Raw genomic sequence first — 72089 nt, 5'->3', positions numbered from 1 at the left:
CAACTAAGTCCTAGAATTTTCTAGCTTCAGTTTGGCTGAATTTGGACAAGATTTGGACTAGTTTAGCTCCCATTTTGATCTAGTTTGATTCAGGAGAGAGGAGAGATAAAAAATATCTTAATATTTTTGAATTAAAAACTCATCCACATATGTGAAATAGGCGCCTACTTGAAGGCTCCCCCTTTCCTTACCAAGGTGTCAAAATTGTATGATTACTCTAAAATATCTCATTTTTTTAGTAATATTTCATAATTTTTAACTAATAAATCTTGTACTCAGTCAACTCTTCATCTTATGTGGACATTTACTCATTTTTGGGTATTTTCTTTTATTCATTGGATTTATCTCATCCCAACACTTGGATTAATCTTTTTGGTCCATAGGAACCTTAATTGGACCATAATCCAAAAATTTAAGAAAATCTTGACCCTTAGGCAAGGTCTTTTAAATCATTTTTAATTGATTCCTAATGCACCTTGGAAAATTTATTAGATTTTTTGTTTTAGAAAAACATATTTTTGATATTTATAGAATTGATATACCCAAAAATATCTCAATATTGAATTATCACTCTCTAGAAATTTTTATCTCACTAGGCAAAAACAAGGAAAAATAATATTTTCTTGTATTCAAAAACAAGGAATGATTACAGGGGATTGAAGTAAAGCTTATTCATTATTCAGGTTGAGGAGGAATCTTACATCCTCTCCCACTTGAAAAACGCGAGATTTCCTCATCTCGCAGGTGGAGTATGATCTTTTTCATCTTCTTCTTCTTGTTCTTTAATTGCTTCCAGCGTTACTGCCTTGGAAGTGGATGGCCGATTGGGAGCATCTCTCTTCGACTTTTCCTATTCTGAGAGGGGGAGGTCTTGCATTACTTTGGATTGAAACTGCAGGTTGGTTTAGAAGGTCTACCTTTGGGATTTCTCTGATTTTGGTAGAAAGGAACCTGATTACTCTAGAAGGAAGGAGATGGAGTCTGGAATCCTGGTCCCTGATTTCCCCGCCCCGAAAACCTTGATCCAAAAGGAGTTGGGTAATCCATACTGCGATGTCCAAATCCTTGACAGTTATAGCATTTCACTTCCTTGTTCAAGGGTGGAACTTCTGAAGTTGAATTCCAAGGGATTGAGTTCCGGGAAAGGGACCTTTCTTCCATTCTGGAACTTTCCATACTCTGAGCTTGACCTTGTTGTCTCTTAGGCGGTGGAAGATTGGAATCACCTTAGCTAGAAATCTTTTGAAAGATGATGGTGCTGGTTTTGGTAGGACCTTCACATCAAAGGCCCTTGCGAAATCCTTCACCATCCGCACTGCTTCAGCCATGGAAACTGGCTTGGCATTCTTCAATAGGATATTCAAAGGTTTGTTCAGTCCTCGAAAATGAACCTGGACATCAGCTGTTCTTCATCAGCAGTGGCGAGTATTTGGGGAGGAGAGCGAATGCTTGGTGATACACTTCAATAGTTCTGCTCCCCTGGGTTAACTCTAAGAACTCGTTCATCTTGGTTTCCAAAAACCCGAGAGGATGGAATCTCTTCCTTAGGTAAATTTTGAGATCATTCCATGTCTGAGTGTTTTGATCCAGACGGTTTGTCTAGCAGTGGTTTCTCCATGCCACTCAGGCTGTTTCTACTATCTTCGGCCTTGCAAGAGCCATTTTTCTCTTCTCATTGTACCCGATGACATCAAAGTACTCTTCCATTGCTTCGATCCACTTCTCCACAGCCTCGCCCAAGTTTTCCCCTTCACCCTTGAAAGGTCCAAGCTGCGATCTATGAAGAGTTTTACGAACATCCAAGTTGAGCTCTTCCTCATCGAGTTGGGGGTTATCATTCCTACCATGACGACCTCGATCCATGACCCTATCAATACGAAAGTTCTTGTTAATTTTCTTTATTTATAATTCAAATTCAACTTTAGATCCAATTGATTCTGGGGTTCTTTAGATTGGTCAGTCTCGCACAGAATCCTGGGATAAAGATCCCTTCTAATAGAAGAACATACAAAACTCATTATCAGAGAATAATTCATTCATATTCTTAACATAGTAATGGTCCATTAGACCAAAAATTTCATCTGAACATTCCTCCATACGGGAATTTCAGTTATGCAGGTTTTCAATTTGTCATCCCTTAACTAGAGTCATTGGGTCATGGTCAACAGTAGCAATCTGTCAGCACAATCCACTAATCTCATAGTGATTTGTTGAAGTCACAATCATGATTCCAGGATTTTTAGGGGATAATAGAAAAAATATTGATTTTATGGTAATATTGGCATGGTCTAGTTCACAGATGAGAATACAAAAGAATAAGGATCTATTTATAGGTGAGGGAGGCCACTAACTGAGTCCAACTAAGTTCTAGAATTTTCCAGCTTTAGTTTGGCTGAATTTGGACAAGATTTGGACGAGTTTAGCTTCCATTTTGATCTAGTTTGATTCAGGAGAGAGGAGAGATAAAAATATCTTAATATTTTTGAATTAAAAACTCATCCACATATGTGAAATAGGCGCATCCTTGAAGGCTCCCCTTTCCTTACCAAGGTGTCAAAATTGTATGATTACTCCAAAATATCTCATTTTTTTTAGTAATATTTTATAATTTTTAACTAATAAATCTTGTACTCAGTCAACTCTTCATCTTATGTGAAAATTTACTCATTTTTGGATATTTTCTTGTATTCATTGGATTTATCTCATCCCAACACTTGGATTAATCTTATTGGTCCATAGGAATCTTAATTGGTAATCCAAAAATTTGGTTACTTTGGTTAGAGGGTCTATCTCTGAAATTGATTTTGGCGGAAAGGAACCTGATTACTCTGGAAGGAAGGAGCTGGAGTCTGGACTCTTGGTCCTTGATTTCCCTGCCCCAAAAACCTTGATCCAAAAGGAGTTGGGCAATCCATACTGCGATGTCCAAATCCTTGACAGTTATAGCATTTCACTTCCTTGTTCAAGGGTGAAACTTCTGAAGTTGAATTCCAGGGGATTGAGTTCCGGGAAAGGGACCTTTCTTCCATTCTGGAACTTTCCAAACTCTGAGCTTGATCTTGTTGTCTCTTAGGCCACTTAGGCTATTTCTACTATCTTCAGCCTTGCAAGAGCCATTTTGCTCTTCTCATTGTACCTAGTGACATCAAAGTACTCTTCCATTGCTTTGATCCACTTCTCCACAGCCTCACCCAAGTTTTTCCCTTCACCCTTGAAAGGTCCAAGCTGCGATCTATGAAGAGTTTTATGGACATCCAAGTCGAGCTCTTCCTCATCGAGTTGGGGGTTATCATTCCTACCATGACGATGTGTGTAGTTTTTTGGGAACCTCAGACTCAACTTGTACATGTGTACATAAGTGATGTTTGTGTTGTGATAAGGTCATGGGAGTACCCATTGACTCAGTGTGGGTGTTGTGGATGCGGCAGTTAGGCTTTTGGCTTTGATGGAAGTGTATGTGCAGGAAAAAATGATGAAATTCTGGAAGCACAGCTTGTCCGGAGCGTGGTTGGCTGGAGATGATATCAGCTGCTCGGATGTCTGGATATGTGTACACGTCCCCAAGGATAAGTGAGCATTGGAAGGTTGCTATTTGAAGAGGCATGAGGTGCATGGGCAATAAAGATAAAGGGGCCATGTGCCTTGGACTTGGTGTGAAAAGGATAAAAGCAATGGTGGCCATCAATAGGGTTTTAAGCAAAATGAAAGAAATGATAAACAACGTGGCCACTTATAAGGTAAGCTACGTGGGTGTTTTAAGTGCTGCCAGCGCATCTTCTGGAAGCTGGCGAAGCATGAAGAGGAAGGCGCAGCTGAAAAAGAAGAGGGGGCCGTGTTGTTTGAGTGGGGGGGTTCTCAGGCGGGCGTAGCCGTAGCCATACGCATTCGGAAGTGCTGGAGCAGACAGACGTGAGGTGTTCGCCGTGTGGAGAGCTGGGGGCCTCCCTTGTGAAGAACAGAGTAAAGGGGTAGCTGCTGCTCGCGAGCACCGTAAGCGAGGTGTGGGTGTGTTTGTGTGTGGCTAGTGCAGCCGCAAGCACAAAGGAGGAAAGCAGCGTGCTGGGCTTGCTACGAACGCAGCTGGTGGCTGCTGGCGGCGAGACTGAGAAAACGCCGACGGTTGCTGGGGCTTGCTTTGGATTGGTGCAGCTGCTGACGACAGCTGGGGCATAGCTGCAAGACAGAGCAAAAAAGCGCTCGGGCGCAGCTGGGCTGGCGACAAGAGACGGGGTGGTTGGCGATTGAGGAAAGAGCCGCTTCTGGGGATGAGGAGCGAAAGGTGGCCGCTTGTGGAACGGGCAGAAAAGAAAACGGCCTGCAAGGGAAGGACGCACGGCCTCTGGTTGCAGAGACAGGTTGGGGAGCCCAAGCTGGAGGGAGAGGCTTCTTCAAAGACAGCTGCAGCGAGAGGAAGCACGGGTGAGGTGCTCTTGCAAGTTGCCGCCTTGTGGTTTGAGACGGGCTGGTGATAGCTGTAGTGGAAGCACCTGCAGGCTTGTGCGAGACGAAGTGCTGGCAGGTAATTCTGCAGAGACAGAGAAAAAGAGAGTTGGGGGCTGCTGTGGTGACAGGTGGTTCGGACTGGCAGGAGAACCGCCTGGGGTGTTTTCTTGATTACATGGTTGCCGTCTTTGAGAGGCAGGGAAGTTCAGAGGTGTGGCTGGGTTTTGTTTGCCTTGGTGCTGTGGAGTGGGTTGGTTGTTGGGTTGGTGACAAAGTTAGATGATGACCGGGTCTTTGCTTGAGGACTGGCAGTGTGTTGGTGGTGTAGGAGAGAGTGGCCTTCAGCGAAGGTGCAGAGCAGAGAACAAAAAGGTCGGCTGTAGAGAAGCAAGAGAGTGAACAGATTTGGAGCGACCAGGAGCTGGAGAGGGCTGATTGCGAGTGTGTGCTTGATGAAGCTGGTGTCTGGGATATCTTGGATATCCAATTCTGTAAAGATGAAGGTTCTTTCTGAAATATAAGTCTTGTTCATGCTCTTTGGTCTGGTGTTCTGGTGTGTTTGCATGCGTGTGTGGAAGTGTGGCATTCTATAAAGGCATAAACAGCTTTACCGCTTCCGTGCCATCACTTTTTGGTGCCTCCATAGAGGAGCAGATTTCCTCTGGTTTGTGAAAGAAGACAGGGGTTGTGTGAAGAAAGATTTGGGAAATGGCTCAGGATTTTCCGGAGTATTGGGGATTGCCACAGGAGAATGCAACCAGGTTTCTGGAGAAGATGGAGTTTACAGCTTTGATGAAAGACAGGGCAACCCCGGAGATCCTTTCTCAGATTTTGGCTTATTGCTTGCAGGGTGATGCAAAAGTATGGTTACAGATGTTTGTGACTACACACAGGAATGTTCATCAGCAGGATTCTGAGTACCGTGTAGTCAGAGCTGCATTTTTGGCACAGTTTGTCCATGTGAAGAGTCCGAATGAAGTATGGAAAGAGTTGTGTAACATTCAGCAGAAGGATAGTCAGGATGTGGATCAGTATTTGATTGAGTTTGGTAGACTGTGGAGTCTATGGTGTGAGGCTCTGATTCCTGAAGTACCCCCGCAGATGATTAAGAGGGAGCGGTTTGTGGCTGGTTTGGAGCCAACGATCCGACTAAAGGTGGAGCTGAAGAACCTGGATAGCTTTGAGGAGGCTGTCAGAGTTGCTCGTGAGAAGGAGTGGAAGGTGAAGCATCTGAGGCAGTTGCGAATGCAGGAAGAGCCGAAGAGGTTTGTGAAGGTGCCAGAGATTGAGAGTATACATCTTGGAAGAAAAGCTGCTGTTGTTCCTAAACAGGAGGATTCTTTGAAGAGGGAGGTTCATGAAGCAGTGGAGCTCGTGAAATCTTTAAGCGTGAATTGGATAGAGTCCACAGGAAGAGGACGAGGCATAGGTGCTATGGGAAGGAAGACTGATGCATCATCTGGTTGTGAAGGAAATTCATCAGATATTGGAAGAGGGAGAGGGTATCCGTGTGATGTGCAATGCCGGAATTGTGGTGAGTGGGGTCATATCAGTCCACAATGTGAGAGACCAGCCAAAGCTAATGGTGGTGTATATCAATTTTCTTTGGAAATGAATGATAGGGTGAGTGGCCCCAGTATACAGATGAAGGATGCAATTCAGCCCAATGTTTGTGAAGCCCATAAGGTCACAGTTGTTGCAGAGCAGGGTATGGGACAGATTAGCCTGTTGGAAATGAAGAAGGATGAGGTTTCTGGAATCAGCCCTGAAGAGATTTCAGAAGGTGAGGAGGAGGAGGATGGAAGTATTGATGGTGCTGTGGATTGTGAAAATGATGCTAAAGCTGAGGAGCCTGATGTGTTTGAGTATGGATATGACTTGGATAATCTTTTTGATTCAGAAAAGAGTAATGACTTGCAAGTGCCAGTACTTCAGCCAATCAAGGTAGAGAGTGATGATCAAGGTGTTACTAATGAAGATACTATGGATGGAGTATGCATGGATGATCCGGGTGATGAGTTGGATATTGCGGCCTGTGAGAGTGTGGATGGTGAGCTGGACTGTGTACTTGATAATGCACTGGATGATCTGTTGGAATTGGTTTCCTTGGAGAAGGTAACAAATGCTTGCATACCAGTTGTGCAGGAAGAGAGTGATGGTGTGACTAATGATGAGTTGGATGCTACTATGAATGATGGTGTGATAGATTTCGCAGGTGCGGATGCTGATCATAAGGTGTGTGTTCCTTGTCATGCCCAAGAGAATGAGTCGGTGGTGAGGATGCATGTGAGGCTATTGTTGTTGGTCAGGGGGACCAAGATGCTTTGCCTGGGAGTTTAGGGAGCTTGGACTTGGTAGGGATGCCTGTGCAAGATGTGGAGAATCTTGAAGGATCACCAATGGTCTTGAAGCTGGAGAAACTACAGGAAAGTGACAATGATGAGTCTACAGTGCATGAAGTTGCTATGTGTGATGTTGATGGGCTGAAGGGAAATGAGTTTATGGTGGACACACCACATGTTGATGCTCAGCATATGGATGAGTGGTTTGGTTATAGTCCTTGTTTGGCAGTTTGTCCAGAGGAAGAGTTGGAAGCCAATGATACAGGTTGCAAATTGGATGACCATGAGATGGAAATTGATCATCAGATGTGTGTTATATCAGTATATGATTATGAGTGGAACTCAGATGTGTCAGAGGGGAGTAGAGGTGAGGAGTGGTTGTCTCCATCACAAGGTTATGTGAGCTGGTATGGAGGAGGAAGTGCAGTAGAATATATTGAGGATGCCATATATAAAGAGCAAAGGGGGTTGCTGAAAGTGGAAGGCCATGACAGGGTGTATCAATGGTTGTTTGACAGAGGAAAATACTTGAAGGATTGGAAGGTAGATGCACCAAGATTTCTGTTTGATCCAGGGGGATAAATGGTTTCTGTTTGTGCAGCTGCTGGACATAAATGTCTCAGCAGAAGTAAGGGGGTTGCTAAATATGTGTGTAGTTTTTTGGGAACCTCATACTCAACTTGTACATGTGTACATAAGTGATGTTTGTGTTGTGATAAGGTCATGGGAGTACCCATTGACTCAGTGTGGGCATCGTGGATGCGGCAGTCAGGCTTTTGGCTTTGATGAAATTGTATGTGCAGGAAAAAATGATGAAATTTTGGAAGCACAGCTTGTCCGGAGCGCGGTTGGCTGGAGATGATATCAGCTGTTCGGATGTCTGGATATGTGTCGCGTCCCCAAGGATAAGTGAGCATTGGAGCATTGGAAGGTTGCTATTTGAAGAGGCATGAGGTGCATGGGCAATAAAGATAAAGGGGCCATGTGCCTTGGACTTGGTGTGAAAAGGATAAAAGCAATGGTGGCCATCCATAGGGTTTTAAGCAAAATGAAAGAAATGATAAACAACGTGGCCACTTATAAGGTAAGCTACGTGGATGTTTTAAGTGCTGCCAGCGCATCTTCTGGAAGCTGGCGAAGCATGAAGAGGAAGGCGCAGCTGAAAAAGAAGAGGGGGCCATGTTGTTTAAGTGGGGGGGTTCTCAGGCAGGCGTAGCCGCAGCCATACGCAGCCGGAAGTGCTGGAGCAGACAGACGTGAGGTGTTCGCCGTGTGGAGAGCTGGGGGCCTCCCTTGTGAAGAACAGAGTAAAGGGGTAGCTGCTGCTGGCGAGCACCGTAAGCGAGGTGTGGGTGTGTTTGTGTGTGGCTGGTGCAGCCGCAAGCACAAAGGAGGAAAGCAGCATGCTGGGCTTGCTACGAACGCAGCTGGTGGCTGCTGGCGGCGACTGAGAAAACGCCGACGGTTGCTGGGACTTGCTTGGGATTGGTCCAGCTGTCTGCTGACGACAGCTGGGGCGTAGCTGCAGGACAGAGCAAAAAAGCGCTCGGGCGCAGCTGTGGTGGCTGGCGACAAGAGACGGGGTGGCTGGCGATTGAGGAAAGAGCCGCTTCTGGGGACGAGGAGCGAAAGGTGGCCGCTTGTGGAACGGGCAGAAAAGAAAACGGCCTGCAAGGGAAGGACGCACGGCCTCTGGTTGCAGAGACAGGTTGGGGAGCCCAAGCTGGAGGGAGAGGCTTCTTCAAAGACAGCTGCAGCGAGAGGAAGCACTGGTGAGGTGCTCTTGCAAGTTGCCACCTTGTGGTTTGAGACGGGCTGGTGATAGCTGTAGTGGAAGCAGCTCTGCAGGCTTGTGCGAGACGAAGTGCTGGCAGGTAATTCTGCAGAGACAGAGAAAAAGAGAGTTGGGGGCTGCTGTGGTGACAGGTGGTTCCGACTGGTAGGAGAACCACCTGGGGTGTTTTCTTGATTACATGGTTGCTGTCTTTGAGCGGCAGGGAAGTTCAGAGGTGTGGCTGGGTTTTGTTTGCCTTGGTGCTGTGGAGTGGGCTGGTTGTTGGGTTGGTGACAAAGTTAGATGATGACCGGGTCTTTGCTTGAGGACTGGCAGTGTGTTGGTGGTGTAGGAGAGAGTGGCCTTCAGCTAAGGTGCAGAGCAGAGAACAAAAAGGTCGGCTGTAGAGAAGCAAGAGAGTGAACAGATTTGGAGCGACCAGGAGCTGGAGAGGGCTGATTGCGAGCGGGTGCTTGATGAAGCTGGTGTCTGGGATATCTTGGATATCCAATTCTGTAAAGATGAAGGTTCTTTCTGAAATATAAGTCTTGTTCATGCTCTTTGGTCTGGTGTTCTGGTGTGTTTGCATGCGTGTGTGGAAGTGTGGCATTCTATAAAGGCGTAAACAGCTTTACCGCTTCCGTGCCATCAACGACCTCGATCCATGACCCTATCAATACGAAAATTCTTGTTAATTACCTTTATTTATAATTCAAATTCAACTTTAGATCCAATTGATTCTGGGGTTCTTTAGATTGGTCAGTCCCGCACAGAATCCTGGGATAAAGATCCCTTCTAGCAGAAGAACATACAAAACTCATTATCAGAGAATAATTCATTCATATTCTTAACACAATAATGGTCCATTAGACCAAAAATTTCATCTGAACATTTCTCCACATGGGAATTTCAGTTATGCAGGTTTTCAATTTGTCATCCCTTAACTAGAGTCATTGGGTTTGTCATGGTCAACAGTAGCAATCTGTTAGCACAATCCACTAATCTCATAGTGATTTGTTGAAGTCACAATCATGATTCCAGTTATTATGATCTCATCAGTGGGATTCGTCCCATTCATCCTCATTGTGGCTTTGTTAAACTTAGCTTCTTTCAACTAGAATTCAGGAATCTTTATCTTTCAATCAGAATCCAAATCAGCTCATCAATTCTCAACCAGAATTCTAAAATCATATCAACCAGCATTCAAATTCATCATCTGGATAGAATTTTTGCTTATAATTTCAAGGTCTTAGATTTACTCGTATATACTGCCAGTAAAGAGCTGCAGTTATACCCTCGGTATATGCGGGTAGTCATTGTCCTTGGAATTATAAGGTAAATACCATCATGTCTGGGCCTCAAGTATGTCAGGGATTCCATACAATTGCGGTACTTCCATATGAAGACCCAATTACAAATCAATGAATCTACATTCTGAATATCAATTTGTATGAATTTCATCACATAATTACAATCTTTTACTGGTACTTCATAATTTTTTGACATTTCTGGCTTCTCGGTTGTTCCACTTTAGCCAATTCCCTCTGATACCAACTGAAAGATCCCTACCTCCTCCTCAGCGCAACAAATTCCGGGGTGCTAGCGGCAGCGGAAGTAGCACTTCTTGCGTGGGTTAGAGCCTCTCACTCGGGGCCTCGCCCACCACGGATATCCGGACAAGAGACTAATCCCTCGGTTCTTCCAAAACCAAACTCGGAATCGCCCAGAAAGCACGAGCGATTCCTCTAGGATATTTTTATTCTAACGTAGTCAAGGTCATCACTAACCAAACTGATCTGACCGAACCCGTAAGTCACATGGTCAGATCAAGGAAAAGACTTGCACTTGGATCATAGAGACCAATGCTTTTTTCCTCATCAAGAGGCACAACCATTGATTCTTTTCCATAGAACAAGGACTGTCCGGGATTTACTTTATCTATCGTACCATAACAGAATTAAGTCTCATTTTAGGGATCCATCAGTCCAGCATAAGAATCCGTTTAGGAATTTGGTTATGTTTTGTCCCAGGTACCAGGGAAAAGAGTTCCCAGGCCCCCTAGCCGGCGCTTCATGCAAACTTCAAGATAGTCACACCACTTACACACCCAATATGAAATTGCCTGTTCCACAGATTCAACTAACTTTAAAACAATCTTTTAATGAAATCGTAGTATCACTGATTATAATCCTCTAAAATATCCGGTTGATTTCTAGTTTCTGATCATTCCTTCATCGATGTACCTATGGCATCATTGGCAACCAGAACGCTCACCACCTATCCACTCAGGGGCCTTTTCAGTAGTTCCTAGCTCATAGTACCCGAAAATATATTCACTTATAAAAATCTAGATGGACTCTCCGTTTAAGATCAGCAAGATCAACCAACAAATCCATATAAAAGAGCCATGGACTCATCCGGAGGGACCAGCAAGGTCAATCAACCAGATCCATGATCGAATTCAGAAAACAACTCTTACTCCTTGTTCCAATATCTTTCTCGAGGCACGCGTGGGTATCTTTGGCGACTCAGAGCCTGAGCACCGTATAGTCAGCACTCTCTAGGATCCTTCGCAGGTCACCTAGCACTTCACTCATAGGCCGCTTCCTTGGTCCCTCATCATCCACCGTACCACTGGAAGCTCACCATTTAAATCGAACCGAGGCTGGTCAAGACCTCGGTCGACCGTGCTACGCGAGACGTCCTCCGTTGACTCTCCGTCAGCTGTTGCAACTTTATCACTTAGGCCTCCACCACGACCTCGATCGACCGTGCTACGCGAGACGTCCTCCGTTGACTCTCTGTCAGCTGTTGCAACTTTATCACTTAGGTCTCCACCACGACCTCATTCACAAGACGGTCAAAATGCTTCTCTTTCACATATCCTCTCATCTCATTCTCATCTCATCATTCACATCCACATCCATTTACTTCACATCTCATGCACATTCATTTTCATCACACCACATCCTATCACATCCCATTCATATCTTATCACATCCATTCACATCCTATCGCATCTCATTTACATCTTATCACATATATGCACATCCTATCACATCCCATTTACATCTCTTCACATCCTATCACATCCTATTTACATCTTATCACATCCATTCACATCATATTCCCATTTAGTAGTTTTTTCTACTTTGATACCGATAATGGGACTTTTTCTAAATTTCTACCAATTGTTTGGCTTAGATAAAGGTTCTTTTTCTCGACGACTATTTCCATATTCTTTGTCAATTTCTCAAATGAATTATATTCAATATTCCTCTTTTGAATAAAAGACTTCATGGGATTTACAAAAATCAATTCTACCCATATTTCCACTTTTGATAAATATTCATAAATTGAATTATACTCAAAATTTCTCTTTTTTTCATTTAATTTCTTGGATCTCAATCATCATGGGAATTCCTCTTTTTACATTTAATTGCTTGAAATCTAAATGTCATGGGAATTTCTCTTTCATCATTTCAATTTATACATGCATAAAATAATTTTAACTAAAATTTCTCTTAAAAATTAAATAAAAATATCCATTAATCCTAATATGACAAGAATTCCACTTTTTCCATTTAAATGATTGAATTCAAAATATGATGCAAATTTCTCTTTTATCATTTAAATTTATTCATGCATAAAATAATTTATCTAAAATTCTTCTTTAATTTTTAAATAAAATATCCATTATTTTAATATTCTAACTTTTCCCTTTCTTTATTGGAATACATGGATCTCCATTATCATGGGAATTCCTCTCTTATCATAAAAATGAAGTTCCTAAAAATTTCTCTCTTTCTCTAATTAACTATTTATACATAAACATTAAAAATTAGTTTTCCATGGATATGACGAGAATTATTCATTTAACATAGGATGACTAAGCCTAGAATATGGTAGGAAGTCCTCTTTTCACATTATGCATAAAAATGATTTATGTGTTAATTTTCAAAAAAATTACCATAGCTCCGCTCCTATTACTGATAATTTTTAATATTTTCTAAAAGAATAAGACTTAATAATAGGATTATGATAGAGTAACTATCATTTGGACCAATATCCAATTTATGGACTTAATTCCTAAGGTTACCATAATTTATGTAACATTAAAGCATAAAAAAGCCATCTCTTTGGCCTCTAGCTTGACTAGCATAGAGTTTGATTTTAGAATTAGGAATTGCTCCATGAGAAGCATCATTTGAATTGAGAATTGGTCATAGGAATGACCATTCTGTGGGGGAGAGAGAGATATACATAAAAAACATCCTAAATTAAGGATAAATGTAAACCTTATGTGATTAATCATTAAAATTCATTAGAGAGATTCATTTGCATTGAAAAACCATTCAATTGAATACTTCTCAAGCTTGAGAGGGGTTGAGAAGTGAAAAACATTTAGAAGATTAGAAAAAACCATAAAGTCACACCTTACCTCTTGTTTTGCTTGATTCTCTATTCTTAGGAGAGGCCCCCAACCAATCAATTGGTTGGCCCCCAACCAATCAATTGGTTAATATGTTGAGGAAAACTCCAAGGAAGGTTGAAGAGAGAGATTGGCTCCAATCTCTCCAAAATGTAGAGGATTTTTAGGGGATAATAGAAAATATACTTATTTTAAGGTAATACTGGCATGATCTAGTTTTTACAGATAAGAATACAAAAGAATGAGGGTCTATTTATAGGTGATGGAGGCCACTAATTGAGTACAACTAAGTTCTAGAATTTTCTAGCTTCACTTTGGCTGAATTCGGACAAGATTTGGACCAGTTTAGCTCTCATTTTGATCTAGTTTGATTCAGGAGAGAGGAGAGATAAAAATATCTTAATATTTTTGAATTAAAAACTCATCCACATATGTGAAATAGGCACCTCCTTGAAGGCTCCCCCTTTCCTTACCAAGGTGTCAAATTTGTATGATTACTCTAAAATATCTCATTTTTTTAGTAATATTTCATAATTTTTAACTAATAAATCTTGTACTCAGTCAACTCTTCATCTTATGTGGGCATTTACTCATTTTTGGGTATTTTCTTTTATTCATTGGATTTATCTCATCCCAACACTTGGATTAATCTTATTGGTCCATAGGAACCTTAATTGGACCATAATCTAAAAATTTTAGAAAATCTTGACCCTTAGGCTAAGGTCTTTTAAATCATTTTTAATTGATTCCTAATGCACCTTGGAAAATTTATTATGATTTTTTGTTTCAAGTAAATATATTTTTGATATTTGTAGAATTGATATATCCAAAAATATCTCAATATTGAATTACCACTCTCTAGAAATTTTTATCTCACTAGGCAAAAACAAGGAAAAATAATATTTTCTTGTATTCAGAAACAGGGAATGATTATTATAGGGGATTGAAGTAAAGCTTATTCATTATTCAGGCTGAGGAGGAATCTTACAATGACGATTCCTTTTCTTTAATCCAAGTAGATCGCCCAAACCATGATTGATCCCTTGACATCTACATAGGACCAAGAGGGAGAAGCTCTTCATGAAACCCCCTCCATGAGTGGTGCCCCTCCTTCTCTTTCCTTAAGTACCCCAAGTATCTTTCACTTGCTCCCAAACCCCAACATGTTATTACAAATGATATATGTGCCAAGGATAGTGCAACCTCGAGGAAGGGAATGTCTAAAGGATCAAGCCCAACATTGATACCCTCAATCTTGCTCCCTCGATCATGTGTTTTTTTAATTGTAGCTTGCAAAATGATAAACTAATTTCAATTTTCTAGATAACATGTACACAAGCTTGGGTATCGTACATTTGCACTTGATCTATTTCTTCTATGAGAATGGTGTGTTGGTACTATTTATCATGTGTATTCAAAGGTACTTTGAAAATCCCTTATCTATGAATTTTGAGTATTTAGAACCACTCTTTTAATATATAAACTTACATCTTATTTTCAAAATCCATTAATAAAACTCCTTATGGCATTATATTTCTGTAAATTATATCAAAAAAATAGGGAATTTAAAATTTCCTTTTGGTGACCTCACGTGATACACTTACGTATTCTTAATTGAACACCCCAAAGGATGGTTGCTAATTCCAAAGCACGCATATACATACACCACTTAGAGAACCTTAAATGGTCATCCTTTCCATAAATGAACAAAATCTCTATGTATTCATCTACACACATGTGTCATTTGAATAAACATTGTTCTTAACAAATAATTATATTTTTGTAACATGACTAGATTCTTCCTAGGTTTTGAGAGTGTCATTCTTGGTATCTACTTGCTTTTCCCTGCATTATTTAGCTATGTTCCCTTTCTTGTTACAGTAAAATATTTTGTTTTGAAGAGTGAGGATTCTTCCTTGGTTTTGAGAGTGTCATTCTTGTTATCTACATGCTTTTTTCTGCATTATTTGGCTATGTGACCTTTCTTGTTATATAGTGAAGACATTTGACATTTTTTTAAAAAATTTGAAGAGTTAGAATCCTTACCCTTCTTCTTTTGTTAGCAGAGAAAGCTTGGTCACCACCATTATGACTCTGTATCCATATATCCCAAAGTGATGAGCTGACCTTCTCAAATATGAGGGGAGTAGGCCTCACACCAACATTCATAGATGTAACAAAACTATCTTATTTAGGCAACAACACCTTTAGGTGACAAGCTTGATCCAAGGGGAGTACACTCATGTCGACTGTAGCTATTTAGTCATGGAAATATTTGATTCTCATGAGAAATGCCTCCATTTGATCACGAAGATCTTTGATTCTAGCAAATTATTTTATTTGTCAAAATGAGCTTTCAAATTGATTTGTCCTATAAATCTATTAGTTTCACATGGCATATCACCTTCGGTTCAGGCGGCGGTGGATTAAGACTGAGAACTTGCAATTATATTACCTATATTATCCTCAATCATAAATTGCCTTGATGCATCGCCATTTTAAGAAGACGAAATAGATAACTTTCCTTTTTTTTAATAGGGCTCTTTAATTAACTTAAAAAATAGTTTTTCAAAATTATATGGTGGATTTGGACATTTATCCACATTTACACCAATGCCGCTTTAATATGAGTTGCACTTGTGATTATAAGATTTATAGAGCAACTTAGAAGCTAGAGTATTTTTATGTAATCCAATAACTTAATTCCACTCCACTCCTGATGTAGGGGTATTGCATGGAAAACACACCTATTATTTACAACATAAAATATAACTTAATTCCACTCCACTCTTGATGTAGGGGTACTGCATGGAAAACACACCTATTATTTACAACATAAAATATAACTTAATTCCACTCCACTCTTGATGTAGGGGTACTGCATGGAAAACACACCTATTATTTACAACATAAAATATAAAGTATTTTAAATATTTAAAATTATACTTTAATTCATATTTTTTAAGCCATCACAATATTTTAAAGATTAAAACTAATATTAAGAAGATGTTATTAACATTATAATTTTTAGATCATAACAAAAATAGTATAAGTGACCAGAATATTTTTTAAATTAATAGATATATTTTTACCATTATTCTTTTAAAGTTTATGTCACGTCTTGCTTTATTTCATAAATATATTTTTATAAATAAAAAATGAACAATAGCATGGGAATAATTAGTTTGAAAAAATTATACATTATCTTCTTCATTTTTTTCTTTATGATATATAATATTTTTAGAAATAAAAATTTATTTACTTTTTTAAATATTATAATATGTGTACTAGATCAATTTTGAGATGTAGAATTGGATGTCAGAGATCACTAGAGAAGAGGATATCACTCTGTAATAGAATCTTCATGGTTGTGGTGGGTCATCTATACAAAAACGAAATAGATCAGATCTTAAGATGGTGTATTCTAGATTGTGATGATAAAGTTTCACTAATTATAGAAGCACATCAAGGTGTGAGTGGAGGACACTTTTTTTTTGGAGAAATTATATTTTGAAAGATATTACAACAGGTAGGTTTATGGTGGCCCACAACATTAAAAGATGCTTTGGCAGTTTGCCAAAGTATGTGATTTCTACTAGTGATTAGGTCAGGTGATTGCTAAGGATAGAAAGCCACATAATCCAATATTGCCATTAGAACCATTCCAAAAATGGGGTTTGGATTTTGTGGGTCCCTCCAACTCAAAGAACCAACAATAAATACATTCTAGTAGCTATTGATCACTACAAGTGGGTTGAATCCAAAAATTTCTTAGAGATAAATTTTCTACTTCAATAGCAAAATTTTTTATGAGATGATAATAACCATATTTGGCTATCCGATTGAATTGGTTAGTGATCAAGGTGAACACTTTTTTAATGATGTCATCTAGAGTCTTACAAAATATCACATAATAATTCATAAAAAGTCTACAGTTTATTATTTCGGTTACACCATTGTATGGACAATGGTATGAATTCACATGGTGTATATACATCGCATAGTATGCAATATCCTTTATATATAAATGTTAGGATGGGATTTACTTTGGTTCTTTTATCTTCCCTATCATCTCGATCTATGTATTTATAAGTCATGAATCAGCCCTATCATCTTGGTCTTCTATGTAATCCTTAAATTTATGAATCATGAATTGGTTGTGTAGAATTTTTGTCCGTTTATCAAGGGGCATTCATGCAAACTCATTTTGCATTCTTACAAGTGGTTTTCACAGGGCTCCTCACCTTCTTGCTTGTTGATTCACCCCTCTTATGACCTTCAACACTGTCAAGTTTTCTTAGCAAACCATGGTGGATTTTGAAAAGCTTACATTAATTTTAGATAACACAACTTTTAACTTGATGGTTAGAAAAAGTAGGCCACTCATAGTTCACATCTCTAATGTGGACCCTTTGAATCTTAGCTCCAATGTTCATGATAAGTTTCAATATAAAGATGCAGAAGAATGGTATAATAAAAATAGCTACATAGGGTTTATACATTTTCATCTAGAGTATGTGGTTAAGGTGTTTCATTCTTCATTTGGAGGGAGCCACATATGTCCCTTTGGCCATAAAATAAGACATGGAGTTCTACTTCACTTCCAAGGGGTTTGGCACAAATTAAACAATCACATAGAAGATCATATTGGTTGCACTTTAGGTTTATTATTGAGATGATTATCCTCACCCACAAGCTCACTTGTATGTCCAAGAACGGATTAGACTTGTATTAGAATGCATTTTTAGGGAAGCATGTTTCCTGCATTACAAACGTACTATTCTATTAGTAGGCTGCTACTCTCCAAGGAGAGTTGAAGAGAATTTACGTCAATTTGAAGACATAAATTAGATAGTATTTGTATCTTTTGCATCAGGTCATAACAATTGCAATGCCAATAACTATTATAGCAATAGTAGGTGCAGCAGAAAAGCACCAATTCTAGAAGAAAGTGAAAAAGGCACAAGACAAAGAAGAGGAATTCAAAGGGCACAACAAGGAGAAGACACCAGAAGTTTCAGAAAAACTAGGAGAAGAGGGTAACATCAAAAAGCAAATTTGGAGAACCCTCTAGAAACCCTTATCACAATTGCAAAACTATAGACTTCGGCTCTACCAGTTATACCAGGAAGTTTAAATTGTATTTTTTTGGATTAAATAGATGATGTGAAGCTGCCTATAATTATATTTCAAAGTGTGTAGTGGATGCAAGTAGTGCAGTCTAGACATTAATAGCTCATAAAGAGGTTCTATAGCTTGAGCTTAATAGATATAGAGCTGAGCTATTTGAATTGCCAACAATTTGGAAGCAGATTAACATCCTTGAGCCACACTATTAAAGATCTTCATGAAGATGTTGTGCATTCCAATGCTGATAAAGCATGGTGACAAATCAGGGATGTAAGAAGAGATCCTGGATTTCCAGCAAAAGTTTACAAGTTCAAAGTTGAAGTGTCAAAAAATCATGGAACAACCTCTCTTTTCAATGGAACAACATAAAGACATGGTGGGCTACGGCTAATCGAGCCAAACTCCAAATCCTATAGAGAAAAATAGAGGAAGTGGATGTAGTATAAGATTTGGAGGTTTGCCAAGAACTAGCACTAATAGATTCCCATCCCAAGATTGCTTCCATTTAATGCAAGGACTTTTATAGTAAGAGGTTTATCGCTTAGCTAAAGCGATGAAACTATGTATGTTTTTCAATCCCACGAACTCCATAGAGAGTTTTCTCTCAAGGGTATCGAATAAAAAAATATCATTGGGGAGCTTAAAGGCTCCTAAACTCCTTAGCACCTTCAAACCAATGAGAGCATACCTAATAGATAACAATCGTGATGAATAAAAAGAGGGAAAAAAGAAAACTATGTCACGTGATCCAAGGAAATTTTGGCACACATGGGGAAAGGGGAATGGTGCCACGTGCACGAGAAAGCTGCACCACATGACACAAGGAAAGATGTGCCACACATGGCCATACAAAACAATGGTGAGATCAATTGCATCTAATGCAGAGATTTACTAATAGTTCTTATTTATGATCTACCATTGTTACCAATATTCTTTATGGATATCTAAGTGAATATAATCCAATTATCTTAGTTTTTTAATTAGTTCTATTTTTCTACTAATCATATTAATAAATTAAATAAGTAAGAGTAATCATCGATTTGTTAGTGGTTATACTCAGCAAAATTTTAGAAAATAAACCATTAAATCCTTTGGTTAAATATATTAATCAAGAAATCATCACCAAGTTAAATCATTTATAAATTACCTTTTCATCAATTAACCATCATTAAATATTATTATTGAGTGATAAATTAAGTAATCAAGAGGTTCTCTTCATAATTATCTTGTTTTCTTAGAAAAAAAATTCTTTTTGCAAGTAAATGAATGATTTGCTTTGTTTCACTTTTTATCAATCTTGCTATCTTAGCATTTATATATTTTTTATTAACTCATAAATTCTCATGATAAATTTCACCCCTTGGATGAGCATAAATTTATTCTATATTGGAGTTGACCATCACCATTACTCTATAGTCAATAATTGTGTTATTTCTTGAAGAGTATTGCGACTCCAATGGCAATTACATAATTTGCATCACAATTTCTCCACTTCTATTCACATAAAATTAAGACTTGATAATAAATTTATAGCATGAACCCTCATAAATGATCTACTCATCATAATTTTAGAGCTTGAAAATGAGTTTGGATTTGAGGACTCGTGCATGGATTTTCTTGTACTTGCCCAATTTGAGAAAATTCCATAAATTCTCCCATATGAGTTTAAATATCAAAAGTTAGGAATAATTTGGCCCTTTATTCCCATCCACAAACCCAATCCCTCATTCAAATAGGCCATTTCTCTCCTTTTAATTGATTGCGATCATGCACAAAGCAAATCTCTTACTCAAGTGGGGCGATTTCTCTTCCTTTAATTTCTAGGGAGGAAGGGGCTTATCTCTCAAACAAATAGCACATAATCTATGCTTGAAACTACATGTCCAATCACCATACTTGCATAACAAACTTGAGAACTTTAACATAGTTGTGGGTGAGTTATTGAGGTTCATTAATCATGCTTTGATGAGCCCTCCATTGTAGACAAATCACATACACATGAAGAACAAATATAATTAAGCAAAAGATTCCATATACTTACCCATTTACCAATATTTTCATTGTATTCTCCATTATAAAAAAATCACACACATATAGAACAAATATAACTAAGCAAAAGATTCCATATACTTATCCATTTACCAATATTTTCATTGTATAGTCCATTATAGACAAATCACATACACATGAAGAACAAATCACATACACATGAAGAACAAATATAACTAAGAAAAGATTCCATATACTTATCCATTTACCAATCTCTTCATGTCCTAACTAAGAAAAGATTCCATATACTTATCCATTTACCAATCTCTTCATGTCCTTATATTAATTTATACTCATTTAAAAATATGATAAAAAGAAAGAGACAATGAATATTTAAAAAATTGAACCTCCACATTGCAATGAATGGACCTAAGGAATTGCACTCATTAGCATGGAGTGTCTTACTCATCATAGGGAGTAGTACCTAGACATGGAGAGATTGCCATGAATCAACCATGAAAGCTTGGACATAAGATCCAAGAAGTCATGTCTAATATGTCAAAATTTTATAAAAGGTACAATAGCTATCTACTAAGTGACATATATAGCCACTTACCCTGAAGTATGTCCATACTACCCCATGCCCAAAGCCTATGTGCCTCAACCCCAATGTGTACATGTGCTAGTGGAAAATAGCTTAATTATAAACCATCCCCTCCTACAATGATTTCGTCCTCAAAATCAAAGAGTGGTCGTGCATAAAAGATACATACAAAGACTATATACAAATGCCAAAATCATGACTAAGTGTCCATGTGAAGCCAAGGAGTTGTATGACCCCCCACAGTGTCAAATAAAAAGGATAATAGACTCCTGTTGAAGATGAAGCTAACCATGAAACCACCCACATCAAAGGGAAATTTGAACCATCCAAATTCCAAAAGAATGGCCCTCCAAACATCTAGGTCAAATGGTAAATATGGAAGACCAATGTTGATGATGAGGCTAGCCTCAAATCCACCTGGGTCTAAGGGAAGATCAACAACTAGCCCATCTTCACAGTCATAATGTGAATCCGACACTAAGGATATCCAAACAATGGGCTCAAAACTCATGGCTGGAATGCCAAATTGTCTTGCACAAAAGAACCATTGTGTAAGCCAAGACTAGGATGTGATAAATCATCAGACTCTTAGTTTCACATGCCAGTAATGGGGTTTCTTGGGAGTAGTACACACAAGATCAAGTCACTAATATAATTGAAAGGAAGAACACACCAAGCAAGATAATGGGCTCACAAATTGATGGATTCTAGGCTTGGCTCTGATGCCATGTTGAAATTATAGCAATGTGATGAGCTATGGTGGATCAAATACTAGAATCAACATCATTAACAAAGTGATTAGACAATAATTAAGATGTGATTAGTGAGTAATTAACTAATAACTTAATGTAGGCATGGATAATCAAAAACCAGCAAATTCTCATTAGGCCAATGCCTCAATTTATAGTGTTTACATCCAAGCATCTAATCCCACTGATTTCTCCTTGATTCACTCCACCTCTTTTGCTTGATTCTCTCCACCTCTCCCAAAATATCTCCACACTTCCTAAATCTTCTCATGCTACCCTTTATTCTCTCCCAGTAGATTCTTCTCACCTTTTCACAGGTTCTCTCACATTTACAGATTCTCTTTTACAGCCTCTAACCCTCGGGGGGGTCACTATATGTAAAATATCCCTATCGCGTGCGTTCAAGGCCTATAATTTAAATCCCTTATTTGTGAATTTTTTAATCTATATAATATCCCCTTTTCTTTATGAATCTGTAAATTTTTTTGAAAATTTTTAAATCATACCCTTATGTAAATATATTTCTGTAAGTTTCATAAATTAAAATTATGCTTCTGTTGAACGCACATGATATTCACATTTTTTGTGAGTGACCCCCCCGAGCTCTAACCAAGGGCTTGTTCCCGCACACACCCTATTCACTTGTATATTTCAACACTTTAGGATATGGCTTTACCCTTGGCTTGGGAGCAATTTCTTGGAGCAGTAAGAAGCAACCAACTATTGCCTTGTCTTCCATTGAGGTAGAGTATCGGGTTACTTGTGCTGCTGCTGCTTGTGACGTGGTGTGGCTAAGGAGGTAGAGTATCAGGTTACTTGTGCTGCTGCTTGTGACGTGGTGTGGCTAAGGAGGTTATGTGACGAGATAGGGTTTCTATAGAAGGAACCCATGGTCATCTAGTGCGACAACCAGAGCTGTATAGCTATTGCTCGGAACTCGATCTTCCATGCCTGGACCAAGCATATAGAGATACGATATCACTTTGTTTGAGAGAAGATTTTGGATGGTGACATTTTGCTACCCTTTTGTTTGACGGAGGACAATGGAACGGACCTCTTCACACGAAGCCTCTTCCTCGACAGATGCTCCGTTAGCACTTCAGCTCACTGGGATTGGTTCCACATCCAAGAGTTGAGAGGGGGTGTTAGCATTCATCTCCTGTCTTTACCATATTATACCATAGAGAGTGAGGACCTATGATGTGGGTGTGCCCGTGCGGGAGGAGTCCCCTCAGATATGTCCATTTTTTCCAATTTTGTAGGTGATGGGGGGCTGTGTTTTCTCTCTTTGGTCGGCCTATAGGAGTCGGCTAGCCAGGAGGGGCCCGACTGGCTGACCAGGCCATGTTGGCTGGCTTTAGCTGACCAAGTCACACGTAGTCATGGGGCCATATATTGGGATTGTCGGCCTATTTATATAGGTCGACTGGCTGCCCCTTGTCATACATATATGGGCACTTGCTCCCCCCCACACATTGTACTGGATCTATTGTGTATATAGTAAAGTTTTAGAACACTTCTCCTCCCTTGCACTTCTGTGTTTTCTGCTCTCAGATCTTGGTCTCATTTCCACTGCACATTCCGACACATCAGACCATAGAACTCTATTTGTATAGAGACTTTAGAGTTCTTACCTTGTGCTCCAAAGAGTTTATCCAACATTTCATAAGTTTCTTTAGAAATCGGGAGATCATCGACATAATGTATGAAGTTATCAGACATGCCTAGGGCTATGATGCCAAAGGCTTTTTGATCTCGAGGCTTCCAAGCTCTTTGGGCTTTGTCTTTAGCTTCAGGCATCTTATTGTTCCCCTCAATGAAAGGCTAGAGGCCTTTATGCATCAAGTTGAATTTAAGCTTGGTCTGCCAGGTATGAAAGTTGTCTCTATCAAACAAGGCCAACAATGCTTCAATGAGCATGAACAAATCCCAAAGCGTAGGAATTCCCCACACAGCACAAGCCATGTGAACAAGCCCAAATAATGCACGCTACACACAAAGTTGCACCAAAGTGTGCAAACAAGGCCAACAATGCTCCCAATGAGCATGAACAAATCCCAAAGCGCGTGAACACCCCACACAATAAAGCTATGTGAATAAGCCCAAATAATGCACACTACACACAAAGTTCCCTCAAGGCCTAAGAGAATGTAGAGAGGGCTTGCTCGGTTTAAAATGTAGATTTGGGTGTAGGTGTGAGAGGATTAAAAAGTAGAAGGATAGATGAAAGGAAAAGAAAATAAAAACCTAGAACAGGATAGTCATAGATTATTCTCCTTTGTTTTTGGCTCACAACTTTCCTTCTCATGTTGGCTACTCAGCTGAGCTCTTTCTTCTCTCTATCTCTCTTTCTCTCTCTACCCTTGGATGGGCTATGCCTTGAAGGCAATGAAGCCTTTTATTTTGGTTGTTTTGAAGCTTTTAGTTAGTTTTTTCTTCTTCTTGTTTAAAACTATTATGTGCTTAGCCTCTGAGAAAGGCGATGAATATTTTTTTAATTATTTTTTAAATCACTACTATCGACGAAGATGCATTGAACCTTGAGTGGTGATGAAGCGCATGAGTGCTGCCAAGCCTTACAAAGGGCAATGAAGTGAATACATTGTGCATTGATGATCCAAGCTATGAAGGCTCGACCTCTTTTCTATGCACCTGCTACACAAGACCTCTTTGTTGAACAACACTATGATGTGCTTGTTACAAAGCTTGTTATCCACTACATCCCCAAAGTATGTCCACACTAGCCCATGCCCCTCAACCCCAATGTGTACATATGTTCGTGGAAGATAGCTTTGGTACACACATCATAAGAATTACCTTTCCATATTGATATGTATATTTTTTAATTTTAAAATTTTATCTAGATAATAGTTTGCACTTGATTAGGCCATAAGATATAGGCTCTTTACTTGAGAGCTAGGTTGCACTCAAAACGAACAATATAAAAAATGATTTGTTGAGTACTTCTACACTAAATGTGGATGCCTTTTTCCATGGACCCACACTTGATAAGTGCTAGAAATAAAAAAAAAGACTCAAAATGTGCATTAGTGCCTTTGGGAAGAAGGAGCTAGCGCTTACTTCTTGTGCTTAAATTTTAAATAAGTTGACATACGCTTGAGCTCTCAACTTACTTTGCAAATTTTGTTAGTGAAGTTTTTGTTTTGTGTTATAAAACCAAAAAATAGAAGTTAGTGCCTTTAAGAAAAGGAGTTTTGAGTTTGCTTACTTGAACTTGCTCTGCATTAATTGATTTCTTTTTGACGTTCTTGTTTTATGCTCAGTATTTTCTAAGAGTTTGACACGATATTGAGTTTTGCGTTTGCTTACTTGAACTTGCTCTGCATTAATTGATTTCTTTTTGACGTTCTTGTTTTATGCTTAGTATTTTCTAAGAGTTTGACACGATATTGAGCTTGCTTTACATTTGTCGATAAATCTAGCAAAAAATATTAGTGGATATGTACATGGGCATTTTTCAATAACTCTAGCAAAAAATATTAGTGGATATGTACATGGGCATTTTTCAATAACTCTAGCACAAAATATTATTGGATATGTACATGGGTATTTGCGAAGAGCTTTTGACATGTGCTTGAGCTTGCTTTTTTGCATTTGTCAGTAACTCTAGCATAAAATATTAGTGGATATGCACATGGGAATTGTTTTTGCAATTATTTTATCGCTATATTGGATCTCTTAAATTTATTATAAAATTTTAAATTCAATTGTTTCTCCTTTAAAAATTGACATTTTTATTAATTATAATCAACCCAAATAAGCACCTTGGTTGGAAAATATCACTTGATTTAAGACCCTATAGAACTTAATTTATAAATTTGTTTAATTTTTATTTTCGTACAAAAGAATTTCATATAGAAACATTTTTGTACATAAAAAAGCTCTCGAATATAATTTGTTATACGAGATGTTATTAGATAAATACACGAAACATGGAACTAATCATGTAAAATTGTTTTTGCCTCAAATAATGCAACTTTGTTTTCTCTAAGAGGGCTAGAGTTCTTTTCTATGTGAATTGGTTCATCCTTATTTTAGAGTATGATGGTGGTGATGGCAATGGAGTGCAAATAATTCAAATTCACTTGAGAGCTCTCCTTGAAGCACAAAGAGGGTTAGACTTCCTTTCAATGTGGATTGTTTATAGTATGATGGTGATGGAAATGGAGTACAATTAATGAATCTTTGCTTGAGAGCTCTACTTGCTTGGATTGGTTCATCGTTGTTATGATGGCCTATGGTGTATACAAAAAAAAAAAGAATGGTTGACTAGGGTGAAAAGAGAGAAAGAGAGAGAGAGGAAGAAAAAACTTCACAAACAAGAAAAAGATCCACTAATGTGCACATCTCACTTTATTACCAATGACTATATGCTAAAGACTAGTATTTGAAACTCAAGGTTATTTGTTGACATTTCTTTCTTCCTATTGCATTATAATGATATACATTATATTAATATAAATTATAATGACGTATATAAAGATAATTAAATCACTATATAAGAGTACAACTACATATATAGTTACATTCATCATTTGCAAAGCCTAGGATTCCGTCGCAAACCCCCCCCCCCCCCCCCAACCTTAAAATCATATAAATCTTTTGATAAAAAAATACAACATATCTAATTTTAGGTTAATTCCATTTAGAAATAGTATTTTGTTCAAGGTAATGATGCTTGGGATATTTATGCTTATTTGCCAATAATTATAGCTCCTACATGGTGTAATCATCAAAAGCTCTTTTTCTTGAAGGTTTTTAAAATTATACATAACATGTGATCATACAACAATGGGTACTCTATAGTCATTTTATAGTCAATGATTTGATACTTTTGTTAGTGCACTACTTTTATGATATGAAATCTTTTATCTTACTAGAATTTGAAATGCACCTCTCTCTCTCTCTCTCTCACACACACACACACACACACACATGCATATATGCACTCTCTTTGTTTGTAATGCACCTATCCATGCATGTGGACATGTGGGGTGTGTGTGTGTGTGTGTGAGAGAGAGAGAGAGAGAGAGAGAGAGAGAGAGAGAGAGAGAGAGAGAGAGAGAGAGGTCCACATTGAAAGCATGATATTTGATGGTAGTAATGAAACATGTGGGGTGTGTGTGTGTGTGTGTGTGTGTGTGAGAGAGAGAGAGAGAGAGAGAGAGAGAGAGAGAGAGAGAGGTCCACATTGAAAGCATGATATTTGATGATAGTAATGAAACAGAGATAGACACGCGTGGCCTTTTAATGTGAAATAGAGCATTTGTGTACTTAAATGGGTCTACTAACAAAATGAGTTCCATAAGGCTATGATTAACTTGACGTCAAAAGAAGCCAAAATGATGGGATCAATAGAGGGTCTAAGGTGGTGTGATGATGTAAATAATTATTTTGGTTGATTTATATGAAGAGGAAAGAGGTAAGAGATAAGGTTTGGCATTTGTGAAATCAAAAGCAAATGAAGTGCAACAACCATCCATTTATAGGTGTATCATCAATATTGAACATCTCTTTGGGTAGGTTAAACTTATTTTATATTGGGACATCCTTTTCTACAACCCTTTATCTTTAATGTTGGTCCCCCCATATAGAGATTAAATCACTTGTTAGCCTTTATAGAACACTTTTCAAGCTTCAAGTACTATGCACCCAAAAACTTTCATGGTTTTCATTATTTGATTTAGGAAAGCTTAAGAGAATTTCCAAAGGTATATGAAGGTGTAGACCTTTTAAAATCTTAAAATAATATTATATTTTTCCATGAAATCTCGCACATGCAAGATTTTGTGAGGTTTTTATTTGCACGTGGAGGAACATTTTGTTCTCTCTCCTCACCCTCATTCACAATGCCCCCCCCCCCTCTCTCTCTCTCTCTCTCTCTCTCTCTCTCGTGCGCGCACGTGCACCCCCTCTCCATTTCTTATTGTTGAGACACACTCGAAGAACAAGGTCTTTTTCTCTATGTGTGTGTGTGCACGGGTGGGAGACACAATTAGCTTTGTGGTGGCTGAGAGGATGAGGGTACATTGAGAAGGGTTGTGTGTTCCTTTTGGGTTTGCTAGTATGCTTATGCTGGGTCTCGATAGGATTTGAATGTCACGGTAGGGTTAGGGTTAAGCATCATTTTTCATGTCATCATGATAGGTTTAGGGTCAAGCCTCATTTTCATTACCTCAGCTAGTAGGCTTTGGGTAAGACTTAGCTATAGGATCTTAGAGCCTATGGGAGCCAGCTCGATTTGTAGGATTAAGGATGGTTTGGGCATGGTGGATTGCATGTGTTAGACGGAGGGGGGTGATGGTGAGGAGCAAGATGCCACGTGTAAATGTAACCTTTAGAACTACAGCTATTAAGCTTAGGCATTAACTAATGCATACATTAATTAATTCCCAGATAGAATTCACTTGAATAGAAACCCAAGATTATAGCTCCACTTAAGTTGTAATAATACAATACTATAAAATTGTGATAGTAGTTATTTTTTATGTTAACTTATTGAAAACTTTGAAGACTCATAATTTCAAGGTCCCCATGATCCATTCATTGTCAATGGATCCACAATATCCTCATTGCCTCCTTCACTTGCATCTAGCCTCCCTCAACTGCTTTCGCACCTCTTGCTACCATCCTTTCTTTGCATAGTGCAAGCCATCCCCTACATGGTCAAGAGAGAGAAAGAGTTGCTGCTTGCGTGGCAAAAGAGAGCCTACCAATCATTGGTTTTTAATTTATTTTTTGTACTTAAAAAAGAAAGGATAAAAACCACAGATATCCATAAGGTGCTACATACGATTAGAAATTAAAAAGGGGCCAACTTTATTGAAATGACCTAAAAAGGTCATGAGGGAAACATATTTGTTGGAACAAAAGCTTAGATACAGGGATTAGTGTACTAAGAGATACTTGGATCATTGTTGTGATGTGTAGAACATATTTGGAACAAAGGCAAAGATCCATGGGCTAGTGTAGTAAGAGGTACTTGGATCATTGTTGTGATGAGTAGAACATATTTGTTGGAACAAAAGAATAGATCCATGGGCTAGTGTAGTAAGAGGTCCCCCTACCATATTATTTGCATACGATAATAAGAACCGTGATTGCTCAATGTGTAAGAGAAACACATGACGAAGGAGGGAATTCACAGTCTCACTAGTAGTGTTAATGATAACGATTATCTTGATAATTAATATCACTATCATGATGATGATCACGAAAAGAGATGAGACACTCATCCACCATGCATGATGTAAAAGAGCCTTCCCACACGAGCGTAGTTCAGGGCAGTCGAGCCTTTTCGAAACTAGGCCAAGCCTTTCCAATTGTGCCAAATTGGCACTGTTGGGGGTATTCCTCTAAATATTCTCCACCAGTGTCGGAAATAAACTTTATTTTTCTAACCAGTGAAAAAAAGGATAACCTTCAAGCTTAATCAGTTTTTATTGAAAAAAATGCATAGGTTAATCGGTTTTATAGCTAAATTTTGAATCTTTAAGATTGCGGTTAGTCGAAATGACATTCGGTTTTTCTCAATTAGGCAGTGAAAATTACACTGAAGGACGGTTTTTTTAAGACACTGAGACTATTCTCCGCACTACTAGGCATTCCAATATTTTCGTTCTCAGGAAATGTTTGCCACTAGGTTTTTTTCAAAATCTGGCCGGTACAATTACATGTAAATGCTGTTTTGGTCGAGAGCACCGGTGGGAATGCCACTTGCAGGTGCCCGCCCACCACTACGTGATCGATGAAAGGCGGACAAGGCTACCCAAAGAGACGAGATGTCCGGCTACAATCTGTGGCGTCTGTAACCGGACAAGGACTTTGTCCGCCCGGCACGGCAACTTCAAACCACGTGCGTCTGGAAGTCGACACACGTGTCTGGAATTTCCAAAAATTGTCAACAGACTCCGCGCGGTCTCAGGCTAGCTGCGTGGACCCTGATTATTTTTTAACACAAACTACAGATAAGAGTACCCTCTCAACTAATCTTCCGAGCCAGCTGCATTGATTGTGATGTTTGTTGCTAAGAGACGCGATTAACTAGTAGTATAAGCAATTATTTACAAGGCAGATTAATTCATAAAATAGCTAATCGCTTCGTGATCATAAGCTGCATGATTATAATTATGGCTTAATGGCTTTTTAATACAGTATTAGCTAAGCATTTACGGTGGGTTGAATTCGAAGTCCAAGTTGATTAGATCGTGATCAGGGTAATCAGCGACAATCCCATTTATAGGCGATCCCAATCATTTGTGGCTGGGAGGCCAGATTGACTGCTGATGTATCTCACGATAACTCAAAGCCAGATCTGAGCTCAAAATCAGTTATAGATATTAAGCGCAGATAGTTGACCAATCAAAGTGCAATTACTGATCACGCAAACTGCAACTGATTACCGAGATTACTGATCATTAAACAGCATTTAGCGATTTAAAAATAAGAATCACTCGAACTGCAGTTATTGTTGGATCGATTGTTAGCAGTGCAGAGATTAATTAAGCCGGAATTATGCGTCACAATGATAATTATCAGTTGCCTGCAGCATGGTATCATGGGAGAGAGGGCTTTGTGGTGCCCCCTGCAGATGTTAATGGGATAGGAGGCGTTTTTACACATGGAGGCCAATTCGTGCAGTACAATATTTTTGGAAACCTCTTCGATGTCACCGCCATATACAGACCCCCCATCAAACCCATCAGCCGTGGAGCCTATGGTGTTGTTTGGTAAGTACTCTAATATTGACCTCTTAATTTTTTTTTCTCTACCATTACCTTAATTTTCAATCGAACTTAATACGCCATTAACCTTAACCTAATCTCAGGTTCAATCTGCCATTTTCTCACATTATATGCATTCATTTCTAACTTAATCCGAGGCTTTACAATGTCCTGAATCAGATGTAATAGTTTGAGGTTTGATTTGTCCATTGGTCGCTAATCACCTCTTTGTTTTTTAATCTAATCTCTACCATCACATGAGGTTTAATATGTCCTTAACTGGCATCAATCTTTACCTCATCTCACATTAAACCTGCCATTTGCTCACAACATTACCTTCATATTCGATCATCTGTACCTTCATATTCGATCATCTCACATTAAACCTGCCATTTGCTCACAACATTACCTTCATATTCGATCATCTGTGCCATCATTGCACACTTGCTATTTCAAATCACATCTTTAAGCTGAGAAACACTCATAAATTTGCATCTTATAAGTTATAATTTCTGAAGCAATGCAAGACAGGCAATATAGATGTCTCTCTGATCTGAGATTTATCTTTGATGAGGGTTTGTCTACATGTGACACACTAATTTTTTTTACTCTATAGGCACCACAAGCTTTAGATTGAAGCAACTAGACTGTGATATAATTTACACCTTAAAATAGGCTTTGATCAACTCTGATAAAATGGATAGGACTTACACATTAAAGGTGTGCATCAATTATCGATGAGAGTGCTTTTACTAGATTTGATCATTGGGCTATGATATAATTAAAACTCGAAATTTTTCTAACTGATATTAATTACCAGTGGCCACCTTTATACAAACCATATATCATTAATCAGATGTTCTGTGATGTGATTTGTAATGTGCAATCTGCCATTGTGCGCACACACACAGAGGTAACAAAAAATGGGGCATGGTTATAATGTTTGTGGATCTTTAAATAGATTGCAGTTTGCTTGATGTATTGTTGTTGATCAAGTTAAAAAAAATGTGTAGTTGATGTGATATTGATGACATCATGGACAGTTCTGCTTTGAATCTGGAAACCAATGAGGAGGTTGCCATCAAGAAGATACCAAATGCTTTTGACAACATGATTGTTGCCAAGAGAACTCTTCGAGAAATTAAGATCCTCCGCCACATGAATCATGATAATGTATGTCATTTAGTGAACGGGATCCTCTTTTCTATGGTTCTGCATGATTTAAAACATAACTGTAGATAGTTATATATGTATAACATACATACATAAATTTCACATATCATGCAAGTGTAAATTTCACATATCATAACTGTAGATAGTTATATATGTATAACATAACATACATACATACATAAATTTCACATATCATGCAAGTGTAAATTGTTTTTGCAGCAGTGCAAGTTGAAAGCTTGATTACCAGATTCAAAGGTTTTTGCATGTATTTGGCACAGATTCTTGCTCTTAGAGAGGTCACTCTGCCTCCACAAAGAGAGAGTTTCAAGGATGTATACATTGTAACTGAGCTGATGGATGCCGATCTTCACCACATCATCAAAACAAGCCAAGATCTCACAGAAGATCACTACCAAGTAGGATATACATCCTTTTCAACATGACGGAGGTTCTTATGTGTTAGAAGTACCATTCTGATGTGTTTGAGTTGGTTTTCATGTCATACATGTGTAAGTAGATACATACATCTAGACATGTATAGATACATAAGTACATACTTACATGTCATGTACATACTTACATGTCATTCATAGATATACAAACACATAGTATAGATATGTATATAGATACATAATGCATACATAGATAGGTACATACGTAAATGCATACAATGTATGTATGTATGTATTTATATACATATATTGCATTAATCTTGCTCGTATACAGTAGTGATTGTTTCAAATAAAACCTGAATTTCTTATATCCTTATTGAATATAAAGTATGGTTTTTGAGTGGAATGGTTTTGACAGCATTGCTGCATGAACTTTTGCAGTATTTTCTGTACCAGCTGCTCAGGGGATTGAAGTATATTCACTCAGCAAATGTACTTCACCGGGATCTGAAGCCGGGCAATCTGCTAGTTAGTGAGGACTGTGATTTGAAGATTGCAGATTTTGGCCTGGCGAGAACATTCTCGGAGTCGGATTTGATGACTGAGTATGTGGTGACAAGGTGGTACAGGTCACCAGAGTTGCTCCTCAATTCAAAGTGCTACAGTGCAGCCGTTGACATGTGGTCTGTTGGCTGCATTCTCATGGAGCTCTACAACAAAGAGCCTCTCTTTCCGGGAAAAGATTATGTTCACCAGTTCAGCTCAATCACGGAGGTAGTTATATGTATGGGCTATGATTTACCATCATGATTTGGTGGTTGCCACACGATGTCACATACTGTTTGATATGTCCGTGAGATGTAATTGATGTGTTCTCACATTGTTATATCTTATATATATGTCTTATGATTGATTAGGATGGATTATCACAACGCATATTGCTTCATGATGTTTTTAGGCATGTATTTGATGGGTTCTTGCATTGATATGTTAAAATTAGATGTTGATGGATGGAGTTCTGACATGGGGCTTTACATATTGCTTGATGTATTTGATGTGATGCAGTTGATGGGTTTTCCGAGTGACTCCGAACTTGGCTATATTAGTAGAAGTGAGAATGCAATAAGGTACCTTCAACAGCTACCGAGGCATTCAAAGCAGCCATTGGCAGTCAAGTTTCCACACTTGCCGCCTCTTGCGGTCGATCTGATTGAGAAAATGCTTGCTTATGATCCAAGAAGGAGAATCACAGGTACTTGCATTGATCTTTTTCTTGCAGATCATCTAGAGCAACATGTCCCCTTGTTTCCTTGGACTGTTTGGAAACTTCAAAAGATTCATAATATTCCTGATTTGTAAATGCACACTGAGGCTGGATACTGAACCCTGGGCGTAACCTGTCTGTCCCTGATGGGAGGCCATGACGATGGCCCCTGAAGGGGCCGGTTTGGTATCCAGCCTAAAGGTGGGCTAGTAATTTTGTTCATGATTATGGTGTGATGATGTGTTGAAGCTGTTGCCTTGATGTGTGTGGAGCCAGCTGAAGAGGCTTTGGCTCATCCATATCTATCAGGCTTGCATGATGTGACCGATGAGCCGATCTGCCCGACACCATTTAACTTCGACATGGAAGAGCAGTCGCTTTCAGAAGAAGACATCAGAGAGCTCATCTATGAAGAGGCCTGTCTACACAGCAGAAGGCAACACCATCATACAATAGTGTGATTATGATGCATTGATTTTAACCACCCTTTCCATCATTAGTATTATCATTTTAGTCCAGTGAGATTGCCTTTTTTTTCTTACTGGCCTACTCATAGGAATGAGTGCTTACCCCCATGTTTTTTTTTCTATAATGGGCAAGATGTGCATGCTTTCATACTGCAGCTCAATTTTGATCTATGATTGTGAGCTGCTCATGTGGGTTTTTTATATTCACAAAATTTGGGTGTTGTAATAGAGCTCAAGCTATTATATAAGGGCTTTTATCAAGCTGAGGCTGTCCATCAGCATGGGGCCACCTCGGCCACCCTTTCAACAAACCCCCACCCTGGTTGTTGTTGTTATTACTAGCTGCAATTAAAAGATAACTTCAAAGAAAAGAAAAATGCATGCTTGTGGATGCATGTTTGTGTGCTCTACACATGTGTACACATGGGCGGCCGGGGGACATGTTAAAGGCTTTGTATGTATGATGATAAATGGTGTAGACTTCATGATTTGGTTCTACCTCATCCAAAAGAGAAGCCATGGTTGAACACATATATTATGACGATGAGCTTTTCTTGGCATTATTTTGGCTTGTTGAAAATTTAGGGGCTTTAAACACCTGCCTGGATAAACGCATTCTCTTTGAAGCCACCCTAAGAAGATGCAGGCCCCACTTTCCTTGTTAAGAGCTGGATCTTGAAGGGCCTTCACTCTTATATGGGTCACTGAGTGCCTATCAATTTGTCAGAGAATTTGATGATGGAGTAGAATGCAGGTCAGATGACCGGCGGCAGCCAGGAGCCTGCTGCAGAATGGGCTGACCAAGGGCCCTTCCTGGCTGTCATGGGCTGCTGGGAGCACGACACCTCAGCTCCCATAATTAAAAAAAACAGGATGGTGCAGACACTGGATGCCACATCAGCAAGCAGAATCTTCATGGTGGTTTCTCAGGTGAAAAAGAACCGGCTGGTGCATAATATGTGCGACCAGCGACCGTGACGGTGTAGGGAATGGCCATCCGGAGGCCATTCCCGGTCGTCATGGTCGTGGGGGGAGGCGGAGGTTAGACGCTCAGAAATTCAGTACAGTCAGACTGGAGTTACATGTGGCCGCATCTTCTGCATTCCAGATTCTGTGGTAGCATCTGCTGCATTCCGCATTCCCACTGCTCAGTTGGCAGCAGCTGATGAACTGCTGAACTGATTCCGTTTTTTACAGCCTGGTGATTTGACAGCTGAGATTCACCCTCTGCCTACCCACGACCATGACGGACAAGGAAAGAAAGTTGGACAGATGTGTAAAGGCCCTAGGAACTGGCTGGCTGCCGTTGTATCACCACCAACCCCTTGCTTGGCATGTATAAAGAAAAGCTTGGGCTTGACTGTGGGGCAGCCATCTTGTACAGAATGATGCTTGGGCAAGCATTACTGTCTTGGAGTGTAAAGCCCCTCAGTCTAAAGATGACGTGATGGCAAAAAGCATGGCTTGAAAGCTTCTACCCACTGTAGACTATTGTGATTTTATGGCCTACCTTATCATGGGTAATGGCCTTCATAATGGTCGAAGCTTCTCACCCCCTCATCCTGTCTCCCCTTAATGAGCTTAGGGCATACACACAGTCCTTACATGGCAATGCTGGATGTATTGCACAGCTTCAGTTGCTCAAGCGGGCGACTGACGCATGTACTGAGCAAAATAACAAGCATCAAGCTGGTGTCCGCTGGGTAAAAATGGTTCCAGATCATGGTCTGTGGAGATCGTTCCTCGTCAATGGAGGGAGGAACTTGGAACCGAAGCCCGTGGATGCAAATTCATCCTCAAAGGAGGAACCAAATTTGCATAAGCGGGCCTCTGAGAAGATCCACCTAAGGCTTGGGAGCCAAGGGTATAAGCTTGCTTTTTGCAATGAACCATTTGATCAATGACCCATAAGCCCCATTTGTGGAGGGGTTGAATGAAAACTCTTCATCATGCCAATCTCGTGTTAGTGTAGTGGTTAGAATAGACTTCGAGAGTCCCCATGTTATGGGTTCGAATCTTTCCTATGCGAGCGATGGCACTTGTGTGTGGGGGTGATACCATGTGTACTTTCTACTTTCAAGCCAAGATTTAAAAAAAAGAAAACACTTCATCATGCAACTTTGGCGTGGGTACCCAAGATCTTGAGAAGCTACTCAACTTGGCCTATTCAAGAACGCCCAACAAGAAGTGATGTACCACATGGTGGCCGAGAGAACTTTGTCGGCTACAACCACTCATCGCACACAAAAGCTTCCTCTGAATACTCAGAGAAATTTGCAGCTTTGGGGAGGCGTATGTGCCCACCTGATGCCCAGTGATCCACAACCAGAGACACCAACTAGGGGAGGAACCCACCCAAAAGCCGTATGACACGTGCTAGTTGATCTTCGCCCCTAAGGCAAGGCAGAACACCTCTATATGATGTCGTACGCTCGTTATCACCAAAGAGGGAAAGGAAACTTTGAATCCAAGAGCTATTCCAATGTCCTAACCAAAGGCCTTGGATACCTGTATCTTTGCCCTTGAGGCAAGGCGGCAGAACACCTCTATATGATGCCATAAGGATGACCTTCCATGAATTTCCCTAAGGAAGCTTACTTGTGGAGTAATGCCTTCACTAGATCATGGCACCTAGGAGTCATGCCTAAGCGGCTTCTTCGGAGGGGTTAAGCACATTGGTTAACACATGCATTCTAACATACTACCACACCCATTTTGTAATCTTTTGTAACTGCGCTAAGAACTAAATGATTATATTTAGTTGAGTCCACTACTTGTGCATTGCTAGCTATTATGGTTGTGTATACACAGAGCCTAGGATAGATCACTAGCTTTTTGGGACCCCAGACATTCCATGGGTGGTCGAGCATTGTTAATATGAGGCCTATATAAAAGATTTCTCTTGTTGTGGCATGCTTGGTGTTGGTGTGTTTGCTTGGTGTATTTTCTTGTACATGCTTCCCTCCCACCCCCCCTCTCTCTCATAAGTTAGCTTCTTCTTCTTCCCCATCTAGCAAGCATGCGAGGCACTATGGTTGAGGTAAGTTTTCCCATAGCTCATTCCCTCTTGCTCCTCACCTCACCCATTTAGCAAGACGTGACAAGGTTCAAGCCCCTAGCTTTCCCCCATAAGAAGGGTTGTAGTTTCATTTTCCTTTCCCTCCCATCGTGTAAGGCACTCGACATTGTTCTTGTCTTGGTGAGAAATCCCCAAGGAGTGGGGGGAGGGGGAGCTCCAAAGGTAGTCGATTGTTGGAGGTGTGTTAGTGGAGACCCATCACTCTCTTGGGTATTGCCTACAAAATCTCACCAAATCCATTAGCACACGACTCTGCATCCTAAATAACATCTTTTGGGAGGTGACAATGCCTCACCGAGAGGATGCGATGTGCTTTTAATGTTGAGAAAGGCTATGATAGGGTGCATGTGGCTTTTCTTGAGGGCACCATGCTAAAGATGGGATTTTCAACTGCTAAGGTGCGGGGAGTTTACTCCTCTACTCTCACAACTAAGTACTTATTCACGGCACCCATGCTAAATATGGGATTTTCAACTGCTAAGGTGCAGGGAGTTTACTCCTCTACTCTCACAACTAAGAACTTATTCAGGGCACCATCTCCAAATCGGTGGGATGTCCCTGCTTCCCTTTCTCTTTTTGTTCATGGTGGAGGCCATGAGCTCACCTCTTGATTAAAAAGAGGATTAAAAGGGGAAGCAATATGGTCAAAGATTTGGGGCCTATAAAATGTTACTTTTAAAAGCTAAAAAGTTACTTTTAAAAGCTAGATGTCACTTTTAAAGTGTCACTATCTTTCCAAATTTGAAAATTTCCCTCTTTTCGCATATCCCGTTTTCCCTCTTTTTGTATATCCCAGATGGTGTCACTTTTAAAGTGTCAATATCTTTCCAAATTTGAAAATTTCCCTGTTTTGCATATCCCATTTTCCCTCTTTTTCATATGCATAACTCATTTTTTCTACTTTCAGCACCAACCTCCTATATCCTCCCTTCCTCCCTTTTAAGCTCCTCACATAGCCTCCCTCCCTTCTCCTTCCTCCCATAGCCTCCCTCCCCCCTCCCAAATGCCTCCTCCCACATCCTCCCTCTCCCCACTCCTCCCAAGTGCCTTCCATTCCCCACTCCCAAGTGACTTCCATAGACTCCCTCCTCTCTACTTCTCAGATCTAGCTTTCCATCTTCCAACCTTTACGATAGTTGCAAAGCTCTCCATTTTCTCCCAATTTCTTTCCTTCTCTTTCAGCTCTTTCCTTCTCTCAAGTGTTTTTCTCATGAGAAAGAACACCACATGTATCCTCTCTTTCTCTTTTCTTTCACATTCATTTCTCTTCCTCTACCATCAACTAGTTTTCTCTTCTCTTTTCTTCTCTCTTTCGCAAGCTACCATCGTGACTAGAAGCCCTTTGATCTCTCAGCTAGCTGATTCATCATTCTTCTCAACTCTTAACACCTCTTAGAAAGCTTACTACTACCTATAATGTCTCTTCTTGCAGCCCTTGTTTGACACCCCTCTATTGTCTCACTACCCCTCTGCATCTCTCTGATCTACCTAACTGTTGAAATCCATGGACATCATGTGTATGAGCAAGGTGATTAATGTTAATCCTATATTAATTAAACATGATTAGAGTGGATTAATCTAAGGTGGGTGTAATCCAAGTGTACTCATGTTGATGAGTAAGTGCAATAGACTCAAGTACAATTAGTTTATAAGATTAAGACTTATACTCATAGAGAGGCTTGAGATGTGTGCAAGTGATATGATTTCATTGCTTGAAATGGCTCCCTTTTACATGATGAGGTACACCCTGGGCTTGTATAACAATGTGGGATAAATCCCTTTGCTCATGTGGCTGCATGCTATGCTTTGCACTTTCTTGGCTTACTCAACTCACTCCCTACCGCTTCCTTGTGCTCTTTGGCACCACATTTCTCAACACCCCCTTGGTGCCAAATCTTTGAGCTAATCAAGGTGGTTGGATGCGAGGTTTTACAACATATTTTCACCCCCCCTTGATGGTGACTTAACCTATCTTTGAGGCCTAGAGGTTATCTCTAAGAGAGTGAGGTCCGCCCCTTGATAGAGACTTGACCTATCTTTGAGGTCTAGATGTCTCTTCTAAGTGTAGGGTTACAATAATCATTACCCCATGGGTGCTTAACTGGCTACTCTTAGGTGGTCGGGTAGATACACACAACAATTGATTTTTGGCCTACTCATTTGGTGGCGCCTTTACAACATATGATTTAGGTTAGGGTAGTGGTTGGTAGCTTGATGTTGCTTAGTGTGTCTACTGGCTCGAGATCTCCTTGCTTTTTCTTGATAAAGATCCATTGTTGCTTCCTTTGTTCTTCATGTCTATGTCCTTACCTTCTTCACTTTGTTGATTTCTTCTTGGCTCTTAGCCTTTGCTCTTTGGCTTTACTCTTGGCTCTTTGACAACTTCTTTGGTATGGACGTCATTCTTCTTGTTGCCACTTGATGGTTGGTTCTTGATTTCCTTATGTGTCTTTGATGCATTTAGTGTGGATGACATGCTGTATGCTATGGTCATCTCATGATAGTGTTTAATGCACCTTTGCTTATGCACACTTGTGTGTACCCATTCATGCTAATGAGATAATTTGCCCGTGTGTGTATGTCCCTTCCCCAATGAGCCTTCCAATGATATTTTTCATGCTTGATGTTATGTGAGAAGGTCTTACCATGAGATTTGTCTAGCTTCAATGGTAGTGTTTAGTCTCTTACAACTTGGCAAGTTTGGATGCTTTAAACAAGATGAAATGTAAGTTGTGCGTGGGCTTCCAAATTCTAATTTTTGCTTCTAGAGCTTCTTGATGGTAGCCCCAATGAAAAACTAGTGCTTTTGATGTGTAAACATGCTAAATGCAACTTTAATTGCTCAATTGTACCCTCAATGCATTCAATTTATTACTAACGACCCTTTAATGAATGATTAACGCTAAAAAAAGTGAGTAGCAAGGTTGAGCTTGGAGGATTAAATTGGGCATGTGAAAGCGACCATTGAGGGGGATTTTTGCATGAGGGTGTCTCCCTATATGAGAGCAAGAGCCTTATAAAAAAATAACTCAAATCTTCAAAAAAAAAAAAACGAGTGAAAATTGTAGATTTTTGCTGCTTGGTTTTTTGCTTGTTGTGGTCACATTTGTGGATAAAATGAGCCAAGATTTCATTTTAGGTAGCCTACACAATTGCTAGCCCTAAAGAGGCTTGGGCTAATTGTAAAAAGATGTAGAGAATTCACCAAAAGATCAGTATGTGCTTTAGCTCCGTTTTCTGGCTGTAGGGTGAGAAACTTGCTAATTCCTCTTAGTTGTAGATTAGCCTAGAGTTGATCAACACTCTCCTAAAAGGGATTGGCTAATCATGCTAAGCGCTTGAAATTTGGGCCACAAAGAGGAAAAATGAGATAAAGTCTCCTAATGATATGATTAGTGATGAATAATACTAGAGAACACTAATGGATCAAGAGGGAGAACACTAATTAGTGAAGAATAATACTAGAGAACACTAATGAGCGGATCAAGAGGGAGATGGGTGGATCCGATACCATGTTGAAATCCATGGACATCATGTGTTTTTTCCATCTCTATGCTAAAAACTCTTTACACAATGGCCCCCCCTTGCTAGTAGAAAACCAAAAACCATCATTACACCCATGTGCTCGAGAAAACTATAAGTTCACGCGATCGTTGGCTTCTTGCTTGAGATTCACATCATTTTAGTGTGATTATTAAAATTTTAAGATTTTTTTATTTATTTCATTTTTTATGTTTATCTTTTTTAATCTATTCTCTAGATATATTCTCCACAAATATGTTAGGCCGCTACGATGCTTGTCAAGGACTTTTGGAGGCACTACATGTATTTATTGGGGAGCTCTTGTATGCATGGTCGTATCTGTGACAACAACCTCATAATTCAAAGCTTTTGATGTAGGCTAGATGTTGCCATCCATAATTCAAAGCTTTTGATGTAGGCTATATGTTGCCATCCAAGTCCATGAAGTTTACCTATGGCTCATGGAGAACTAATTTAGATGGCACATCCTTAATAACGCCACCAATTGAAAGCTTCCAATGTAAGCTATATGTGGAAATCCTTGCCTCTCTCATAGGCGAAAGAAAATCCAATGGCTAGTAATGTCTTACAACCCCCTCGTGCCCTCTCAATCAAGCATGGATAGGGTCAAGTAGATGTACTTAATCTTGGTTATCCAAGTTGTATGCATTGTGGATTTGTAATATTCATGTTGTACACAATAATTTTTATGGTCCAAGTTTCCTATGCAATTTGAGTATTTCTACAAATCCAAGTTTTGTACTTGAACATTTTTTTTGGTGATTTTGATTTTGTATGTGATAAGTTTATTTACTATCCAAGTTTTGTGCTTGTTTGATAAGTTTTGTATGTGGTAAGTTATCTTAGTTTTCCAAGTTTTAAACTTAAAATAGGGTTAACAACCTCAATTGTCATTTCTAAAGGTTTGGTGTACTTTATAAATAACTATATAAGACATTACCTTTATAATAGTTTCATTTTAATCCTTCATAAGTTGATAGGTTATTTTACAACTTTCCTCTTAGGAGCTCAGTTCATTGCCTAGATCACCACAAACCCTTCCTCTTTCAATAGTTTCTTCAAACACTAAATCTTAGTAGTAGTAGAGAGAGAGAGCTTGTTGAAAAGTGCAATGTAAAATGAATGGGTTATTTGGTTGAGTGTGTGAAAGCACCCTAGAGGTGCAAGATATTGTGGTAAGATAAGAATGCCACATAAGATGTGTGAATGGTGAAAGTCACATAAAAGAATATGGAAAAGGGAGTGCCACACATGACATGATGATGTGTAAAGTGGGATAATGCTAGAAGGCCTATATCATTGTATGGTTCATTGTGAATGCAATAGAGATCTTGTGTTGAATGTTCGATCTCTCTCTCTCTCTCTCTAGTCATGGGATTTTTAGTGTGGTTTAATCCACCTTAATCTTATGCTTAATCTTGTGTCTATCACCATGATCAATCCCATATTAGGGATTTTAACATGGTATCAAAGCTAGGATGGGCTCTTGGTCATGGTAAATATCTATGTATAGTTTTCTTGTTTATGAGGTTATTTGATTAAGCATTATTTTTATTTTATTATGAAAAAATTTAGCACACTCATTGTCATTAGTATTGCATTTGGCGAGAGATTATGTTGGTAATTAGAGAGATAATGAAGTTGATATGGAAGCTGAAAATGGAGATTTCAGAAATATGAAGACTATGAAGTCTTCATCAACATCAAAGAAGCTACTCAAGAGAGTTGCAAATGGGTTTTGCAACATGGAGAGTCTGTTCATAATCAAAGAAGCTAAAATCAAGATTTTCAGCAAGTATGAAGGCTATGGAGTCTTCGATGTCAACAAGGAAGCTACCAAGGAGATAAATGTGTCTCAAGAAGGTTGGTTTTGTGATTTTTGCCTCATGAAATTTTAAAGAAGGCTTGTTGGTCTATGGGATGAGAGGATCTCATGGTTCTTTGCACTTGGGCAAAGAGAATAAGAGGGGCAATGCTTGTCTAAGAAGGGACAAGTGGTTATGGGATTGGAAGAAGTCCATGGTTGAGCACATTGGAAAGGAAAGATGCTCATTGTTGGTATGCTCATGAAGTATGGACAATGTTGGGTGAAAGAAATTGGGGCTTTCACAAGGTTTTCACTTGTGGTTTCTTGAGAGAAACCAAAATGGAGAAGCACCCTTTTAGAGTGGAGCATCCAAGCAAGAGAGCATGTGAGTTTTTGGGACTCATCAAGGAGCTCATTGTAGCCATAATGATGGATATTCGAACCTTAAAGGTAGGGTTGTAGAGGCAAAGCTTATTGCAGCAACAAGAAGGGGGGAACTATTGTGCCAACCTCAATGTGAGATGGCTAGTGGAAGTCACTAGAGGTGAGACAAGCTTTCAATTGAATACATGGTCTCGTAGAGTGCTCTATTGGCAAGATTTTCCAAACATGGGTGAAATGAGGAGGCACTCTACTATTTTGAAGAAGGCAATACAACAGTTGAGCCAAGTTGCAAGAGAGAAGAACAAGGAAGGCAGAAGACATTATAGCATTAGAGGACAAGCTCAGTTGGAGAAACATTGGAAAATTGTTATGAAAAGTAGCTATGGAGGGATATTGATGAAAAAGAAGTGCTACGAGAGAAGCCGATACAACATAAAATAAGCTCACAAATCAAAGAAGGAAATAAAAGACATGGAGGCCAACAAAATCAAAGCGACTGGAGTGAGGCAAAAGCTGTATGACGGTGGCTAGGAGCAGTCGTAGAAGAGAGTGACGTGATAGATGTAGATGGTTGTTGAGTACGTGCGAAGGAAGGCTGCGGCTACTACAAGATACCGTAAATCAAGGAAGAGCTAGAAGTAATGGCTATGGTAGTAGAGCCACGTGTTGTTTTTTGGAGAAGACAAGGAAAATCTTGGAGATTGAAGGTCGCCATCATGGGAGCTATCTAAGATTCCTCCCTCCAGCTTTTTAGATGTAAAGGTGTAAAAACCTCTCCTTCTCTATTCTTGTTATTATTCCCCTCTCTGAAATAGAAGAAAGATCTTGTGTCACCCTGTTTTGGCCTAGAGAGAGAAAAAGTCTAGAGAGAGATAATCCTAAATTATAATATATTTGGATATAAAAATCCTCCTAGTGTCTAAAATGGATTCCCCTGAAATAGAAATTCAAAAAGAACTTTCCAATATGCATTTGGAATTAATTGAAAATATGTATAAAGGACCTTAGCCTAAGGGTCTACATTTTTAGAAATTTTTGGATTATGGTACAATTAAGGTTTCAATGGGCCAATTGGATTAATCCAAGTGTTGGGATGAGATAAATCCAAAGAATAAAAGAAAATACCCAAAAATGAGTAAATGCTCACATAAGATGAAGAGTTGACTGAGTACAAGGTTTATTAGTTAAAAACTATGAGATATTTTGGAATAACGATGCATTTTTGACACCTTGGGAGGAGAGGACTCTTGAGGTAGGCACCTAATTCATACATGTGGATGAGTTTTTAATTCAAAAAAATTGTGATATTTTTCTCTCCTCTCTTGGATCAAACCAAATAAAAAAGGGAGCCAAACTTATCCAAATCTTGTCCAAATTGAGTCAAACTGAACCTGGAAAATTCTAGAACCCAATTGGACTTGGTTAGTGGCCTCCCTCACCTATAAATAGATCCTTAGTCTTTTGTAAAAAAATCTATGAACTATACCATGCCAGCATTACATTAAAATAATGATATTTTCTATTATCCCTTTAAAATCCTCTAGTTTTGGAGAGATTGGAGCTTCTCTCTCTCTTCAACAATCCCTGGAGATTTCTTTTCAACATACTAAATCAATTGATTGGTTGGGGGCTTTCTTCTAAGATAAAGAAGCAAGCCAAACCTAAAGGTAAGAAGAACTTTATGGTTTTTGATTATATTCTCAATGATTTCACTTCTCAACCCCTCTCAAGCTTGAGAAGTTTCAAATCAATTGTTTTCAATGCAAATCAAGCTTTCTATAAGAATTCTAATGATTGATCACAAAAAAAGTTAATCTTTATTCTTAATTAGGATGCTTTTTTTTTATATATCTCTCTCTCTCAAAAAATAGTCATTCCTATGACTAATTCTTAAGCAAATGAATGCTTCTCATTGATAAATTCTTCATTCAAAATCAATCTCTAAGCTTGTTAAGCTAGAGGTTAAGAAAATAGATTTTTATGCTTTTATGTTAATAAAATTATGGTAAATTTACGATTTGATTCCATAAATTGGATTTAAGTTCAAAGATAGTTCTTATATCATAATTGTATTACAAAGTCTTATTCTTTCTAGAAATATTAAAAATGATTAGTAATAGCAACGAAATTATTGTAAATTTTTTAGAAATTAATACATAGCTCATTTTCATGCATAATGTGAAAAGAGGACTTCCTACCATATTCTAGGATTGGTCATCCTATGCTAAAAGAATGATTTTCATCACATTCATGGTGGAAAACTAATTTTTAGTGTTTATGCATAAATAATTAATTAAAGAAAGGAGAAATTTTTGGTAATTTTATTTTTATAAAAAAAGTGAAATTCCCATGATAGTGGAGATCCATGTAATTTAATGGAAAAAGAGAAATTTTGGTATATTAAAATAATGAATATTTGTATTTAAAGAGGAATTTTAGATAAATTTATTTTATGTATGAGAAAATTTAAATGATAAAAGAGGAATTCCCATTTCAATCATTTAAATGGTTAAAGTGAAATTCTTGGCATATTTGAATTAATGGATATTTTTATTTAAATATAAAGAGAAATTTTAGATAAATTCATTTTATGCATGAGAAATTTTTAAATGATAAAAGAGGAATTCCCATGACATTTGAAATTCAATCATTTAAATGGTAAAAGTGAAATTTTTGACATATTTGAAATAATGGATATTTTTTTAAAAGAAAAGAGAAATTTTAGATACATTTATTTTATGATAAAAGAGAAATTTCCATGAAATTTAGAATTCAATCAATTAAATGCAAAAATAGGAATTCCCATGATATTTGAGATCCAAGAAATTAAATGAAAAAAGAGGAATTTTTAGCATAATTCAAATTATGAGTATTTATCAAAAGTGAAATTTTGAGCATTATTAATTTTATTGGGAAATATGGGTAGAATTGATTTTTGTAAATCCCATGAATCTTTTACTCAAAAGAAGAATATTGAATATCTTTCACTTGAGGAATTTGAGAAAGAATATGAAAATATCCATCGAGAAAAAGTACCTTTAACTAGGCCAAGCAATTGGCAGAAATTTAGAAAAAGTCCCATCATCGGTATCGAAGTTAAAAAGCTACTAAATGTGAATGGATGTGATAAGATGTGAATGGATGTGATAGGATGAGAATGTGATGTAAATGGAGGTGGATGTGAAGAGATGTGGATGGGATGTGATGTGATGTAAATGGATGTGGATGTGAAGAGATGTGGATGGGATGTGATGTGATGTAAATGGATGTGGATGTGGATGTGGATGTGCATGAGATGTGATGTGATGTAAACGAATGTGGATGTGAATGTAATGAGATGAGATTGAGATGTGATGATATGTGAAAGGATGTGATGTGATGTAAATGGATGAGGATGAGATATGGACGTGATGTAATGTGGATGGGATGTATGTGATGTGATGTGATGTGGATGTAATAAATAAGATGGATGTGAATGGATGTAATAAATGAGATGGATGTGAATGGATGCGATGAAATGTGAATGGATGACATGTGATGTGAATGGATGTGAATGTGATGTGATGTAAATAGATGTGAATGGATGAGATGTGATGATGTGAATGGATGTGATGTGATGTGAAATGGATGTGATATGATGTGATGTGAATTGGGATAGATGTGAATGGATGAGATGTGATATGATGTGATGTGAATCGGGATAGATGTGAATGGATGAGATGTGATGTGAATGGATGTGACTGGATGTGAATCAGGATAGATGTGAATGGATGAGATGCAATGTGAATGGATGTGTTGTGATGTGATATGGATATGGGTAGATGTGAATGGATGAGATGTAATATGATGTGACTAGATGAGAATGGATGATGAAGACGACCGGAATACATATGATTGGATGTGGATTAAGCAATGTGAATTGATGTAGAAGAATGTGGAATATCGAGAAATGCTGTGGAACAATGTGGAAAGATGAGAGTTCGTTAGAAACTGTATTTATGACCTATTTTTAAATGATTGTTTTATGTCAAGAATGCTGGGGAAGCATTTTGACCATCTTGTGAATGAGGTCGTGCACACCTAAGTGATCAAGTTGCAATAGCTGACGGAGAGTCAACGGAGGACATCTTGCGTTGCAAGGTCGATCGAGGTCTTGACCAGCCTCGATTTCCGGTACGATCTATGAGGGACCAAGGAAGCAGCCTATGAGTGAAGCACTAGGTGACCTGCAAAGAAGCCTAGAGGGTGCTGACCACACGGTGCTCGGGCTCTGGGTCACCGAAGATACCCACACGTGCGTTGAGGAAGAAAATGGAACAAGGAGTTAGAGCTGTTTTATGAACTCGGGCATGGATCTGGTTGATTGTCCTTGCTGGTCCTCAACGGATGAGTCCATGGCTCTTTGATATGGATCTGTTGGTTGATCTTGCTGATCTTCAATGGGGAGTCCATCTAGATTTTTATAATAAGTGAATATATTTCCAGGTACTATTAGCTACTAGAAACTATTGAAAAGACCCCTGAGTGAATAGGTGGTGAGCGTTCTCGTTGTTGCCATGATGCCATAGGTACACCGATGAAAGAATGATTGGAAATTAGAATTCAACCTAGATATTTTGGAGGATTATGATCAATGATACTATGGTTTCATTAAAAGATTTTTTTAAAGACAGCTGAATCTGTGAAACACGCAATTTCATTAAAAGATTGTTTCACAGCTGAATCTGTGAAACATGCAATTTCATATTGGGTGTGTAAGTGGTGTGACTATCTTGAAGTTTGCTTGAAGTGCCGGCTAGGGGGCCTGGGAACTCTTTTCCCTGGTACCTGGGGCAAAACATAACCAAATTCCTAAATGGATCCTATCACTACAGTGGTTGGGTGGCGGTTAGCTAACCCATGGGACTGGATGGGGTGAGGGGATTCCTAAAATGAGACTCAATTTTGTTACAATACGATAGATGAATTAAATCCCAGATAGTCTTTGTTCTATGTAAAAGAATCAACAACTGTGCCTCTCGATGAGGAAAAAAGCGTTGGTCTCTATGATCCAAGTGCAAGTCTCTTCCTTGATCTGATCATGTGACTTATGGGTTCGGTTGGATTAGTTTGGTTAGATAAGGCAGTTGACCGCGTTAGAATAAAAATATCCTGGAGGAATCGCCCGTGCTTTCTGGGCGAGGGAAGTTTTTCCGGGTTCGGTTTTTGGAAGAATCGCTGGATTAGTCTCTTGTCCGGATATCCGTGGGGGGCGAGGCCCCGAGTGAGAGGCTTTGACCTACGCAAGAAGTGCTACTTTCGCTGTTAGCACACCCCCGATTTTGTTGCGCGGAGGGGGCATGGATCTTTCAACTGGTATCAGAGCGAATTTGGCTAAAGTGGATCAATCAAGAAGTAAGAAATGTCAAAACTTTATGAAGTACCAATAAAAGATTGTAATTGTGTGATGAAATTCATACAAATTGATATTCAAAATAAAATTTCATAAATTGGTAATTAGGTCTTCAGATGGAAGTACCGCAATTGTATGGAATCCCTGACTTGCTTGAGGCCTACATATGATGGTATTTACCTTATAATTCCAAGGACTGTGACTACTTGTATATACCATGGGTGTATAACTGTAGCTCTTTTACTGACAATATATATGAGCAAATCTAAGACCTTGAAATTATAAGCAAAAATGCTATCCAAATGATGAATTCGAATGCTGGTTGATATGATTTTAGAATTCTGGTTGAGAATTGATGAGTTGATTTGGATTCTCATTGAACATAATTCCTGAACTCTGGTTGAAAGGAGATAAGTTGAACAAAGCCACAATGAGGATGAATGGGACAAATCCCAGTGATGATATTGGTAACTGGAATGACGATTATGACTTCAATCACTATGAGATTAGTGGATTGTGCTGACAGATTGCTAATGTTAACCTTTGACCAAGTGGATCTAATTAAGGGATGACAAATTAAGAGCTTGCATAACTGAAATTCCCATGGAGGAATGATCAGATGGAATTTTCAGTCTGATGGACCATTACTGAGGATTTCACCAAGGCCTTCGATGTGCCCGCCGACGCTAACACCATCATCTTTCAAAAGATTTCTGAAGCCAGCACCATCATCTTTCAAAAGATTTCTAGCTCCAGAAGGTGATTCCAACCTCCCACCACCTAAGAGACAACAAGGTCAAAAGCTCAGGATATGGAAAGTTCTAGAATGGAAGAAAGGTCCTTTTCCTAGAACTCAATCCCTTGGAATTTAATTTCAGAAGTTCCACCCTTGAACAAGGAAGTGAAATGTTATAACTGTCAAGCATTTGGACATCGCAGTATGGATTGCCCAACTCCTTTTGGATCAAGGTTTTCGGGGCGGGGAAATCAGGGACCAAGATTGCAGACTCCAGCTCCTTCCTTCTAGAGTAATCAGGTTCCTTTCCACCAAAATCAGGGAAATCCTAGAGGTAGGCCCTCTAACCAATCCTCAGTTTCAATCCAAAGTAATGTAAGACCTCCCCCTCAGAATAGGGGAAGTCAAAGAGAGATGTTTCCAAATCGGCCGTCCACTTCCAAGGCACTAACACTGGAAGTGGTTGAAGAAGAAGAAGATGGAAGAGATTATACTCCACCTACGAGATGAGGACATCTCGCGTTTTTTAAGTGGGGTAGGATATAAGATTTCTCCCTCCAGCTTTTGAGGTGTAAAGGTGTAGAAACTTCCCCTTCTGTTCTTGTAATTATTTCTCCCTCTGAAATAGAAGAAAGATCTTGTTTTACCCGGTTTTAGCCTAGAGAGAGAAAAAAAGTCTAGAGAGAAATAATCCTAAATTAAGATATATTTGGATATAAAAATCCTCCTAGTGTCTAAAATGGATTCCTTTGAAACAGAAATTCAAAAAGAACTTTCCAATGTGCATTTGGAATTAATTGAAAATGTGTATAAAGGACCTTAGTAGTGTAAGGGTCTACATTTTCAGAAATTTTTGGATTATGGTCCAATTAAGGTTCCAATGGTGGATTAATCCAAGTGTTGGGATGAGATAAATCCAAAGAATAAAAGAAAATACCCAAAAATGAGTAAATGCTCACATAAGATGAAGAGTTGACTGAGTACAAGGTTTATTAGTTAAAAACTATGAGATATTACTAAAAAATGAGATATTTTAGAATAATGATGTATTTTTGACACCTTGGTAATGAGAGGAGGACTCTTGAGGTAGGTGCCTAATTCACACATGTGGATGAGTTTTTAATTCAAAAAAATTATGATATTTTTATCTCTCCTCTCTCTTGGATCAAACCAAATAAAAAAGGGAGCCAAATTGATCCAAATCTTGTCCAAATTGACTCAAACTGAACTTGGAAAATTCTAGAACGCAATTGGACTTGGTTAGTGGCCTCCCTCACTTATAAATAGATCCTTAGTCTTTTGTTAAAAAAATATGTGAACTATACCATGCCAGTATTACATTAAAATAATGATATTTTCTATTATCCCTTAAAAATCCTCTACTTTTGGAGAGATTGGAGCTTCTCTCTCTCTCTCTTTAGCAATCCTTGGAGCTTTCTTCTCAACATACTAAACCAATTGATTGGTTGGGGGCTTCCTTCTAAGATAAAGAAGAAAGCCAAACCTAAAGGTAAGAAGAATTTCATGGTTTTTGATTATATTCTCAATGATTTCACTTCTCAACCCCTCTCAAGCTTGAGAAGTTTCAAATTAATTGTTTTCAATGCAAATCAAGCTTTCTATAAGAATTCTAATGATTGATCACCAAAAAAGTTAATCTTTATGCTTAATTAGGATGCTTTTTATGTATATCTCTCTCTCTCCCAAAAGAATAGTCATTCCTATGATTAATTCTAAAGCAAATGAATGCTTCTCATTGTTGATAAATTCTTAATTCAAAATCAATCTCTAAGCTTGTTAAGCTAGAGGTTAAGAAAATGGCTTTTTATGCTTTTATGTTAATAAAATTATGGTAAATTTATGATTTGATTCCATAAATTGGATTTAAGTTCAAAGATAGTTCTTCTATCATAATTGTATTACAAAGTCTTATTCTTTCTAGAAATATTAAAAATTATTAGTAACAACGAAGCTATGGCAAAACTTTTAGAAATTAATACATAGCTCATTTTTATGCATAATGTGAAAAAAGGAATTCCCACCATATTCTAGGATTGGTCATCCTATGCTAAAAGAATGATTTTAATCACATTCATGGAAAACTAATTTTTAGTGTTTATGCATAAATAATTAATTAAAGAAAAGAGAAAATTTTGGTAATTTTATTTTTATGCAAAAAGTGGAATTCCCATGATAATGGAGATCCACGTAATTAAATGGAAAAAGAGAAATTTTGGTATATTAAAATAATGAATATTTTTATTAAAGAGAAATTTTAGATAAATTTATTTTATGTATGAGATCGTTTGTGTATTCTAAAAGTGTTATTTTCATTCTAAGCATAGAAAAATGCATAGTAAAAATATTTTTATTATAAAAGTGTTATTTTCATTAAAATTAAATTCTATGCATAGAAAGATGCATATTGATTATTTTTATTATTATAAAAGAGTGATTTTCATTAGATTTAAATTCTATGCATAGAAAGATGCATATTGGTTATTTTTTAATTATAAAAGAGTGATTTTCATTAGATTTAAATTCTATGCATAGAAAGATGCATATTGGATATTTTTTTATTATAAAAGTGTTACTCTAACCAATATTGATTTTTATGCATAAATAGATGCATAAAAGAAATTTTTTATTATAAAAGTGTTACCTTCATGAATATTGATTTTTATGCATAAATAGATGCATAAAAGAAATTTTTTTATTATAAAAGTGTTACTTTCATGAATATTGATTTTTTTTTTGCATAAATAGATGCATAAAAGAATTTTTATTATAAAAGTGTTACTTTCATCAATATTGATTTTTATGCATAAATAGATGCATAAAAGAATTTTTTTTATAAAAGTGTTACTTTCATCAATATTGATTTTTATGCATAAATAGATGCATAAAAGGATTTTTTATTATAAAAGTTTTACTTTCATCAATATTGATTCTTATGCATAAATATCTAGATGCATAAAAGATTTTTTTAATATAAAAGTGTTACTTTCATCAATATTCATTTTTATGCATAAATAGATGCATAAAAGAATTTTTTTATTATAAAAGTGTTACTTTCATCAATATTGATTTTTATGCATAAATAGATGCATAAAAGAATTTTTTAAATTATAAAAGTGTAACTTTCATCAATTTTGATTTTTATGCATAAAAGAATTTTTTTCAATTATAAAAGTATTACTTTTATCAATATTGATTTTTATGCATAAATAGATGCATAAAAGAAAGTTTTTAATTATAAAAGTGTTACTTTCATCGAAATGGATTTCTATGCATAAATAGATGCATAAAAGATTCTTTTATTATAAAAGTGTTAGTTTCATCAAAATTGATTTTTATGCATAAAAGGATTTTCTTTTATATAAAAGTGTTATTTCCATAGAAGTTGGATTTTATGCATAAATAGATGCATACATAATTTTTTTAAAATATCAAAATGAGAGTTCTCTTCAATCATTGTTTAAATCCCATGAATATTGGTAAATGAATAAGTAAATAAGAAAATTCTACTGCTTTATATTCTCTAGGATGGTAATGAGAAAATTCAGATCTATCGAAAATGGAATTTTAGATAAATGATTTATTTATTCCTCATAGGAATACGTGTTTAGTTTTGAATTCAGTTGAGCAAAATACTCAATGAATGAAATTCAGTAAAGTAGTAATTAAAATATTACCCTTCGAGAAAGATAGTTCAGGGAGAACCTTTCCAGACTTGAACCCTAAATTAGACTATGACCACGACTTAATCTCCTTCGTCAGTTTCAAGAAAAGACGATGTGACCAGTTTAGGAAAATTCAATCAAATCACCCACTGAATCTGAAATTAAATTGAGACCTTTGATTTTGATCTGAGGATCAAGATTACACAATTCGAGGAATTCTGCTTGTTGGGAATCCATACCTGTGATCTAGAAGTCTTGGGATACGGAATTAAGATATACTCATTGTATTCAAAAGAAAATCAAAACTAAAAACTTGCATAGAAACCATGTTTTCTTAAAGGATTATCTTACGCCAGAATGCTGGAGGGAGCACTTGGTATATGTGTTTTTCTAAGGTAAGTTCGGTTGCAAGAGCTGGCGGCGGGGAGTGTTCAAAGGACGGCTCACGTGGCAAAAACTTGCCCAGGTCTTGACCAGCCTAGGTATGGTGAAAAATGGTGTGCTTTTGGTACGATGGGCGAGGGCCGACGAAGCGGTCCCTGAGTGAAGTGCCAGGACACCTAAGGAGGATCTTGGAGTGTCCTGACCAGGCGATGCATGGGCTCGCGGTGCTCAGGACACCCATGCGTATGTCGTGGAAGATATATATATGTATGATGATGAGAAAATTATTGTAATCTATTACTGGATCTCGTTGTTGACCTACTGGTCTCAACGAAGAGTCTAGAGTGATACTGTTTTGTGAGAAACAAGGATTGAATGGAAATTTTGAGTTATCACATCTGTAACCAATAATTGTTTGTCAATGGATTGTTTTAAAAGTTAAAGTTTAAAGAGGAGTGTGTGCATATCTGTTTCTAAAGCAAAAGTAAAAGTTAAAGTTTAAAGAGGAGTGTGTGCATATCTGTTTTCTAAAGCAAAAGTTAAGAAAGGCATTCAATTATGGGTGGGTGAGTACTTGTCTGGTTTTACGAATTCCAGTGGTATGGCGGTGGCTAACCCATGGGCTCGAGATGGGGTTAGGCTGTAATCAGTAGAGTTTTAATAATAAAATTGATCAATAGGAATACGCTTAGAACTCGAGTAGTTAATTAAAAGCCTGAAGACTTCTCTGATGTGAATAGATCAATGGCTGTGCCTGATTCAATTAGGAAAAAAGCATTGATTCCTTCAAGTTAAGTCTGTAATAGTTTTCCTTCTATCTGATTTAATCAGATGAAGGCTAGTTCAGTATCTTGACCTCGTTAGAGAAATTTGTTAAGAGCTGACCTTTATTAGATGAAGGTCAATTCAGTATCTTGACCTTGTTAGAGAAATTTGTTAAGAAAATAAAAATGGTGGAATCGTGCTCGTTTTTCAGGCAGGGGAAACTTTTTCGGTTTTGGTTTTCGGAATGACCACCAGCTTAGTCTTGTGCCCGAATAGTCGAGGGCGAGGCCCCGATGAGAAACCCTGCCCCGCGCTAGAGGAAGCTACTTTTGCTGCTACCATCCGGGAATCCGGTGCGTAGAGAGGGCAGTGGGATCTCACAGTTGGAATGGTGAGTACTTGTCTGCTTCTACCAATTCTAGTGGTTGGGCGGTGGCTAACCCATGGGTTGGATGGAGTTAGGCTAGAATTAGTAGAGTTTTAATAATAAAATTGATCAATAGGAATACGCTTAGAACTCAAGTAGTTAATTAAAAGCTTGAAGACTTCTCTGATGAATAGATCAACGGCTGTGTGTGATTCAATTAGGAAAAAAACATTGATTCCTTCAAGTTAAGTCTGTAATAGTTTCCCTTCTATCAGATTTAATGAGATGAAGGTTAGTTCAGTATCTTGACCTCGTTAGAGAAATTCGTTAAGAAAATAAAAATGGTGGAATTGTCCCCGTTTTCTGGGCAGGGAAAATTTTCTCGGTTTCGGTTTTCGAAATGACCACCAGCTTAGTCTCGTGCCCGGACATTCGAGGGCGAGGCCCCGACTGAGAAACCCTACCCTGCGCTAGAGGAAGCTACTTCCGCTGCTACCATCCGGGAATCTGATGCGCAGAGGGGGCAGTGGGATCTCACAGTTAGTATCAGATAAATTTACGTAACAACAGCAAAAATTGCTTAAATTTTTAAAGTAAATCTGGGAAATAATGTTTTCACTTGCTAATATTATGTTGAATGAACTTCAAAAAGTGAAAACTCATAAATTGAATTGGAAATTTATAGATGGATACTCCAAATCTATCTGGCATTCCTGAAATCTCCCAGAGTCAGGATATGATAGCCTTTGCATTCGAGCACCTCATCAACTTTGCTACGACCCAAGTAAGTAGAGTGAGACTTGCACGTCATTTTGAGAGTCTTTACTTTCTTGATCCTCTTGAGCGATGTCGGTATATGTGGTTCTGTGGAGGACGATGTATTAATGTTAGTACCAGTCAGCGTGAGAGGCTCAGGCAAAATATTTCCTTAGCCATGATTTTGATAAGGCTAGGGCTTGTTCAGCATGTGCAACTCTTTGATCATTCACCCAGGAACTTCAGAATTTCATGCCAAATTTTTAGGCTTCTTAGCCGCTTTATCCCTAGAAGTAGAATTACTGCACCTCTTTCTGTAATGAATCGTGTGTACCGTGGCATGTCTCCTTTACAATTTCGCTTCTTTATGCGTATATGATTGAGGCATTGATTTTGGGAGCCGTGATGCTCTATGTATATATCGAAAACTTTGATAATAAACGATGTTTTACAAAAAAATTCCAAATTGTTTTCATGATTGTGAATGGTTAATAAAATTATCAAAGTAAGTCTTGTTTCATGAAGTATGATGAAATAATTATATGTTTAAAGAATAAATCGTAAAAATTAAATAATCATAAATTTGTTTGTCAAAGTTAAGTTGACGAAAATCTCGTTTTGTTAGAGTCATGAGGCGTGCGGCCCGTGCAAGGCAACCGGATCCTCTAACCGATGACGAAAAGTTAGATCCGGATGTTCGAAAAGCCCTGCACAGATCCCAACCTGGTCCCTTCAAGGGTGAAGGGGAGCAGTTAGGTGAAGTAGTGGAAAAGTGGATTGAGGCAATGGAGGAATACTTTGATGTAACTGGCTATAATGAGAGAAGCAAGATGGCTCTCGTGCCAGGTTAAAGATTGTGGAAAAGGCCAGGGTCACTTGGAGAAACCACTCTGAGACTAACCATCTCGATCGGAATACCCAGACTTGGATTGATCTTAAAGCTTACCTCAGAAAGAGGTTTTGTCCTCTGGGCTTCCTTGAAACTAAAATGAATGAGTTCTTGGAACTAAAGCAGGATAGCCGGACAATTGAAGAGTACCATCAGGCTTTTGCCCTTCTCCTTAAATATTCCCCGCAATTGGATGAAGAGCAGCTGATGGCCAAATTCATTCGAGGAATGAACGAACCATTGGACACCTTAGTGAAGAATGCCAAACTTGTCTCAATGGCCGAAGCAGTAAGAATGGCAAAAAACTTTGCCAAAGCCTTTGTGGTTAAGGTCCCGTTAAAGCCTGCACACCATCTATTTTTAAAAGATTCCAAACCCCGGGAAGTACTTCAAACTTTCCTCCCCCAAAGAGACAGCAAGGCCCAAATCAGAATCAGGATACTGGGAGATTCAAAAGTGAAGGAAGACCCTTCCCACAGAACACTTTCTCAGGAGCCCCACCTCTTTCAAGGATTCAGAGGGATGAGCTCAGAAGTGAGAACTAGTGTTTTGGATGTCAGAATTTTGGTCACCACCTAAAATATTGCCACCACCTAAAAGATTGCCCGACTCCTGCCATGTCAAGGGGGTAGGGAAGTCAAGGACCGAGAGTGCAGAGACTAGCCCCTTCCTATCAGTCAAATCAAGGTCCACCATCTTGTCAAAATCAAGGCAATCCCAGGAGAACTCCAGCTAAGCCATCTGCCTCTGCTAAGCCATCTGCCTCTGTCCAGAGTAGCCTCAGAACTCCTTCCCAGAACTGGGGCAACCAAAGAGAAAGACTTTCACCTCAGACTGCAGCAGCTAGAGCAGTCACAATAGTAGAAGTAGTGGAAGAGGAAAGAGGACAGATTTATGCAGCAATTGAAAACCAAGGGCCAAATCGCCAATTCTTCGTCATCCATACTCCAGCTGAGTATCAGGGTAAGCCTTTTAAGCTTTTGATTGATTCAGGCAGTACTCATTCTTTCATTTCCCCAGGATGCTTGCATAAGCTAGTCTTAGAACACAGAAATCAGGGAAACCTAGACAAGTTGAATTGGCCAGTGGGAAGATTCTTTTCACTCACCTTGAGACAAATCGTATTCAATTCAATCTAGATGGGAATTTTAGTGACTGTCAATTTAGAGTTATACCTTTGGGAGTTTTCGATAGGAATCCTTGGAATGGATTGGCTCCACAAAAATCAAGCTGACACTCACTGTCATAATGGAACCATTTCCTTCCGTGATCTTCATGGAAATAAAGTTCAAGGAACCGGAATTTCAGGATCCCCAAGTCTGCAATTAGTAAAGACTTCTAAGTTACTAAAATGACTTAGAAAGAAGCAGCTCATTTATGTTGTCAAAATGAATCCAGTAGACACAAAGTTAAAAGCTAAAGAACATGAACGGTTGAATTAATATGATGATTTATTCCCAGCAAAATTATCAGAGATGCCTCTAATTCAGGAAGTAGATCATGTGATAGAATTGATCCCCGGAGCTCAGCCACCAGTAGCCCTGCGCACATACAAAATTCCAGTTCCTGAAGCCATCAAACTCAAGGAACAGCTTAGACAGCTGTTAGAGCAAGGGTTTGTAAGACCCAGTGTTTCCCCTTGGGGTACGCCAGTTCTCTTTCAGAAAAAAAAAGATGGAACACTAAGACTTTGTGTGGACTACAGAGGTCTCAAAGGGAGTGCCACATGGCACGATGATGTGTAAAGTGGGATAAGGCTAGAAGGCCTATATCATTGTATGGTTTATTGTGAATGCAATAGAGATCTTGTGTTGAGTGTGTAATATCTATCTATCTATCTCTCTCTCTCTCTCTAGTTATGGAAGTTTTAGTGTGGTTTAATCCACCTTAATCTTATGCTTAATCTTGTGCCTACTATCACCATGATCAATTCCATATTAGGGATTTTAATAGAGCTAACACCAATCTTCTGTGAAAAGATCAATGTGCAACAAACACTCATGTAACCAAAGACAAATTCCAAGAGATCTATCACTACATGGACTACTAGGACAACATTGTAAAGCCCTATTATGCATAGCATTGGATGATACCAACAAGCAATGGGTTCCATTTGAATTTTTAGCTTTATCTTTAATAATGAAAGACCTTCCATCATAAGCACTTGAAGAGATTCATTGACTAACTATTTTCATTGAGTGTCACCCCCTTGATATAGATCAAGCCATGAATCTTGGGATGAGAAATATAGGAGCAAGATTCTCGAGAATCGAGTCTTCCTACTAGAGGGTGAAGTAAAGGGTATCCTCAATAATGAAAGACCTTCCATCATAAGCGATTTAAGAGATTCAATGACCACCTATCTTTCACTAAGTATTGCACCCTTGATATAGATCAAGCCATGAATCTTGGGACAGGAAATATAGGAACATGCTTCTTGAGGATTGAGTCTTCCTACAAGAGGGTGAGACAAAAGGGTGGCATGTCCTAAAAGAAAGTTAAGCCTTAATCAACAACCCACATAGTTCTTAATGTACATATGGTGGACACGTAGGAGCCTATAGAGCCTATAGAGTTGAGTTAACACTTTCCATTTACTATATCAAGAGAAGGATGAATGACATCATGTGTTGGAGGAGGAGAAGGTTTAGAGATTGACATTCTTTCATTGGTTCATAGGAACCAATGGAAGAATATCCTCAGAATATCATATACGTTGGACGAGGAGGAGGTTTATTGTTCACATTAGGCTCTTAAACTTTATCCACCATGTCCACCACCACCAAACGTTCCTCCACGATGATATAGAAGAACAAGACTTTGTCTACACGATCAAAGATTTTAGAGTTCCATATCAAGTCTTTAGGGTCAAATATTTATGGAAGATTTGAGAGTTCCATACCAAGACATCAGGGTCAAATATTTATGGAAGATTTGAGAGTTCCATACCAAGACATCATCTTGCATGCTCTGAAACTTATCATAGTAGCTACTTCATTGATTGATGGTTTCTTGTTTTTATCAAGATCCTCCTATGACACCTGACTATACAAAGTCTCTTCAATTTAATTGCAAGGAGTGCATCAGCAAGAACGGATCAACATATACTTTAGTGATTTAGTGAGGATGTTGTTACTATGGTCAAACAACAACACGTGACCTTCTTTGTTCGTGGATAGCCAAAGTCTCATCTTCTATAAAATAAGTCTCATTTATAGTAATACATAGTGGCTTTGTAACCCTAAAATTTGTTACCTCTTTATTTAAACCATGGTGTTCCACTTCTTGCCACACTGATGTCATGCAACAAACCATCACTTTATCCCTTCTAATGCACTTTGAGGCTACGCCCCATGCCAAACTTCTTCATGAGCTTTTGAGCTTTTTGACCATGGAATGTAAGAGAGGCTTCTTTTTTTCACAATTATAAGCATTTCATCCCACCCAAACACTTGAAGAACCGATTGAGCATCTCATAGAGGGTATTGCTCTTCCTTGTTTCCTCCACCATTCTTGTGCTCATTGTTATTGGATATATCTTCTACAATATCCTCATCCTCGCCCACCCATATGGTAGAAATCTAGGGGTGTGGGTAGCTCTAAAGCTAATGAGTGGGTTTAGTGATGTTGGAAAAGAAGCATTTAAAAAATTGTTGATGGATATACCTTGGGATTCTACTTCTATGGTATCGACATCGTTGCCCACCCAATGTCCATCCCAAGAAGCATATTACCTTGTAAAAAAGACATAAGGGGCTTTTGGAAAACTTGTAATCTAGCCTCCTTGTTGTGACCCTAGAATAGTATTTCACGATGTGTGACATTTTGGGCCCCAACTTTGGTGCCTTTTTGGTAGCTTGTTGTTTAAATATTAAGTTGATGATGAGTTTGAGGAACCAAATTCTGGTGATGATGTAAGACTTAAGAAAAGTTCTATTGGCTCACTATCAAATGACTTAGATGATGTGAAAAATAAAAAAGTTATATTGGCTCACTATCAAATGACTTAGATGATGTGAAAAATAAAAAAGTGGTAGATCATAGTTTCATGGTTTTACTCTTATTACTTAAGGGTGTTAGCATAGGAGCTATAGACAACAGCCATGAAACACATGCTATGTCAACATAGGAGCTATAATAAAAAAGGGCAAAAAAACACATACCATAGATATGAGGTGCTTTCTAAAGCACAAGTGTCAGAATAGGAGCTATAATAAAAAAAAGGGCCATAAAACACATCAAAGCACAAGTGTTGAGGAGCTTTGAGTTGGGAAGTAGTCTCATGGACAATGCTAATTGTACTATTGACCCTCTCTCCCCCTTTTTGTCCTCCCTCCCTTGCATTTGCTCCCCCCTCCCCTCCCCCCAGTTGTAGAGTTGGACAGCTCAACACAAAGTTTGTGCAGGTTCTAGAACATAAGCAATACTTTAATGAATGGGATAAACTTCTATAAAGCTATAATTACAATATGAAACAAGCTTGCTCTAAAATAAGCATCTATGCTTAGAACTCAAGGTGATGGACACAGGCATCAAAAAGTAAGTGCTTAATGGGTTCCTAGATACTTTCTTTTCATCCTTGTGCTTTGATGACCTGAATTCTTTGTTATAGTTATTGTATGGTGTAACAATACTTTCATAATAATAGAAAGGATGCAAGTAAATGTAAATAGAGGTATTGCTATTAGTGATATGGTAGTGTCGGCATGCAAGTCAGCATGCAAAGTAGAGGTATCTATTATTAATGATATGGTAGTGTAAGCATGCAAGTCGGTATGCAAAATGGTTTTAAGACAATGGGTGGCCAATATGTGTCCATTGTTTATGGATAGTCGAAGGAGATGCTCTTATAGACATCATCAAAAAACCTAGATGGTGGAATGTGAGTCCTACTGTAATGGTACCTATGTATAAAAGAGCAAGTTTGAGAATAAAGGGTAATCTCCCCTACACTTTTGCATTTATTATGGACCTTGCCCATCAATGCTTTTATGCACATCTTGACATGCTCTCTTTTAAAGAACTTGAGCTTTCATGGTGCTTCCTTGGGTTTAGGTACCCTTTTGTTCTCATTTGGCACTATCCATGGTGGGCTTAACCTAGAAGTGCTACTACCTGTAAAAAAAGGAGTGTTCAAGAAAGAGAATCCATAATCCATAACCTAGAAGTGCTACTACCTGTAAAAAAAGGAGTGTTCAAGAAAGAGAATCCATAATCCATGCCATGAAGACACTTGAAGCATGGTATTTAAATAGCTAACTTCTCTTGATTTTCACTTGATTATCATGAAGAAACATTAAGCGCAGTATTCAAATAGCTTACCTCTCTTGATTCTCACCTGCTTCTTCAACATTAGGCTAACTTGGAAGTGTCAAACTATTTGCAAAAAAGGAATGTTCAAGAAAGTGAAACCAGCTTCTATGTCATGAAGACACATGAAGCACATTATTTGAATAGCTTCCCTCTCTTAATCCTCACAGATCTAGAACTCATCATCAAGGTCAAATTTTTTATCTCGTCTAATTTAGGGTCTTTGTCTTGTCTAATGCAGAGCATTCATCATCAAGGTCAACATATTCCATCTTGTCTAATGAAAAGGTCATTCATGTCAAGGTCTAATGTAGAGTATTCATCTTGTTAGGCTTTTCCATCTTGTGTAATGGAGAGTGTTCACCTTTTCTAATATAGGGTGTTCATCTTATAGGGTGTTTGTCTTTTTTAATGTAGAGTGTTCATCTTGTCACCATTTTTCATTAGTTTTTCGTATGTAATTTTTCATCCTTGCCTCTTACTCCTGGAAGCTTCTTTCACAATCAATTACTCCCTTCCCTTTTTACAATTAAGAATTATGAGCTCCTCCCCTTTGAAAAAAGAGAAAAAAAAGAGAGAAGAAAAAGAAAACACCCTTGTGGAGGAAAAGGAGGCAACACCCTTCCACACACGGAGCCTCGGCTAGGGAAAAGGTGGAAACACCCTCTGGTTGGCTTCATCTAACCCTCCCCTCCTTTGCATGATCATCAGGTTGGTTTCCTAATTCTTTCCTAGATCCTTTATAGAAAAAACCGTCTTCCAAAAATTTCTTTCCACCTCCTTGGGTGGCTTCATTCCGTTTATAATGTCAATCATCTCCCTCAGTGATATTCTATGAATTATTTATCACCTCCCTGGGTTGACAATGTATTAGCCTCATCTCTGAGAACCTCAGCTTTCAATACCACCTCTCCCTATGTGGTGTCTATTTTATCCTCTCCATCAAGTCCCCTTCTAAAAATTTATCCTTGCCCATAACAACTGCCTCTCATTGATCTTACTTTCATTATTACCGAAGATCACTTCCCTAGGTAGTCCCATTCTTATCCTCCACATCAACAATCCTTCCAACCTTTTCCACCAGCTGCCTCCTCTTGCTTTTGTCACTTTTGTAATGGCCACATCAAAAGCCTCTATATCAATAAACCTTTTGATATTCCTCCCTATGTGTTGTTATTCCAAAAATAATGTTAATCTATCATCATCGAAAGTCACTCCTTATTTCCATAGTCTCTTTCAAGCACTCTTTATATACTTCCAATGATACCCTTCTTGGATTTTCCAAGATAATTTATAACCCTCCTTAGGGTTATGAATCTCATTTGTAGGTCCTAGACACATGTTCCCAAACCTTATTCCTTAGTTTCTTCTATACCCTTTCGATAAATTTCACTTTTGTTGGTGATATATCCATGCATTGGATTCTTGTTTACACCTCCCTAGGTGGACACATAGCTTTGTTATTCCATAGTTCTAGTTTGCAGTAGTAACATAGCTCCCCTCTCAAGCATGGGGACGCTTCTAGTGATCCCTTCCTTGTGTGCCTCACCTCCCTTGGTGATATTCTCGTCAACTCTAATATAAGTGGTCACACTTTCCTAGGTGTCAGCATCATGAGACTCCCCCTCTAGTAGTAAATGCATATCTCCCCTTTCAATTTTGGGGAAACTTGTCCCGTGAAAGTTGTTCTGGATAATTGCAAGACAGAAACAAACTATTGGTTAGTCCTCTCCTGTCAAGGATGAGGCACGCTAGTTTATGCACGTGTGAAGATTAATCCTACAACATGGTGGCAATTCAAGGAGTCTCTTCTCCTTTTCTCCTTGTTATCTTTCATATTTATGCTATATGCTATACTTATAAAGAAGGACATCACAATGTTTCATTGGCACACGCATGCACCCCTCCATTCCCAACCCTTGCATTCAAACATGAACTTGATATACGAGTGTTGGTACTCTTTCTGTTTCTGCAATTTAAGTATATAACACAATTATGGATGCACTGGGTAATATCTTCTTAGAATGAGAACTATTGACAGCTTTAAAGATTTCCTAAAAAAAGATTCCTTTTTAATCATATTTTGAAAAATCCATGGTGCTTATACTAAGTTTCTATGTTGAAAAAATCATGATGCTTACATATAATCATATCTAAAATTACACTAAATTTCTATGTTTTGGGATTTACTAAAATTAATCTAAAAGTGACAATGTCCTAAAAATACACTTGTATAAATTTAAAAAAATATAAATCCAAAAAACTATTGACTAAAGTGTAAAAAATAACCCCAAAATAAATTTTGAGTTTTATGGGAAATGCTTACAAAGAATTCATTAGCTTTTTTATAAGTTCATTAAGTCCTTTACATTTGAAAAAAAAGACACACTTCTCAAGTGTGAGAAAAATGTGATAATATGGCTAGAAACAATGAAGTAAAATGTCATAGCAGTGTCGAGATCAATGGGAAATAGTGATAGGATATACATTGATAAGAATTATTTATGAAGATATAAGGACTGTAGGAGTGTTTATGGATAATATATGTTGAAGTTGAGGAATTTATAGGTAGAAAAAAACATAAGGGATGGAAAACATTGAGGTAAAGGGTTGGTATAGTGAGTGTATAGAGGGGATAGTCACTATAGTGAAATATAGTATTTGGTAAATGATGTGAAATATTTGGAAATGATTGTATTTAAGGATAATTATGTGAGAATTGTATAGTCTTTTATCACTATTTATTGGAACAATGTTAATATAGGCTCAAAACATTGAGAAAACAAGAGTTAAACAATGAGGTGTAATGAGTTTGTAGAGGGAGATGGCTGATCACTATAGTTTACTATAGGAGGAAATAGTGAGGTAAAATATGTGGAATAGTATGCTTAAAGGATAATTTTGAGGCTGTGTTTGGGATGGCACACTAATTTGTCATTATATATGAGAATATCTGAGTATAGGCTCAATATAGTGTAACTAGGGAAGGTTATAGTGAGTTTGAAGTATAGGAAAGGTTTATCGTGAGGGTTATGGACCATAGTGGATAACATAGTGAGTTTATGAGGGAAATAGGAAGTTTATGAGTGGAATATAATGGATTTGGCTAAGTATTGGGAATACAATGATGGATATATTAGTAAAACAGTGAGGCTATATGTATGGGACTTAGAGTATTTTTGGACACATATGACATTGTGGATATATTTAGGACGCATTTGTGCATTTATTGGTAATAAAATGAAATGTGTTTCAAAATGTGATTATTTATGGTATTACCAATGATCCTCCCTAAGGGCACTAGTGGGGCTACTAGATAAAAAAGGTGATGTAATTAGGGTTAGTAGGGGGGACAAAGCTAGAGTAGAGCAATAATTACCCCTCCTTTAGGCCATCAAACTAATGGATACAATATGTACTCTCACCCCTTCCCATTGGTCCAAACATAATCAAAAGGTCATTAAAATTAATCCTAAAGAGCCTTTTTTAAGACCATATTTTCTTTAATGATTGCCACTTCTAAAGATTTTGATCTTGTGACTACTTTCCTTTTCCACCTCTCCTTTGAATTGTTGAAACTTTTCAAAAGCTTCACTTTAGCTTTCAAAAAATATATCCAAGCTTTCCTTGAATAATTATTAATGAAGGTTATGTAATATCTTTATCCTCCACTTCTTTGAGTTTGCCCCCCATAGATCCATGTGTATAAGTTCCAAAGGCTTTTGATGAACTAATTCTTCTTGACGACTTCAAGGCTTACTTGCTCCTTTGCTAATTTGTATACTGTCTCTTTCAATCGAAAGATACTTATGTGACCAAGTCTTTTGTGCCAAAGCTCAACCTCTAACATAGAGGAGCTTCTTGTATATACACATGCCTCTAATGTAGGGATTGCATCCAAGAGAGACATCCTTCCAACCCTTTCACCTTTTGCAAGAACTTTACATGTTAGTCTTACACTATACACCTACCTGGATTCATGATCACTTGCATATTTTTCTCCACAATTTGTCCAACCAACACCTAGTTTTTTGTAATACCTGGAACATAAAGAACATTACTCAAATATTATATACCTTCTTCAAGAACATCTAATGGTATATTCCTCTTGTGAGTAGCATGGTGTGATGTATCATCTCTAGTGGATACACTCTTCTTCTTAGTGACTTCTTGTTTTGGTTCAAACAGCTCTTCTCTTCCAGTCATGTGATTTGTACATGCAGAATCTATGTACCACTTGTTTTTTTCCAAAGACTCTACCATTGATCAATGATGCCTATCAAACAAGTTATGTTTGTCTTCTTCTTTTCTCTCTCATTTTGTCGAGGCATAATTTCCTTGGCCATTCCTTATATCTCTTTGTTTTGAATAGCAATATCGAGTTCAATGTCCCATCTTGCCACAACAGTTGCAAGAATCTTTGTTATTTGTCCTCTTCTGCCATTATAGCCTCCTTGATTAGAGGATTATCTTCCACCTCGGCCCTCTTTGATTATTCCTTTAACTCCCCCTATTTGCTACGAAGTCCTCATGGATATCGTTACCTTAGCCTGCTCCAAAATTACCACCTCTTTGGCCTTGACATCCACATCCTTGTCCTCAGCCTCTTCCTCAGGCTTTTCCATCACCACTATATAGAGCACTTTCATCACTCCAATCTTCTCTTGATGAGCTTCCCTCAAGTATCTGTTCAAGATTCAAGAATCATCTTTGCCACAAGTTCCTCGATAGGGGCATACATTGATTAACAAACTCAATATTCATGGCTTAATTAGATTACTTGTGTAGAAAATGTAAAAAATTAGATTAAGAGGCCCATGTGAGGTCCTCTCACAAAGACATTTATTAATTATAGAAAGCATCTCGAACACTTGCTTGAATGATACCAGCCTAGTTTCCTATGATTTATTGGTAATGGTTGGTGAAAATTTATCAGGTTATTAGTGAAAAAACATTATTTACATTTCCAACCTCTAATTTGCCTAATGCATATTACATATTCTAATTTTTTAAAAGTTTCTCTCTCTTTTTCTATCATATGGGAAAATGTAAAAAATGTAAGAAAGAGCAAGAGAAATAGGGACGAAATAATTTACAAACTCAAGCAATCCAACTATTGAGGTTTTAAGCATAGAACTAAAGATGAATAGTGGTAGACCAAAGAAGTTATATCTAATGTTGGGGCATTATGTGGTCAACCCTTCAACTTCAAAATTCTTGAGCTAAGTGTGATAATATCATTTAAAGGTGATAGTGATATTGATGAAGCATTACTAAATAATCTTCATAATTTTATCACAAAATAATGCCTTGTTGAGAAGTTGCTCATTGGAAAGAGGATGTATATTTTTCCATCTACACTATCAAATGGTTATTAGAATTCATGCAAAGTCAATTATTGCAGTCAATATCTCAGATAGGATAAAAACAAATTCAATCATATTGGTGGAATTATAATGTGTAGGGCTTTTAAGGCAAAAACATATGTACACATTTCATGGGATGATAGATTATGATATGAAAGATCTAGACAAGCCTCACTATAAAAATGTTTCACATAATATTAGTGCAGAAGATATTTTTATGGGGAATAGAAATTTACATATGTAATATGGTGTAGATGATCTCAAGAAGAAAGTTTGTCTCACTCCAACAAACCATTTTGATAGAGCATTGATGTTTTGGAAATTCCATTTAAAGCATCCAATTGGATTGGTTCATGAACAGATGGAAAAGAAATGAGAATGAAGTTGATGATTTGAGATATGGAAAAGTAATGAGAATGAAGTTGATGATTTGAGTTATACGTACAATATAGATGAAATAGTAGAGAATGAATACAAGACCAAAAAGTAAACAATTGAAATAATGGAGGAAGAACAAACACATAGACCTAGTAAAGAGATAGTGAAAGAGAACAACATTACTATATAGAAATTGAAGGTGATGATATTGACGACGATGAGGAGAACATCCATAAGCTACAATATATTCCTTTGTGCAAAAAGAGGTATATTGGTATTGTAATCACATAAAATAATGAATAAATTACTTTTTACAAAATTGAATCCATGTGAATTTTCATCATTAATAATAAAAAAGTATCTATGGTTTTAGTTTTTTGTTTGTCTTTTTCAGTTAATTTTTTTTAAGAGTAGAGGCATTACCACCACAAAATAATGCCAAGATAAAAAGAAGTCTAGTGAATAGCATATGAATATATATTTTTTGGTGGGTAGATTTTAATGTAATAAAAATGCTTTCCTAAAAATTCATCCATTTGAATATAAACGCTGCAAAGTTTTGACATTGTCCATTCACTATGAGACATTCCTTTTGTACCTTAAGAATATTGTCCATTCTCAATATTGTTCCTAAAAATTCATCCATTTGAGTTTAAACTAAGTAAAGTTTTGAACATTGTTTGTTCCACTATGAGACAGTCCTTTTGTACTTTAAAAACAATATTGTTCATTCTCACTATGAGTAATTCCTTTTGTACTTTAACACTATTCAAATTCATGAATCATGACAATGAAAGGACATCTCAATAGGTGGTTATGTGTATTTGGTCCTTCAAAGGGAGACTAAGTGATCTTCATGATGATGAGAAGAGGGAGACTAAGTGTTGGATGCTTTTTTTGTGTGCTAATAAGTTCCAAATGTTATCGTGGTTGTTTTTTGGTTCCCTCTAATGATGGTATTATTTAAATTTTTCACAAGCATTATTAATGTCTTTTACTCTTTGTTTATTTTGAAGGACTATGTTCATTGAATTTTCCTTCTCAACAACAATGATCATTGATGCCATGATGAGATTCTATTGAATATTATTTTTTAACTACATGGACTTGTTGATGACCTTGAACAATGCTTGGAAAAAAAACGCCCTTTTTAACAATTAAAATAAGGGCAATTCCTTAATTAATATGCTAATTTTCATTTATTGAAAGGCATTCTAAATGCCAGCTTTATAACTAAAACGAATGTATAAAAATTCATCCATATGAAAAAGGCTACAAGGCAACACCTTTGATGGAATAGGGCAACACCTTTGATGGAATAGATCTACATCAGGAGAGGCCCTAGCCTATGTGATATATGTAATATATATTTTTTTCTGTATGTGATGTATATGATGCATGTAATTTTTTTTTTTGGTATGTGATGTATATATAATATTTTCTGTTCCTAATGAAGTTGCACTTTTCTTGCCAAAAAAAGGCTATAAAAAATCTTAAATTATTATTTTTTTCAAAAATTTGGCATGTAAAAATACACTTAAAGTGTTGTAATGGGTTTTTTTAAAGCACTATTTCTTTTTCTTTTCTTTTTTAAAGCGCTATTTCGAAATAAGCCGCGTGAAAGCTCCTAAGCCTCCACGTGGAAGCTTGGGAATGTTCGATAATTAAAATATAGGCCACTAAAATTTGCGTAAATTCGCCAAAAATCTGCTAGCTTGCATGCCGACCGCTTGTCGCTGTCTAATTTGTCTGCATTACATTCTCTTTGGATCAAATTAAGACTTTACCTATAATTAATCAGATTGACCAATCAATTGATAAGTCGTTTGCATAATGAGTTTGATTCTTTAATCTCTCTCAATAGATTAATTGGGGTTAGAGATCATAAACAAGCTCAAAATCTACCCAACAGAGGGCTTTGATAGCTTTGCATCGTTCTGTAATTAAAGAATTACTGGGGCGCAGTGATCAAACTAAATCAGTTGATTAATTCTTGCAGCTGTAATCGCTTTGAATTGCGTAATCAAATTCATATTGCTATAATCATACAAATGGTATTAATGGACATGAGGGCCTTGATCATCTTCTGCATTATAGCCTGTAATGGCTACCTAAACATGATTAGGTATGTGCAAGCTTCTGATCCAGATCCCCTCACGGATTTCTCTGATAACTTGGCAAGCTTCACCTTCAGAGATATGTTGAAGAATGGAGATGTCTCGCATGGTGCAGGGGGTACACGAGCAGGCCTCAACATCTCTCTCTACCCAGCCATGGAGTGAGCACATCTAACCCTCCTATTAATCCTTCATTAATTATCAAAATATCGGATTGAATTTGTTCAGATTTGCGCTAATGAGGAATCATAGCCCAGCTAGCTTCCAGTTTAAGTTTGATTAGAAGTCCTAGATTTTCATTTTTCATATAAAAGTATGTACTCTCAATCCCCTTCTAATCCTGCTAATTCTTACACTAATCAATAGACTAGTTTGATTATAAACTCCATTAATGGGCAGGTCTCAAGGTTTGACATATGTGAGGTTTCAAATGAAACCCTGTGGAATCAACCTTCCACACACACACCCTCGAGCTTCTGAGATGCTCACCCTCATTGAAGGAGGCCCACTTCAAGTTGGCTTTGTGGACACAGATGGTAAAATTAGCCACCTTTGATTAATTGCCCAATCCCTTAATATTTGCATACAATTAGCTTTATCTCTTAATGATTTCACATTAATGATTTCCTCTCAAAAACCCTACCTACTTGATCCAATTCATTGATTGCTCTCATTTGTGGCTCTATTATCTCTTGATCAATAGTTAACCTATTTTAAGCTGCTAATCATGATAAAAAATGGTGATGTGTAAACTATGTAGGGAACGCCCATATTGACATTATGAACAAGGGGGATGTGACTATCTTTCCAAGAGGGCTTCTTCATTATGAGCTTAATGTAGGAGATGAAACTGCCCATTTTCTCTCAGCATTGGACAGTCAAAATCCAGGCACATTGGTAAGAGAGAGAGAGAGAGAGAGAGAGAGAGAGAGAGAGAAGATCATCAAGGTGTTAGAAATTATGAAGGTGTTTGTCTGAGTGATTAAGTGTGTGTGTGTGTTTTGATAAAAAGCCATTGTCTTAATGTGCTAGTAATTATGAAGATGTTAATTTGTCTGAGTGATTAAGAGAGAGAGTGTGTGTGTGTGTGTGGTGTTCTCTAATTTTATTAATGATGCAGAGTGCGGCGGGAGCTTTATTTCAGCTTCCTGTGCGTGCATTGGCAGCCAGCTTGAATCAAAGGGTGACCGATGTTTTGGCAATCAAGTCCACTCTCTATGAGTATGGCCATGCCTTGGAAATGAGCACAGTCTCAGGATGCGTCCCCGGAAAGAACATTGTCAACAACTTTTAACTCTTCACATCATAAACTCTCCCTTATCATATAATAAGTCACTTCATCCCACAAATGCAAACCTCCCTAACACACCTTTAATCTCAACAACAACAACAACATATGCTAAAGCCGTGTAGGCTCGTTTACTCGTTGATTTGGAAGCTAGGTTTTGTAAACATTTCCTTTGTTTGGGTTTTATTATATATATATAAAAAAGGTGCTACCCCTTGGCTTTTGTAAGTGGTGCACAAGTTTACAAATAAAATACCCCTTGGCTTTTGTAAGTGGTGCACAAGTTTACAAATAAAATACCCCTCCTAGTGAACTCACGTTGTCGGAAATTCCGGACACGGAATCACCTGCCTCTATAGCTGTCCACTCCAACAGCCTTGGAAACACTAACACCAACGGGGGCACCACCAGCCCCCACCGGCTAGAACACTACTCTCACGGTTCACCACACCACCCACACCAGAAAGACAGCACAAAACAGGGGCACCATAGACAAAGTAAACACCCAGCAATTAAATTCCCAGTCAACACATCATACAAGCTTCTTCCGACACAGAAGCTTTTACTCACACAACCTTACAAACACTTTGGCTTGGATTTACTGCCAAGGGAATTCGACCACGGCCTCACCGCCTCTGGAATTACAACCTTGTGTCTAACAACCAAGCCTCTTCAACCACGAACACATCAGCACTTTAACCTGTTCTGCTCTCGCCAGCTCTGCTCAGCCAGGTGTCGTAGGCGACCACCTCCCTGTCTTCAAAAACCCAAGTCGGCACCTCTAGTGCAGCCAACACACAACACCCAAGGCACTCTCTCTGGTCGCTAACCACCGGCAACACCAAAAAAACCACAAACCTGCTCGCTAAGCAAAACCACAGCTACACCTCCACACTGAACTGCCAGAGGCGGCTTCCACCAGTCGCCAGCCCATCTGTATCCTTGCCAGCAGCTGCGCCAGCCACACACAAAAACCGGCCACTCTCTCTCTTCAGAGGGCACCCCACCAGCAACCCTCGACTTCCCTAGCCCGTCGGCTCTGTGTGTCACAACCAGCAGCTATGCCAACACCTTTACGTCCTTGCTTCTCTCGCATCCAACCGACGGTCCCTCTCCAGCCCGTCGCCCACCAGTGCGCCAGCTAGCCCTCCTGCGCTACTCTTTTCTCGCTTGTAAAACAAACCGAGGCCACCTTCCAGCCTTGCCTGCGCACAGCAGAGGCCGTCACAGCTAGCCTCTCATAACCAGGGACCCTACTCCCTCCTGCGTTTTTTTGTTCACCTTTGCGCCCCACAGCCTCTTTACGTGCCAGCCACCGCTAGCCTCCGACGTTTGCTCTTCTGGAAGAATCTGCCACACCTGCCCAAATTGGTATTTTCTCCATTCAACATTCTTGCGCCACCTCCTTCCTGCCATGCACACGTAGCCACCCTCAAGCCTTCCATTTTACACCATATTCAAGGCAACATTGGCCCCTTCAATTTTTAATTGCCCATGCTTCCACACACCTTCAAATACAACCTAATGCCCACTTGCATTTTTGGACGCATACACATTCAAAGCGGCCGAACAGCTGATACCACCTCCAGCGGACCATGCTCTGGACAAACCTGTACAAGCCTACTACCAAACCATCCACTTTGTACATCTTCCAAGGCATTCCAGGGCCAAGCTCTTCACATGCCATGCATCCCATATGTACACAAGCCCAAAACACCTTTCAGATTTTCACCTGACAATGTGATACACTTACATTTTTGGAGGTGCACCCTCTGAGCACGGAAAAAACCTCCTAAGGAGGGAAAAAGTGCCCTAGCCCATTATTAAGGCTATGTTCAGACATCAATATATATGGCTACAAATCCCCCTTATAGTGATGTGTGAATATGGAGAGGGATCCGTGGGCTGATCAATACCCAAATGATAATAAGCATAAAGCTTTGTTGAAAAGCTTCAAACTTGTCTCATGAGAGCGCTTTTGTGAGAGAGCTTCTCTTGTTGTTGCGAGAGAGCTTTTGTAAACATATTTGCCACATTATTATATGTAGAGACATAAGCGAGGCTAATCTCTCCTAATGAGCCTCTCCCTCACATATTGATAATGAACCTCAATGTGCTTTTATGCACATGTACTCTAGCTATTAATGAAGATGGAGGTGGGGGAGTATTGTCCAACACCAAGGTTTGCCAAAATCTGTTTGACCCATACACACTCCACAGTCACTACTATATGGATCTTCACAACTCAAAGTGGCCCCACCAGCAATTTCTTCTTAGTGACCCATGAAATACATGAATTATAGAGGTGAAAGAAAAAGGCACTAGTGGACACCGCATATCAT

General features: G+C 38.2%; 2 protein-coding genes across 3 annotated transcripts; both read left to right on the top strand.

The window, feature by feature from the left end:
- The first annotated feature begins 29471 nt into the window (after positions 1-29471).
- On the top strand, positions 29472-33764 carry LOC147639169 (mitogen-activated protein kinase 4b-like). 2 transcript variants are annotated; one of them, XM_086788021.1, is made up of 6 exons: positions 29472-30213; positions 31251-31380; positions 31659-31796; positions 32214-32546; positions 32838-33024; positions 33309-33443. In XM_086788021.1, exons 1-6 carry the CDS (start codon positions 29999-30001, stop codon positions 33314-33316), a joined length of 1011 nt encoding a protein of 336 aa, XP_086644147.1. In that variant the 5' UTR covers positions 29472-29998; the 3' UTR covers positions 33317-33443. The 2 variants fall into 2 exon arrangements, with proteins under 2 accessions (XP_086644147.1, XP_086644140.1); XM_086788014.1 differs by having other exon boundaries at positions 29481-30213; positions 33313-33764.
- Positions 33765-68161: 34397 nt separating this feature from the next.
- Positions 68162-70014, top strand: LOC147639168 (putative germin-like protein subfamily 2 member 5). Its single transcript, XM_086782879.1, has 4 exons — positions 68162-68620; positions 68859-68995; positions 69220-69356; positions 69580-70014. Exons 1-4 carry the CDS (start codon positions 68394-68396, stop codon positions 69751-69753), a joined length of 675 nt encoding a protein of 224 aa, XP_086639005.1. The 5' UTR covers positions 68162-68393; the 3' UTR covers positions 69754-70014.
- The last annotated feature ends 2075 nt before the right edge of the window (positions 70015-72089 follow it).

This window comes from Cibotium barometz, chromosome 4 (genome assembly GCF_041138505.1).
Source record: "Cibotium barometz isolate CiBa-2024 chromosome 4, ASM4113850v1, whole genome shotgun sequence".
Taxonomy (NCBI): Eukaryota; Viridiplantae; Streptophyta; class Polypodiopsida; order Cyatheales; family Cibotiaceae; genus Cibotium; species Cibotium barometz.
Note: the sequence above shows the minus strand (reverse complement) of the source record. Positions and strands in the feature narration are given on the sequence as shown.

Bases quoted from the DNA above. Each gene is read 5' to 3' on its own strand.
- LOC147639168 (XM_086782879.1), top strand. From the start codon at position 68,394: ATGGTATTAATGGACATGAGGGCCTTGATCATCTTCTGCATTATAGCC. The intron at 68,621-68,858 runs GTGAGCACATCT...ATTAATGGGCAG, and splicing joins TCTCTCTACCCAGCCATGGA to GTCTCAAGGTTTGACATATG. The intron at 69,357-69,579 runs GTAAGAGAGAGA...TTAATGATGCAG, and splicing joins GTCAAAATCCAGGCACATTG to AGTGCGGCGGGAGCTTTATT.
- LOC147639169 (XM_086788014.1), top strand. From the start codon at position 29,999: ATGCGTCACAATGATAATTATCAGTTGCCTGCAGCATGGTATCATGGG. The intron at 31,797-32,213 runs GTAGGATATACA...GAACTTTTGCAG, and splicing joins TCACAGAAGATCACTACCAA to TATTTTCTGTACCAGCTGCT. The intron at 32,547-32,837 runs GTAGTTATATGT...GATGTGATGCAG, and splicing joins AGTTCAGCTCAATCACGGAG to TTGATGGGTTTTCCGAGTGA.